This window comes from Micromys minutus (assembly GCF_963924665.1).
Source record: "Micromys minutus genome assembly, chromosome: 1".
In the NCBI taxonomy this organism is placed as follows: domain Eukaryota; kingdom Metazoa; phylum Chordata; class Mammalia; order Rodentia; family Muridae; genus Micromys; species Micromys minutus.
The window spans coordinates 100,503,186-100,574,996 of record NC_137969.1 but is presented as its reverse complement, the minus strand read 5'-3'; the positions used below and the strand labels follow the sequence as shown (position 1 = coordinate 100,574,996).

At 44.6% G+C, this 71,811-nt stretch overlaps 2 protein-coding genes across 5 annotated transcripts; one reads left to right on the top strand and one right to left on the bottom strand.

The window, feature by feature from the left end:
* Positions 1-13,956: 13,956 nt before the first annotated feature.
* DRD1 (dopamine receptor D1) lies at positions 13,957-15,297 on the bottom strand (the record flags this gene model as incomplete). Its single annotated transcript, XM_080941627.1, has 1 exon — positions 13,957-15,297. The coding sequence occupies one exon, from the start codon at positions 15,295-15,297 to the stop codon at positions 13,957-13,959; it is 1,341 nt and encodes a 446-aa protein (XP_080797753.1).
* Positions 15,298-34,267: 18,970 nt separating this feature from the next.
* SFXN1 (sideroflexin 1) lies at positions 34,268-68,703 on the top strand. Of its 4 annotated transcripts, none has more exons than XR_013975219.1 (11): positions 34,268-34,349; positions 44,633-44,807; positions 49,223-49,393; positions 52,047-52,145; positions 53,154-53,229; positions 53,604-53,689; positions 54,475-54,602; positions 57,294-57,343; positions 64,402-64,421; positions 65,158-65,207; positions 66,080-66,120. XR_013975219.1 is itself a non-coding variant. In XM_080924406.1 (11 exons), the coding sequence occupies exons 2-11, from the start codon at positions 44,644-44,646 to the stop codon at positions 66,923-66,925; spliced, it is 969 nt and encodes a 322-aa protein (XP_080780532.1). In that variant the 5' UTR covers positions 34,268-34,349; positions 44,633-44,643; the 3' UTR covers positions 66,926-68,703. The 4 variants fall into 4 exon arrangements, 3 of the variants coding, with proteins under 3 accessions (XP_080780532.1, XP_080780534.1, XP_080780533.1); XM_080924406.1 differs by lacking the exon at positions 64,402-64,421 and adding an exon at positions 66,829-68,703 and having other exon boundaries at positions 66,080-66,127; XM_080924408.1 differs by lacking the exons at positions 34,268-34,349; positions 64,402-64,421 and adding exons at positions 34,666-34,786; positions 66,829-68,703 and having other exon boundaries at positions 66,080-66,127.
* The last annotated feature ends 3,108 nt before the right edge of the window (positions 68,704-71,811 follow it).

Genomic DNA, 71,811 nt, shown 5'->3' with positions numbered 1-71,811 from the left:
ATTTCCAAACCTGCAACTCTTTGCTTAAAAGCCTTGATTGCTGTTTTCTAGAAATATCTAAAGTAAGCCCGTAACAAAACATTTGCTATTATCATATCAGTGATAAGAAAAATTAAATCCAGAAGTGTCTGGAAAGGTTACATCTAGGGACCAACCCTGGTGTGTTTTCTAGTTTCAAATTAATTGAAGTGGGTTTGTGCCACTGTGATGGTGTCTTTACCTGCCAACTTGATACAATCTAGAGTCACCTAGAAGAACATTATCACTGAGAAGCTGTCTGAATCATGTCGGCCTGTGGGCACATCTATGCAGATTTTCTTAATTGGGTTAATGGAAGTGGGAAGTCCCATCCTGAATTCAGGCAGCAACATATGGTAGGCTGGGCCCTGGGCTGAACAACACTTGAGAAAACACGTTAAGTATTAGTGTGTGTTCATTGTCTCTGCTCTTAACTGTGGATAAATGCTGCAGTTTCCTGGTTATGGACACAGTGCGACCAGTCATCCTCATGTTCCAGCCTCCATACCTCCCCTGTCATACTGGGCTATACATACATACCTTTAGAACTACACGCCAGAACAGACCTTTCTCCCTTAAGTTACTTCAGTCACAGCAACAAAAAAAGAAACCAAAGAAAAAAGAAACCAAGAAAGTCACCATAGTTCCCTGAGTTTAGAATAGGGCTGTATGTGGGGAAGGATTGTAGCCTAACTTACCATCCCAGAGAGAGCCCAGAGGAGACTCCTGAAGTGCATAATAACACCTGAGTTCTCAATTATTCAGAGCCTAAGCCCTGGAAGTCCCCAGGGCCCTGAGCTTTAAAAAGTACACAAATGCTTCAGCCCTGAGTGGGGAGGTGCATGGACACCAAAATAAGACAAAAGAATTACAAACTGAAATAAAGAAGCCCTTGACAAACAATACCTAAGAGCTGGAGAGGTGGCTCAGCAGTCAAGAGCACTGACTGCTCTTCTAGAGGTCCTGAGTTCAAATCCCAGCAACCACATGGTGGCTCACAACCATCTCTAATGGGGTCTGATGTCCTCTTCTGTTCTGGTGCGTCTTAAGACAGCTACAACATATATATCTACAACATATATATATATATATATATATATATATATATATATATATATATATATATACACAACATATATATATATATCTTGCAGCAATACACACATGCCTATATATATATATATATATATATATATATATATATATATATATATATACATGTTTTAAAAGGGACAGACTTTAATATGCCTGATCTGAGGTACACTAGGGCATATTAAGGAGGAGAGGAAATTTACTGAGCTCTTAGGGCTGAGAAGCTCTACAAAGGATCACCTGTCAGATCCACTGACTTCAGATCAGTCATCACTGATGGTTGGGGATGCTTTCTATTGTCTTCCAAAAGCTGAACCAAGAAATCACTTTAACGTTGTTTTCTGAATGAGATTTATTTGATGAACAAAATAATCACAGGAATCCCATGTTAGCACGATTAAAAAAAAATCACAACCTTTTTTGTTTACAAAGTAAGATGTGTGGTGAGAAACCTATTCTGGGAGGACAGAGAATACAGACTAGTGCTAGGCAGGCTCAGTATCTCCTCTGCCCTGGATGGATGAGCACCCAAACCAGCCAGTCTTAGCACCACCACCAGCATCTGCACCAGCATCAGCATCAGGTTCAGTATCAGCATCAGCATCAGGTTCAGCATCAGCATCAGCATCAGGTTCAGCATCAGCACCAGCATCAGCTAAGCTGATGCTGCAGATCCATCCAGAGATGCTCATAGATGAGTCCACAGATAGTAAAGGCACCCAGGCCCTGCATTCTTTAACGTGCCTAACCCTGCTCCCTAACTCGACCTCCCAGCCCCCTACTCATCTCCATACCTCTCCCATGCCCTGCTTCTCACCCTTGAAGCAGCTACAATTATCCTTCCTCTTCCCTAGCAATACTGCTTAAACTTTTTATTTAAACTCTGGGTGTGATAGATAAAAGCAAAAGCTTCTTATAAAAGCTAATAAATATACAGAGTACAGCATGAAGTCTGCCTTCTCGCTGTCCTTTTAGGAGGATTTCTTTCCTCCCCAGAGATCCGGCCTAGTGCACAATTATGTGGTACACACGCCCTTAGGAGGCTGAACCTCTGCCACCTGAGGGCAGATTATCTATTTGCTTATCTGAATGGATTACCTGTTAAAGGTCGAAAGCACTCCTTTACATCTTGTTTTATCTGTTTACATTAAACTGTGCTGCTGGGACTGGAGAGATGATGGGTCAATGGATAAGAGCACCAACTGGTCTTCTAGAGGACCTGAGTTCAGTTCCTAGAACCCACGGGCGGCTTACAAGCATCTGCACCTCCAAATTCAAGGGATCCGTCGCTCTCTTCTGGCCTCCTTGGGTACCACATGCACATGGTACAGATAGAGACAAGCCAGGACGCATGCATAAACACAAATAAAAATAAATATAAAATGCTTCTTATACTTTCCAACCTTAAAAGGTGATGTAGTGTCTGTATCATCTTGGAATATGTTTCTTCACTCTAAGGTAACTCATGAAAGTCTCCCCGAGAATGTCAGCGCACTCGACTCCTCCCTCCTTGATACCGCCAAGCGCCGAGTGGAGGGTTAGAAGACACCATAGCCCTCCCTGGCCTTTGATGGCTCAGCGGCCTTAGAAACAACTTCATGTTCAAGTTACTCTGACCTTGCCATGTTTCTTCTCCCACTTCATCTCCTAGAGCAGGGTGACCCTTTCTGCCTGCAGCCTACATCCTCGGCTTTAAACTCCTCTCACAAGAAGACTTCAACCTGTTAGCACCCTTGGCTTCCCCACACGCACCATGGTCCTCCATTTCCATGCCACAGAGAATCACTGGCAAACTATTGTCTGTTCTGTGGGTCAGATGTGCTCTCTAAACCCAGGGGTTGCCGTCTCCAAAGACCACAACTGTCCCTCTAAAACTCCTCTACTGTTGCGTTTAAATGCATAATGTCCCCAGGGGCTCGTGTTTGAACACATGGTGCCAAGCAGACTATACATGCACTTAGTGTTCGTTGACAACAACTAATGAGAAAAGAAGTTGTCAGTTTGAAAGAGAGAGAGAACAGGGGTGTATGAGGGTTTGGCGAGAGAAAAGAAAAAATGCTGTAATTGTAACAATCTTAACTAATTTCTAGAAAAGGTACAACATTCTGGCAGGAGTGGGTGACTAGGGCTAGCTCCAGGTTTTATAGCTCAGCTCACCTCCTGTTCACCCTCTGCTTCCTGAGTGTAGCTGCAATGTGATCAGCCTCTTCTGACACAGTGAAGTGTACCCCCAAACTGTAAGCCAAATCAACACCTTTTCTTTTTAAATTGCTCCTCATCAGGTATTTGGGCACAGTGACTAACATCCCTTCTTCCCCCTCTTCAATAAAAAGGGGAAGGAGTATATGTTTCTTAAAAAAAAAAAAAAAAAAAAAAAAAAGCTACAGGAAAACCACACAGTGGGACTACTGTTGAGTTACAAGATAATCACAGTGTGACTGCATTCCTGTAGATTGATATTAATAACTCTGTGTGTGTGTGTGTGTGTGTGTGTGTGTGTGTGTGTATGTGTGTTCCTCTGGTGAATCTGCCTGTTTCTGCTTATTCCAGTGAAGTTTTACAGGCCAAAGGAGACATCCCTTAGACATCTGCAGATCCCTGCAGCTGGTTCTTTCCTGTATTATGGACACTCATTGTCCCCTGCTCTCTCGTGAGAAAGCCAGCAGGATGTGTCCTGCCCAAGAGGGTGGACAGACTGTGGGAGCTAGGATCGCTGAGCCAAGCTTGTGTGTATTTTAGTTTAGTGACTCCTGCCAAACCCTTCTCTTTATTGGCTGAATCAGTTTACGTTGCTGTGACCAGGAAAGAAAAAATGTCTATGTCTTGTCCCCAACTGGAGATGCCACTACAGGATGGAGCTTCATCCAAATGCCATATTATAAGTTGTATGGCACCAAGGACAAGCAAATAAGCCTTTGCTTCATGCCAATGGATGCTTTCTAAAGATGGTATTTTGCTTTTGCTTGACAGTATTGGAACCAAGCTTTTAAACAAGCCAAAGCCACCACTTTATTGCCCCCGGTCCCCTCTAAAAGTAGGTCCTCTGTAATCTTCTTATGTCAGTCAGAAACAGTCTGTTTGTAGCTAACCTACTATAAGGTCAGCAAAATCCGCAGATGTTTTACACCACTGTGGGTGAGCACTCCCCCTACCCCCAGTTTAATAGCTAACAGCAGTGTGCATTGAAAAAGCATCTTAGAAATGGGATGGGCCATTATCTTAATTACAGTCAACCTGTTTGCAATGCTAAATACATTTGACCTAAAAACTCAGCCTCCATACAACATGCATGTGGCTAGACAATCCAAAAATGTTCCTGTGACATTTGGCTGACATTCCCTCCTCCTCTTCTTCTTCTTTCTCCTCCTCCTCTTCCTTCTCTCTCTCCCCCTCTCCCTCCCCCAGTGTGTGTGTGTGTGTGTGTGTGTGTGTGTTAATGCCTGTATCATTATCCAAGCACATAAATATGAGAGTTACCATTTACCACCTAAATACTGTTTCAAATACTTTCTCCAATTGTGTCAGAAATAGAGAAACCTTTGCTAAGAACAATCCATATAACCTCAGCAGAGACAACCCCAAATTGTATGTACAGTGACACCCATGCCACTCTTTTTTACAAAGATGTTAAGCATCTAAAATCCATTTTTCACCTACTGTGTGGACAGCCGTGCTGGGCAGTGGGAATGTTTTATTTTAAGGTTACATGGCTCCCTCCGGGGACTCCCAAGCTCATAGGAGAAACAGAAAGCAGACAGCACAGGGGCTGGAGCAACAAGGAGCAGCAGGCTTCAGAGGGAGGCCTGGGGGAGATGCACAGGGATACTCGTGCGGGTGAGCGTGGCAAGGAGGAAGCAAAGCTAAGGGCTGTCACCCGAGGGTGACCAGATGAATACAGCAGGAGCAAGGAGGATCCTGGGAACATCTGGCTTATTCTCCAGGTACACTAACATGCACTTTTGTAGAAGGAGACATGTCAGAGCAATGCACGTGGCGAACTGTGGTGCAAGCCTTCATCTCCACGTCATGCCGTCATATCCAGAGCGCTGGCTCAGCATCCTTCCCCAGCCCCACAGAGGCTCTCTACGCATTCCCTCTGTCTGTCCATCTCTAGCTGTCAAAATTCCATCAGTCCTGTGGCCCACTTCCTGTGCTGCTCACTTCCCAGTCTTTGACTCAGTCCCCACACTCTGCATTAACTGGTCTCCTCCATCCCTCATCCCCATGCCCCACCCCCACCTCCTGCCACTCTCCCATCCTCATTATACAGCAGCCCTGAGCAGGAGGCAGGTAAACAATCTTACTATAATCTAGGTGGTGTGCAAAGGCAGATCGTAGCTGAGAATAAAGTCACCTCTGGATTTCCTTGAACCTCACCAGGTTGTGGTTTTGAAGTTTCAATGTAATGTCTTAAAGATCTGCTTGACTCTATGCACCACTCAAAGAGGCACACTTCTTGTTGTCATGACTCCTGGACCCTTTTTAAACCAATCCCCAGAGCTTTACAACTATAGCTTGGAGCTGGGTAAAAGGTAGGGACCACATGGGATGAAGTTAATGTTCACCTAGTTTATAGTGATGGAAGTATTTCATTCTGTATATGTCTGGGGGTGTGTCTAGGATACACCTACTTGAAGTGATTTTGAACACTTTTTAAGAAATTACTTAATCAATAAGGACTATTTCCTGGTAAAGAGAATGGGTTCATGGTTAAAAGGAATCATTCTCCAGCTGTGTGACCTTGAACTTACATACCCTCTCTGAGTATTACGGGGTGGGGATGACGGTGTCCACAACACCCTGTGTCAGATGCACAGAAGCATAGACCGAGGCCCTAAAGCAATGCTTCTCAACCTTCCCAGTGCCCCCAACCCTTTAATACAGTTATACTGACCCCCAGCCACAAAATTATCTGTGCTGCTACTTTATAACTGTCATGTTGCTACTGTTATGAATTTCAGTGTAAATGTCTGCTGTAAGGACGGGACTTGGTGCTAAAGTCGTTCTTCCTGAGGCTAACCATATGGGAGCTGCTGACTTACCTGGAAGAGCACATTTCTTTTCTCCCTGCATCACACCCTCAGGACTGCTTTGTTTCTATGTTCCCAGCATGCAGTACGGAATCTGCCCATACAATATGTTTTTAGAAGATTACTAAGTGAAAACGATATCAAGTTGTGTGTTTATAAATACACGCAGATTACATAAACAACCTGTCTTAGTTAGGGTTTTATTGCTGTGAACAGACACCATGACCAAGGCAAGTCTTATAAAGGACAACATTTAATTGGGGCTGGCTTACAGGTTCAGAGATTCAGTCTAGTATCATCAAAGTGGAAGGACAGCAACATCCAGAAAGGCATGGTCCAAGAAGAGCTGAGAGTTCTATATCTGGAAGCAAGAACTGAGCATCCTCAGGCAGGTAGGAGGAGAGTCTCCAAGCCCACTCCCACAGTGACACACTTCCTCCAACAAGGCCACACCCTCTAATAGTGCCACTCCCTGAGCCAAGCATTTGCAAACTATCACACAGCCATATGTTTATTAGTCTAACTACGTGTATGTGTGTGTGAGTGAGTGTGTGTGTGTGTGTGTGTGTGTGTGTGTGTGTGAGGTATAACTGTTTAATTACCTCTGTACATCTGTAACAGACTTCAAGGAACTATAGCTCAGGCATCAAGTGAAAAATGAGTCCAAACACATTCAAGAGAGCAAAGAAGACTTATGCAAATATATCAAATGTCCAAATATATCAAAAGCATCTCCAGGGACACAGAGAGATCATTTAGTCGGTAAAACACTTGCTATGCTAACAAAAGGACCTAACTTTGAATCCACCTAACCACATAAAAAGCTAGGCATGGTAACACAGTTTGTAATAGTGCCACTCCCTGAGCCAAGCATTTGCAAACTATCACACAGCCATATATTTATTAGTCTAACTATGTGTGTGTGTGAGTGTGTGTGTGTGTGTGTGTGTATGTGTGTCTGAGGCATAGCTATTTAATTACCTCTGTACATCTGTAACTAGGGAAATGGAGAGACAGAGTCAGAAGAACTCCTGAGGCTCCCTGGTCAGCCAGCCTAGACACCACTGAGAGCCTTTATAAATAATAATAATAATAATAATAATAATAAATGAATAAATGGCTCCTGAAAAACAAGCTCAAGGTTAACCTCTGATCTCTACAGACACATAAACATACATGTACCCACATGCATGCAAACAAATAAATAGATGCATTTGAACAATAAAACTGTAGGGGCTGTGAGGATGGTTCAGTTAGTAACTTTGCCTGCCATATAAGGATGGTGGACTGAGATTGGAGCTCCAGAACCCCTGTTAAAAAAGTCAAGTGTAGTTGTACATCTGTAACATCTAGTACAGTTGGCATGGAGACAGGTGGATCCCCAGAGCTCACTGGCCAGTGAGCCTAGACAGTTAGTGGTCTCCATACACAAGTACATTGGTAGAAACACATACACTGCCTGTGTGTGTGCATGCACGCACACGAGCACGCACACACACACACAAATAAATAAATCCATAAATACATTTGTGGCTCCAACATTCCCTGTTCCAACTCATTGATTCATTCAGTAGAGGTTTGATGAGCAAGTTCTGTAAGGCACCCATCCTGAATACTTAAAATAGGCACAGAGGGCTGGAAAGATGGCTCAGTGATAAAGAGCACTGGCTGCTTTTTTCAGAAGACCCAGGTTCAGTTCCCTGCATCCACATAGCACTCACAGCCACCTGTAACTCCAGTTCCAGAAACTCCAATGCCATCTGTGATGGTTTGCATATGCTTGGTCCAGAGAGTGGCACTATTAGAAGGTGTGGCCTTGTTGGGATGGGTGTGGCTTTGTTGGAGTAGGTATGTTCTGTGGGAGTGGGCTTTAAGACCCTCACCCTAGCTTCCTGGAAGCCAGTATTCTTCTAGCAGCCTTCAGATAAAGATGTAGAACTCTCAGCTCCTCCTGTACCATGCCTGCCTGGATGCTGCCATGTTTCTGCCTTGATGATAATGGACTGAACCTGTAAGTCAGCCCCAGTTAAATGTTATCCTTTATAAGACTTGCCTTGGTCATTGTGTCTGTTCACAGCAGGAAAACCCTAAGACACACCACCTCTGTGACAATATCTTCTTTACAATTTCAGGAAGTTTTTTAGAAGAATATAGGAGCATAGAAGGAAACAGCTTCTGTGTGGCAAGGCCTATGACCTCAGCACAATACTGAAGAAGACGACTGTCCTGCAGCAGTGTAATAGGGAAGGGAAGAAGAGGTTAAGGGGAACCTCTGGCAGTTTACCTAACATAATCTTAAAGGGCAAGGCACTGTGGGCATTTAAACATCAAAGGGCATTCCAGCAGAGGAAAAAACCTGTGCAAAGGTATAAAAAGAAACAAGGAAGGAGTCCTTCACTGCACACAGCTGGAAATACTTGTGGGATGGTGCTTGTGACTAATGACAGACATGAGGCTCAGAGGCCACCAGGCCACCTGTAGTCTTGATCATGAAGGTCCTTCAATAAGCGTGATAATGTTTTTTTCTATGATAATTTTTTTCCTAAAAAGTAAATAAATAAATAACTAGATTCCATTCAAGAATGCTGTGCATAGGTCAAACGTAGTTCTGTTCGCTTATTTAAAATACCTTTCTGAGATACAAATTAAAACTGCTTTCTGATTCAGTCTTACCTCAGTCAGAATGGCTACTATTTAAAAAGCAATTGCTGGTGATGCTGGAGGAGACACCTTCATTAACTACAGGTCTGAGCGTAAAGCAAGTATAAAGCATTATGGACAACAGTCTGAAGGTTTCTCAGAAAATCAAAAGTGGGAGGGACTACAGGGTAACCAGATTACACCAGTCCTGAGCGTGTACCCAAAGAAGTCGAAGCTCTACCAGAAAGTGTATTTACAAATCTGTGTTTACTGCTACACTGTCCGTAACAGGAAGGTAGTAGACCCAGCCTAGACATGTTTCAAGAGACAAATATGTAAAGAAAATGTGTGGTACATACTCGATGAAACTTGACCCCGTCTTAGAGAAAACGGAAATCACGAGATTTGGAGGAAAGTGGATGGAACTACACAGCACTGTGTTCCGTTTAAGAAATGGACTCAGAAGACAGGAACCATGTTTTCTCTCATTAGTACATCTGAGATTTCAACTTTTCTATATGTCAATACTATCTTAGTCAGGGTTTGTATTCCTGCACAAAACATCATGACCAAGAAGCAAGCTGGGGAGAAAGGGTTTATTCACACTTCCACACTGCTGTTCATCACCAAGGAAGTCAGGACTAGAACCCAAGCAGGTCAGGAAGAAGGAGCTGATGCAGAGGCCATGGAGGGATATTACTTACTGGCTTGCTTCCCCTGGTTTGCTCGGCTGCTTTCTTCTAGAACCCAGGTCTACCAGCCCAGGGATGGCACCACCCACAATGGGCTGGGCCCTCCCCCCTTGATCACTAATTGAGAAAATGCCTTACAGCAGGATCTCATGGAGGCATTTCCTCAAGGGAGGCTCCTCTCCCTGTGCTAACTCCAGAGAACTTTCCTTCTGTTGATCTACCTGGAGGAAACTTGTCACAGTCAACATTTGCCCATAATGGAGCTCACATCTCATCATTTCCAACCAGAACATATCTGACCCCCTCCTTCTGTTGACTCCAACCGTGTCCTTGTAGAGATGAGGACTTACAGGTAGTGTCAGTAGTGGACCCATTTGTTTAAGTGAAACGACGCGTCCTGCCCCATAACACAGTCTCCCTAGGTCCTATTGCCATCTGCCACTTTGCTATTATCTCTGTTCCCAGGGATGTGTGAGGTGGCCTCATATGAAATCCTTCCCTGTGGCTGAAGTCAACTACAAATGTGCTGATGGGGTCTGTTCTAGCTATTCCCCTACATTTTCTCATAGCGATTAGAAGCTTAAACCTTTTGAAATCAGAGATTAATCCTGAGCATCTAATACTATTTAAATTACAAGTCCCAAATCTTGAACAGACTACAATCCAAATGCTAGCTCTATAAATCTGTTCATCCCATGAACATCGATGTGACAAACGGCCAGGCAGAAACCTTAGCGGTATGTCTGTGCTGTGACACACTGTGCCCTCAGTCCTCTGGCAAATAAACAGGTCATGTTCCCTATGTAGGGACTTCAAACAAATCTGAACAGCTACATAACATCTACAGTGTCACAATGTTGTGACCCAGCATGCTGCTTCCTTCAAATGACCTCCGTATGACAGCCTCACAGACAAGCAAGGGTACATTTACTAGCCCAGCCTAGGCAGGGGTTTATGATTCCTGAGATAAATTCTCTAAGATAAGGAGATTTGTCAGATTAAAATGTTGTGCGCAGATTTGACCATCATGGATTGGCAGCTTAAGGCAATTTTCTTAACCAGGAAAACACAAAATGTCACTTGTTTCTGGAAGGATAAATAGCTACAGCAAAAGACAGAGGTGTTTGGGAGAATCCCCGAACCAAGTGCCTGCTGAAAATTAATTACATTCCATTAAAAAAAGAAATAGTACACCCATTTAAACAGAAGGTCAATGTTATGAGACAGCATCCCAGGCTCCCACACACTGCTTCCTTCTGACCCTCAGGCAACCTGCCCACTGAACCTCATCTCCCCAGAAGGGCACATAGGCTCAGAGAAGTCACTATACCCATTTATGTTCACTCTTATTGGAAGAGGACCCTGTACCCTCTGCAGAGGGCTTGAGATAAAAAAGTAGAAATGGGAAGAAATGCTGGTGCATGCCTGGTCAGTCACAGGGTCCCCAGAGAAAATGAAGAACTCAGGAAGTCTCTGAAGCCGATTACACACTGACCTGGTTCTAGGCTGAGCCTTTACTGAAAAAAAAAAAAAAAAAAAAAAAAAAACTAAGCACAAGCTCCACCCTTGAGATTGATGGACTCTCAGTAATGCCTGCTTAGGTCCCAGGAGAAACCAGAGGCTGGCCTATGGAAACTTCTGGTTTATTCCCAGGCCCTGAGCTCAGGCCTCATTCCTGTCCTGTTTGTCACTATGTCACATTTAGTGAAGGCAGCTTTTTTCATGAAGAAGAAAGAGAAACTCTGAAATTGTCTCCATTACAGTTAAGTATTTCATATACATTGGCCATTATTACAACCCATGAGTTAAAAAGTTAAATATGAGTCTTCCTACATTTCTCTTGTGTACTTCTCAGAACTAACATCCTTTAGATGGCCCCAATCCATCCCGAATCAGACAGACCTGGAGCACAGTCTTATTCAAGGTGTGCTGAATTTTATAATTATTTAAAACCATTTCTAGATGCACCATCAGAGGGACACTCTAATGTCAGGTTTCACTGGCTCCACAGGCCAATGTGGCCTGTGCACTGTAGCCCTTGGCTGGCTGAGCTTCTGGGTTGAACATGAAATGGAGCCTCCAGAGGTAAAACCATCCAGGAGCCATGACACAAAGAAGAGGCACAGGCTTTTCCTAGAGCTCATTCCAGATGTGTCCGCTGAATGCCAGGGCCTGGGAGACGCAAGTGAGACTCAAGAGATGCCATCTGTTCTGTGGTATGCCAGTCTGTAAACTTAACCCTTAATTTCTACATCACCAGCAGCTGAGCCCATTTGCTTCTTTGGGTTAGCTGACAAGTGGCACTGTCATAGTCCAAGGGTGTGCCTGCTAAGCATCCTGGTGGCCCCGGTGTCACAGCCATGAATTCTTTAAAAGAGATCATTTCTAGTATGTTTTGAAGTAAGCATCACTCGAATGCGTGGTGGCTGCCCTCAGCTACAAAGCCACAATCACTCAGAGCAAGAGGGTCCTTTCTAAAATTTTTATTCCACTTACAAATAATCTCTTAAAATGAAAGCGCTAAAAATGAGAACATCTTCAAATCTGAAAGAGAGAGGGGGAGAGGGAGAAGGAGAGGAGCCGAATAATTCTTCTTGGAACACAGTTAAAATACTAAGAACATGTGAGGCAGTGTTTTCCACATAAACATTCAAAAGCAACGCAGGGCACGTAGGAGAGAAATCCCTACCTTAAAAGAGGAGGAAATATCTGAAGATGCCCTCATTTCCTTAGCTGTCAACTTGAAACAGTGTCGCTTTCAAAATGGGTTTAACAAATGCAGCACAGCTCCGTTTGGGGTTGATGTGAGTTCACAAAATAATTTTATTGTATGTAAGAAAGCATACAGGCGGTAGGGCTGAGAAAACATTCAAAGTCCGCAACACAGACCCCCCTGCAGGAGACACTGCGAGCAAGCCAGTCAATCTGTTCTTCCGTTCCATCCACATGTTGCAACTGCTGCCAAAGAACACCTTGTAAACATTTCGAAAATTGAAAGAAACACTGTTGCAGGCCGCCCCGCCCCCACACGAGGGGACTGGATGGTTCTTTTTGCAGTCCAGGCTATGACATGGAAACTAGGTTAAAAACCACAGAGAAAAAAAAATAGCATCTGGGACAGTGATGCTGATGGCTTTGTAGTGCTCAACACACACTGAGAAGGGGCTCTTCTATTGACCCCCCACCAACAGAAGTGTATTATGCGACTATTATGCAACAATGAGGTACCATTCATTAGCTAGTTTACCATTAACATTAAAGAGCTTGAGAGAGAGAGAGAGAGAGAGAGAGAGAGAGAGAGAGAGAGAGAGAGAATACTAGATTAGGGTCAAAGCACTACAAAAGTAGCCCCTTGAGCAGTCAGCTTGATTAGACCTGGGCAGATAAAGAACCAATAATGGGCCCAACTATCAGAGGGGCTGCCGTGACCTGTGAATTTACAACTCACTCTCCACGCTGCAGATCTTAATCCTGAACAGTCATTTGTTTGTTTCAGAAAGCTATTTCAAGCATGAAATAAGAAATGACAAGGAGGGCCAATTATTTTACATAAATACAAAGTGGCATATGCTCTTCCTCGCCATCCAAAAACAGAAATATAAAGTTGTATTCTCCTTGAGCTGGCTCTTACATAGATATTTACAGAAGTGCAAATTCGCCCCGGGGAAAGCCTCTGCCATTTAAAACATTGAGAGCACAATAGTAGCTAAAAAAAAAAAAAAAAAAAAAAAAAAAAAAAAAAAAAATCTTTTCAAAATATGTTTAAGGGGAGCATTGGTGGCTTTAGTCACTTCTCATCTTGTGTTTATTCGTATCTGTGTTGAGTTAAGGAGCTGCCACATCAGTCTTTGCTGCGTCCTCAGAAGTAATTCACAATTCAGAATCTCGGAGTCTATGTGTGTTTCACTGGCTCATAAAGTGCTAGTACAATGGACAGATCCATCTCAGATAACATGGGTTTGTTCTATTAGATAGGCTAGATATAGATTCACTGTGATAATTTAAAATATCCATATAATACAATAATAAATAAATAAATAAAATCGTTATCAACAATGCATCTGTCAAGTCTGAGAAAAATGAAATCCCACTCTTACTATAAGGCTCAATTATTGTTGGAGAAGTTAATTAACAAAGGCATGCACCTACCTTTACAATCTGAAAACTGCTTGGACAGTTTTAGCACCTGTTTGGATACAGCAAACTCAACTCTCACACTTCCTTCCTGGAAAGTTTGATTTTTAAGTGAAGCTGTTTACAGTTGACCTTTGGCCCTGTTTTGTTTGTTTGTTTGTTTGTTTAATAGAATGTCCTAAGATAATGCTTCAAAAATGATCTCAGAGCCGAAGTCATTTCCCTTGTGGCTAGAGAATACTAGTTTGAGAAGCTTCGTAATTGTCCAAATGCAGCAGAGGGAATCTCACGTTAAATCCTTAACAGCAAGCCCTAGGGAACTCGTAGCTTCAGAGATGAGAACCCAATATTCAGGTTGAATACTGTCCACTGTGTGTGACAGGTTGGATCTTTTCTAGAGAGACATCTGTGTCATAGTCCAATATGACCGATAAGGCCGGGGACAGCTTCTCCAGCGGCTTAGCTATTCCACCGGCCTCCTCCTTCTTCAGGTCCTCGGAGGAGCTCACAGCATGAGGGATCAGGTAAACCAGATTACAGTCCTTGGAGATGGAGCCTCGGGGCTCATGGTGGCTGGAAAACATCACAGCCCCGTTGTTGTTAATGCTTACTGTCTCTATGGCATTGTTCGTGGTAGGGCAGAGTCTGTAGCATCCTAAGAGGGTTGAAAACGCCTTCTGAAAATCAGCATTAAAAGCATAAATAATGGGGTTCAGGGAGGAATTCGCCCACCCAAACCACACAAATACATCGAAAGTGATGGAATCAATACAAAATGGCTGGGTCTCCTCGGAGCCACAGAAGGGCACCATGCAGTTGGAAATGAAGAAAGGGAGCCAGCAACACACAAATACTCCCATGATCACAGACAGCGTCTTCAGAACTTTAGTCTCTCTCTTAAAGGACATCTTAAAGGAACTTTCTGATTGAGAGCATTCAACAGGGTTTCCATTACCTGTGGTGGTCTGGCAATTCTTGGCATGGACCGCTGCCCTCTCCAAGGCTGAGATGCGCCGGATTTGCTTCTGGGCAATCCTGTAGATACTGGTGTAGGTGACAATCATGATGACTACAGGTATGTAAAAGCTTATGAGGGATGACGAAATGGCATATGTCCTGCTCAACCTTGTGTCACAGTTGTCATCCTCGGTGTCTTCCAGGGAAGTAAAATTGCCATCCAAGGGCCATGTGGGTTTTGCCTTGTGCCAGCTTAGCTGCACTGGGATGAAGGATATAAGAACAGACAAAGTCCATGCTACGCTAATCAGGATGAAGGCTGCCTTGGGGGTCATCTTCCTCTCATACTGGAAAGGGCTGGAGATAGCCCAATACCTGTCAACGCTGATCACACAGAGGTTAAGGATAGATGCCGTGGAGCACATGATATCAAAGGCTACCCAGATGTTACAAAAGGACCCAAAAGGCCAAAAGCCAGCAATCTCAGCCACGGCTTTCCAGGGCATGACCAAGACAGCCACCAAGAGATCCGACACAGCTAAAGAGATGACAAAGAAGTTGGTCACCTTGGACCTCAGGTGTCGAAACCTGATGACAGCGGCACAGACTAGGGTGTTCCCCAGGAGAGTGGACAGGATGAGCAGTGACAGGAAGCAGGCGGTGAGGATGCGAAAGGAGAAATCCTTCTCCACTGGCAACCCAGCCTCATCCATGGCAGAAGTGTTAGGAGCCATCTTCCAGGAGGAAAGCGCTTCTGGTGACTTGGCCCTCAAGTTCTTGACCAGGCTTAGCCAGACTTCGCCCCAATCACTCACCACGCAGCCCCTTGTTCAGCCCCAGTTGCTGCCCGGAATAAAGGACAGTAGAGTTCCATCAGCAGCTTCCGCAAAGCGATCCAAGCCATGCCTGTATGGACTCTCTTGCTTTCCACCTGTCTTCTGGGTTCAGGTCACTGTCCCTGGCATCGGCTGGCCCTTACATTCCCCCAAGGAAAGCATAGGCTTTTAAGCATACTCTAAGAGTCTGAGGCCTCTTCCTGGTCAATTCCAGTCACCTTTCAGGGATGCTGCCTCTTCTTCTGAGACACAGCCTAAAATACATGCATTTCTCCTCCAAGCCCCTGGGGCCACATCTCTCCAAATGCCCTAAAAAGCAAAGGGGAAACACAAAGTCGTTCACCATGACTCTGTGCAGACCGCATAGTTAGCTACGCAAAATCCCAGCCCACCATCTCCTGGACAAGACCATCAAGACCACCTACCTTGCTTTAGGGTCACTTTTCCCAAAACCCCTGGAGCATAGCAATGAGTCCGGCCAGCATAGCAAATGTTCCCCTCTTGATGCAGAAAAAAAAAAATTCTCTAGGACAGATTTGGGGAAGGAATCCCAGACCAGGTACCCAGGGAAGCGGCACCCTTCCTGCTACCTTGCCCACCTACAGATTGCTGTCCCCATCTCCCAGGGAGGATTCTCAGAGCTTCCTTGGGAGAGGAACCCCCAGGACTAGTCACTGGGGCAGCTTTCTGTCCTGTCTGAGGGAGCCTAGCGCTGGGCACCCCTTTGGCTCCTCGTTCTTAGGGCAGGACCCTGAGTCTCCCTGTGGCGCCACCGGCTCGCTCCCTGTTAGCAGTGGTAGGAGATCCAGGCAAGCACGGCAGCTCCCGGCGAGGGCACCGGCCGGCTGGGTTCCAGCGGGGCACAGCCTACCCCGCCTCCGCGTCCCCTCCCGGCCCTTGTGGTGGGCTGAGCTTGACAGGCAGAGTGGCGGGCGACAGCCACACGTGGTTCACTGAAGGCACAGCTGGAGCAGGGGTGTGAGACGCCTACCTAATTTCCGAGCCCTCTCTGGCTACCTCAGCCCCCTGGGGGGAACCCGCGGCACAAGACAGAACCCGAGGGACAAATCCTGATGCTCAAATCAAGTAAACCAAACTCTCACTCAGCGCCTCTTCGGGTCAACCCCAAGTTCCACCCAAAGCTCGGGGTCAGAGCTGACCCTGCCCACGCCCGCTATCCCTGGACACTGCCCGCATCGCTGCGCTGTCTCTGAGTACCCCGCGGCAGGGGTACACGCAGTCCCCAGACAAATGTGCTCACCGATCTGGGGGACCACAGTCCTCCACTCTGCCAATCTTGCGCCAGTTCCCAGGCCTCTCGCTCTGTGCTCAGCGCTCCGCCCGCCAGGGCGCTTCTGCGGTCAACTCACGAGTGCAGCCCGTGACCCGCACCCCACAAGCACCCCAAACACGGTGCCGCGCGCTCAGCAGGTACCCGGCGCCCTCTGCCGGTGGCTATGGTTTCCTGCACCCCGCCTGCGCCCTTGCAGGTTCAGATCACAGAGGCCTCTCTCTCATCCAGTATATATTCCCAAGATGCAGGGCCTTGACCCTGTTTTTCCCTGTCCCTGTTCCTTTCTGCCAGAATCTGGACGATAAGAGGCAGGTCTTTCGCTCTCTGAGCTCCCTCGCTTGAAATACTTCTAAAAAGTCACAAGAGTAGGAATCCCTTTGGCTAGCATTTTATTCACTAAGCCAGGATTTTCCGTTTGGTCCCCTGAGTGCCATACCTGGAGCAGCAGTAGGAACAACAGGTCAACTTACTGTGCAAGGGAACAGAGACCTGGCATAAACTCAGCAGCCTCTGTGCCCCACCACACACACACACACACACACACACACACACACACACACACACACACACCTTATGATGTCCGACATCTTCAAAACCCCTTACTTATCGGCTTGCACGGCCCCATTGTATCTGTGTGGAGTCTCCTCACCGTTAACACAGTAGCCAATGAGGATGGTGATCAGTCTGCCTGGCTGTCACTTGCATAACCATGGGACCCACTATCTAAACAATTACCGCAGGGATAGAGGAGAAACAGGAATGTGTGGCCTCGGGAAATGTTTAGGGCATAGACATAGCAGCAGAGAGCCTTCTTCCCATCTCTGTGAAAAGAGATTTGAATACGGACCTTGGAAGCCACTTTGCCTGAACTCCTGCGCTTACTGGTGAGAACTTAAGAATTAAATGGGATATTTAGTTAAGAGTTGGGTACCAGATACGGACTCAGTCAGCCCTTGGTAGCCAGAAATTCTTCCACAACCAGTTTCTTTAAAAAAAAAAAAAAAAAGGTAGTCTGGTCTTCGTAAGAACCACACACACTGAATGCCTGAATCTTCTCTAAATAGCCTAAATAATTTGCCAGTAAAAATCAGATCTTGGTTTTTGGTGCAATAGTCAAATGATTGACACAGAGGCTTCCCCTCGCCCCCGTGCTCCCAGTTCTGTCCTCCCACCGACAGCTTTGCTGCCACACACAAAGTTCCACGGACTCGTGGTCAGACAGATGCCTTCAGCACAGTGGTTCTCAACTTCCCCAGTGCTGTGACCCTTTTATACAGTTCCACATGTGGTGACCCCCTCAACCATAAAATTATTTTGTTGCTGCTCCACAACTGTAATTCACTTACTGTTATGAACCATAATATAAATATATGATATGCAGGCTATCTGATATGTGACATCTCCCCAGCCGCCCCAAAGGGGTCATTTAGAGCTTTGGGTCAGCTCAGTGTAAAACCCCAAGGGGATTGCTCTCTAAGCAACTGGAGCTTTATTACACCATACCTTTTCATTATTTTTTTTTTTACCAGTAAACACAAATTAGAGGATGTTTTTAATTAAGGACAAAGGGCACTCTGGAAGCTCAGGAAGCTTCAGGGTCCTTTAGGACAGGACTGAGCAGGTTGGAGGAGGGAAGACTCCCTTGGGGACAGAAAGTGCCCCTCCAGCTAGCATTTGAAGAAGCAGCAGTACAGTGACACTCAAAATTGTAGCGATAAAACCTGGAGGTGACAATGAGAGCAATTTGAGGAGTAAAACTTCCCCTAATGACTTGCCTTGGAGATGTGTCCCCAAGCCTCTGGAAAATGGCCACTGCTCTTTAAACTAGGATGCCAGCCACACGAAGGCTGACTCAGGTGCCATCACTTTGCCCGTAGGTCCCCAGCAAAGGAATTTATATAAAGTGAGAAGGAAAAACTCATCGTGGTGCACTAGGCAACCTTGGTCCCTTCCAACACCGGCAGCTACTCAGAGAGATCTGATTGAAAATGCCTCCAAGTTATTAAACCAGCCCAAACCTGTCTTCTTCTTCTTCGCTGTCAGTTACCGTTTTGTTCATGATGTTTCTCCACCCCAGGAAAAAGTCAGCCATTTTGATCTACAAGCATCAGGTTGCCTACTTCCCTGAAAGAAGCCAGCAGGCAAATAGAAGATGCCTGTGAACAGCAGAGACGGGAGAAGGAAGAGATGTACTTCCAAAGGGTTGAATTATTTCTCTATGATTCTGTAATTCAGAAACAGACACTCAGGACCCTTCCCAGTTGCACTTAGCTCACTGGCATGTGAACACAGTCCTAGGAGAACAGGAAAGGTCAGAGAGTAGCTTAAGTCCCAGGATTTCAATCATGCACGGTGTGATCATCAGGAGTATCTCAAAGTTTGGCTAGAGATCTGGGTTTTGTTTTGTTTTGTGATCACACACACACACACACACACACACACACACATGCACACACGCCCCTTTGGAGTCAAGGTGAAGCAAAACCTTCCAATTTATTCTTTAAAAATCTTCCTACAAACAGTAAGAACATGACTATAAATGCAAGCAGAGATTAGCATTTGATCATGCCGGGAAGGTAGACACAAACACAAAAGCATCTTTGTCTCCCAAATCAGCATGGCTTTGTTGGCATACTGTGATTTATGCGCAGTGAAGAGGTAGAGGTTAAAAAGATGTTTTCAATAACTTATTTTAGGATTGTGAACGTCAGTGAATATGGAAGGCACTGTCAGACAAACGCACTGTCAAGTGTGCTCAAATGTTGCATGTAGGCAGCTTCTGGGATTATTAAAACTAGCTTACTCCCTAAAATGGTTACTTGCAATGTTAGCGGAGAGTGGGTAGCTTGATCTTTGGCAAATGACTACATTGCTCGTTGCCGGCAATAACCCTGAAGTCCCTAGTCCCGTGTCCTGTTCTCATCTTTCGTAGCTATCATAGAACTTTAAATCAATGCTTGTCCCTTTGGGTAAAAATTGGTGGCTGGAGTGCCCACTATATTTACTGTGCTTCTGTCCTTCCTCTATTACATGCTTAGCTGAGGTTTGGTTTGGGGTTTGTATTTTTTGAGGTGATGGATTGAACCTACAATCTCTGACACTGAGCAAGCACTCTACCCCCGAACCACACCCCACTGTGGATCCCCTTTTATTTAGGCTTTCATTTCTCCCCAGTCCTTTGTTATCCTCATGATAGCTTCCTGGTTTGCATCGCACATCTTTGCACAGCCTGCCTCCATGTACATCTAGGAACATTAGAACGACATTCTTCCAGATCTCCTGAAACCTTTGCACCTCAAAAGTTGGACCTTTTTCTAAGTCCCAGGGGGCCCTGTAGAGCTGCTCAGAAACCGTGTGATCTCTTCAGATCTTCCACTGAAGGTTTATGGAGCAGAATTAGACAATGTTTGATCTGAGGCGATTTTAATATAACTGAGATGAGCTTCCGTGTCCCCTTGCCCCATGCACAGTGAGTGATGGGATTTTCTAGTCTGGCTGGTGAGAACAGGTACTGTCCACGGCCTTTACCCCACCAGATTCTCCTCATTTGCATATATCCTCATCCTCCTGGGAGGGTTGGTTCTCTGATGAACTCAGAAAAGATTCCCTGAAGCTATCAGTATTCTTTTCCATTCTCTTTCTCTCTGTTTCTTTCCCCCTTCCTCCTCCTCCCCCCTTCACAGTTTCTAGCTATTTTGCTCTTGAATTTCTTCAAGGCTTCAATTTGAAGAGTCTCCCGGACTACACCATGGGTGGGAACCTCTCTTGAAACAGAAAAATGCACCTGTCCAGTTCATCTCCCTGGTGTCCCATCTGGGGACACCTGTTCACTCTCCACCCTGGATTTCTATCTATAGGGACTTTAATGTCCTTTGTTGCTTGATGTCAAGCAGACAGGAAACATCTCAACTTTTACATTTTACTCTTGACTTTTTTCAGTTTTAAAGCTATAACAGCAAATGATTCTTAGCTGGCAAGGGGAACTGAAATAAATGTTTATGGAAATATGGCTTCTCTTCTGGATTTTTTCCCTCTTAACAAACACATGGGACTCATGTGCCATAGCACATGTGAAAATCATACCACAGCACACATGTGAAGATCATTCCACAGCACACATGTGAAGATCAGAAGACAGCTTGTGAGACAAATTTGTTCCTTCCATAGTGTGCATCCTAGAGATAAAACTCAGGTTGTCTCCCTGAGCAGCATGCACCATTTTCCACTAAGCCATCCTGCTGTCCTGTGGATTTTCTTTTTCAACTCAAACACTTCTACCATCTCATGGTCCTGGACTGTTATATCATAGGTTCGAGTACTGGCCACATCTATGGCAATGACACCCAGGTTCTCCCTTCTCCCATCAAAATCCTTTAAAATTTGAGAGATGCAGAATCTGTTTGGCCTAGGCTGGCTTTTTGGGAGTCAGGAGCATAGTTAATTCCTCATAAGAGATACAACCACTGCGAATATTACCATGTAGTCTGTAAATGGTTTTGAGTGTGTTACTGCTAGGTCATGTGCTAAGGCCACAGCCATAAGAAAGCAAACATGTCTACAATCAGAGACCTTGTACTTCAGTGTTAAATTATAGCTACCTTTGTGATGCACACTACAGAACTGTGGTACAGTCCATTTTTTGTTCCTGTTAAAAAAGCAAAGGATGGGCTTACTAAAAATAAGAGAGAGACAGACAGACAGGCAGACAGACAGAGAAAGACAGACAGAGACAGACAGAGAGGGAGGAGGGGGGAGGGAGGAGAGGAGAAGAAAGGGGGGGACCTAATCCAGGTCAAAGGAAATGTTAATTCACAAAAATTATTTACTCTCTGTTCAGAGAGAGTGTTTTCTAACAATTTATAGACAGTATGGTAGCAGGAGTCTTTGCAAACCTGTTGCTAAACTGGACTCTTGCGACAAGAGCTTCGGTTGGGCCCAGAAGATACATGACTAACCCCAGAGGGATCCTTCAGTTCGGAAGTAATTCCTGCGCCTAAGCCCATCTTAACTGCTCCTTCTTTGGAAGCTGTAGAACTAGGAGTGAGTCCTGCTGGAGGAAGTAGGTCATTAGAGGTAGGCCTTAAGGGCTTAAAAACTGCCTGTGCTTCAGGTCTGCTCTCTGCCTCCTAGTCCCTGAGACACAAGCAAGCAACTGCCTCACATTTCCACTAGCATGCCCTCCCACCAGGATGAACTATGTCTCCAGACACCACTGGCCAAAATAATCCTCTCATTCCTCAAGGTGCTTCTCCTCAAGAACTTGATTACTGTGATTTTAAAAAATAGGAAAAGTAACCAGCTTTGGTGATTTGAATATGCTTGGCCTAGGGGGTGGCTATTAGGAAGCATAGCCTTGTTGGAGTAGGTGTGGCCTTGTTGGAGTAGGTGTGGCCTTGTTGGAGTGGGTGTGGCCTTGTTAGAGTAGGTGTGGCTTTGTGTGGGTGAGCTTTGAAAGCTTCCTGTTAGTTGCCCAAGGTTGCTAGTCTTTTGTCTGCCTTCGGATCAAGATGTAGATTCTCAGCTCCTCCTATACCATACCTGTCTGGACTCTGCCATGCTTTCATCATGATAATAGACCGAACCTCTGAACCTAGAAGCCAGCTCCAATGTTGTCCTTTATAAGAGTTGCCTTGGTTATGGTGTCTGTTCACAGCAGGAAAACCCTAACTAAGACAACAGCATGCAAACGGGCAGACCTAGGTTTGAAGACAGACTTCATTACCCTCTGCTTGTGAGAAGCCAGGTTTCTTTGTCCTTCTGGTACCTTTATCTATACTTGAAAAATGCTATTTACCACACAAGACTGTGAGGAGCAAATGAACCTCTGTCTATGAAACACCAAGGATGCAGGCACTGGTCAGGATATATCACTTTCTAACATTTTGTTTTAGCAAAGGCTACTTTCTAGTGAGCATTGGTTGAGTTTGGGGCATCTATGTGCTCTTTACTGAATACATTATCTCAGTATGATAAAGTAGCCTGCTTATACTCAATGTAGGGTAGACATGGGATCTGACATTGAATAACCAGAAAAGTTTGATTGAATGAGAAGTCATGGGTCCCACCAATGTTACCGTGACCAGATGACTTCTGCTTCGAGAATCTGCTTGTGACTTGTTTACAGACACTCTGCACTCTGTGCCCTTTGCTTCCTGTCTGTTCCCAAGCCACGCCCTTCGGTGACCACCCTGGTGCTTGCCATAGCTGTAGTGAAACTCTGGGATTCTTACCAGGAAGCACTCTCTGATGAGAAAGAGGAGGAACAAGGGTACATCTCATGCTTTGTTTTATTTAAATGAACTGCAGACACTGTTTTCCTGGGCAGCAAAAAAAAAAAAAAAAAAAAAAAAGTGAATTCTAAGAAAGGGTCCCAGGGTTTTCCCCTAGCAGACTAGGCTATGTAGCCTACATGGTAAATACAAAAGTTATCTTCCCAATGACTGACCTCATTTGCATATTTCCATCATTAAACAACAACCATATGCAGCAGATTAAACAATCAGGCAGTGCACCATTCTCTTCCCTTGATCAACTGTCTATGCCTGTTGCCCAAATGCAGCTTCCACAGTGGAAAGAGAGTTTTCATTAATGGAGTTCTGTGGTGGCTGTATATGGTTGTCACGGGAGTCCACCATGACGTGAATGTGCTTCATGTTGCAGAAGTGTGTGCTTTAAAGATTAACATGGCAAGTGCTGTGTTATTTTATCACAATGATTAAAAAAAAAAAAAAAAAGCAGAAGCAGGCAGATTTTTTTTAGTTCTACAGAATGAGTTCCAAAGCTACACAGAGAAACCCTGTCTCAAACAAATGAGGGATGTGGGGTCTGAACCAGCAACAGTGGGCTGCAAAGTGACACCTGCCAGGTTTTGTTGCTACAGCTCTTCTACCCTCCCACCCCTCACCCCCGGACTTTTCTGCTAGTCTGAAAGGCCTGGTGGACCAGCGCTCCTTTCCTGCCTGTGGACTCCTCATCACCTGTACAATGAAGCCCTCTTGTGGCCTGAGGCATCCAGTGTGAGTTCATGGGCTCGGTTTTTCGTGAATGAGCATCAACTGAAAAACTCATGGCTAAAAGATGTGGCAGAAGTCACCAAGCAAGGAATGCAACAAATAACAGTCCTGTGCACTCTTTCCAAGCTCTGTTTACACCTGTGCCTAGCACCCCACTCCAGGTCACCCCCTTTGTTCAGTCACTACACACTTAAGATTTCTTGGATGTTACACTTACAGTTTTGTTCGCATTTCTCTGCAATATTCTTTCCCTGGGTGACATGTATGCACATCCCAGAAACAAGTCAGAACCATCAACCAGCAAAGTTCTGGGTTTTGGCCATGATGTAATATTCCAAACGAATCCTGCCTAAATGGAAAGATTGGGAGAAGAAAGGGGGATGTGTTTGTCCAGAGGCATAGAATGGAGTTGCCAGTTTTGTCCTGTCTGGCCCTTTCTGACTGTCAAGGCTATGATTTCTAGTTGGCGAAGTGAGGGTTAAGCTGTGTTCATCTATCTTCTATTGCTACAATAAATAGGAACAGTCCAGTTTTTTAAACAGGACAGAGATTTATCTCAAAGTCCTGGAGATTCGGGAGAGTGGGTGCTTATCTGTTTGGCTCTGGGGAGGGGGTTCCCACTCTATCACAATGTGACAAGGTGTGAAGGTGGGAGTATGTGCAAGAAAGGAAGCTCACGTGCTGAGATGGGAAGCAGGGAGGTCTAGGCTTGTGCTTTTTCATGTTCCTTTTTGCAGAAACTTGGGAGGATTCTCTAAGAGCCATAAACCTTCCCAGGGTGATGACCTAGGACCTCCTGACTTCTAGGCCTCATCTCCCAAAGGTCTTTCTGTCTTAGCACAGCACACTGGAGGCTTCTAACACATAAACCTCTGGAGATACAAAAAAGCCAATATCTACAGCAAAGCATAAAGTTCATTATAACAGAGAAGCTATGCTTTCAGGCATTAGAGTCAAAGCTAGCTCCTCAAATGGATTCATACAAGGACTCAAAATTGCTTAAAAAAATAGAAAATTTTGACTACTTGAAAGTGTGAAAAACAAACTTATAAATTAAAACAAAGCAGTTTTCAAATCAGCATGTATTTTTATATATTAAGTATAAAATGACTGTATAAGATTCAATGACAGAGCAAGAGGTCATTAGGTGAACTTACAAATTATAAAATTAACTAGTTGTGTTAAACTACATCAAAGCAAAGCCAGTTCCCAAAGAATGGGGGTTTCTGAATCAAAGCCTTATAAAAAATGCTGTATTTTTATATCAGTGTGATGAATGCCATTATTACTGTTCAAATTTGGAATTTGTTAAATCAAAACACATATAAAAACAAAACAAAAACCAAGGGAAGTGAATATCGTCCCATTAGCGCCCTCTATGGACCAACTCTGATGCAAGTTTTATCAGTCTGTCTCAAACAGGAAGACACTAATATTTATCAACTTGCCTGATGTCACTCACTAATAAGAGGCAAGACTGATGGGGAGAAAACTGCCTTTCTCCATGGTCCTTTATTAATCTACACACACACACACACACACACACAAACACACACAAATGTGGATGCTTAGAACTTGATTGCAATTACTCTGAATTTCTTAGAAGAAAATAAAAGAAAACCAAACTAGGAACAATTTTGATTAGGGAGAACATTCAAAGTTCTGCCCACCTGTAATAGAATCTGTAGCCAAAGAAGAAACAGGCTCAAAATGTCACTTTGAAGCTTTGGCTTACTCAGGACAACATAGATGCCTTGTCTCTGTCACAGCCATGGTGGAATTATGGCAGGAACTAAATATACTCATTCCAAACCTCTCTTGACTTTCTCCCCTGTTTTTTAGGGGATCCAAGTTACAAAGCACATATCCCAGATTACTTTTCAGGAGAGCTACTTGTTCTAGCTTGTCTTATCCATCACAAAACTGGGATGTGACCCTGAACAATCCCTATCCAATGAATGTGAAGCTGTTCTGAGATGCAGGCCTGCCAGGCCACCTGTGTGACTGACAGGCCAGAGGCCTAGTGCTCAGTGGTGCTGGTGATAGCCCCATTGCTTCTATCGGGGAAACAATGTATCAGCTCGGATACAATGTATCAGCTTAGATAGCAACTGTTTCTCTCACCTGTATGAACATGGTTCATAACCATTATTCAGGTTTGCAAAATACCTAATATCTTTTGGCAAACCCCATTGTATCTACCCTGGGAGATAAATCTGCTGTTGCACTAGAGGACCTTGCAGGGCAGTACAGGATAGAGCACACTAGCCAAAACTGATGGATCTGTGTGTTCAGATCACTAGGACATGTCCACACGGCCTGCAGATTCTAGAAGCTTCTGCAGCATGTACACAAGTGTGTGTAGAAGAGAGGATCGGGGAAATGGAATACACACACACATACACACACACACACACACACACACACACACACACACACACACACCTGGCAGGTAGTATTCCGACTAAAAAGACTTCCAGCTTTCAAGTCTACCTAGAAGATGGCTTGAAAAAAGTCAGACTCCTTCCCCAGCATTATGTAAATTAGCCAGCCACCTTTCAGCAAAGCTTAAGCAACCATTGGAAATGTTAAGTACCTTAGGTACAACCTAGGAAAACTGTTTGAAGCTTGAACTCCTTTAGTTCCACCTCTTTGGGAGAAGGAAGGCTTGGTTGTCTTTCTTACCTTTGAGGCTAAAGCAAACCCAGTTCCTCAAGAGACTCCCCTATGCAGCAGGCAAAATGACGGTGTTGACCCCTCAGGCTTGACTTGGCCACGTAAGAAACATCCCGTGTGTTGGGCAGCAGTAGGGCAGGAAGGCAGCCATAACAGCCAGTCACATGCTAGCAGAGGAAACCCTGAACCAGGGTCTTGGTCCTGCTGCTTAAAGCAACTGACTTAGAGAGAACCTAAGCCCTCCTCGAGCCTCTATTCTTCAGCCTTTTGAAACCTGCAGCCATTGTTAGAACTGTACTGGGAAAATGAGCAGAAAGACTCAGGGCCATTTGGTAAGGAGATGCTTCAGAGACTCCTTCTCTGTGAGTATGTTCAGTCCCTGTTTCTTCTGAGAGAACATTGCTTTGCTAGCTGCTCCCATGTCTGCTGCAGGTGATGAATTACTCTCTGCCCTTTCATGTCCTGGCTGTCCTGGCTTTGGTTTCAGCTTCACTGAGGTGGGACATGTTTGGTAACAGAATGAGTGGATTGCATCTAAACAGCAAGTGAACTAGGGCGTTCTCCAAAGAGTCAGGGAAGCAGAGCAGCGAGTGCCTAGCCACAGACAAGGAAATCTGAATCCAGTTTACCTCATGCCACCCCATTACATTAACATTCATTTGCAAAAATGATGGCTCCGCTTGCTGACAATCTGGGCAACCTAAATTCAGTTCTCAGTACCTGCATGGCAAAAGGAGAGAACCAAATCCACTGTCCCAGCTCATCCTGAACCTGCTTCATATGTGTCCGGTGGCAAATACACATGCTAATGTGGGCACACACACACACACACACACACTCATACATGCACACACACATGCACATACACAAAGATACACACAAACAGACACATAGAGATACACTTATAAACATGCACATACACACATCTACATATAAACACATACATGCACAAATACAAATACATACATGCACACATACACACAAACACACATAAGCACGTATGCACACATATGCACACAAAACATACGTGCACATATAAACACACACATAAAAACACATGTATACATCACACATGAACACACACAAACGCATACACCACACATACACACACACACACACCACACATATATAACATGTTTAGCAACTAGTTTGATTAGTAGATCAGCTCCTTCAAAGCCCTAATGGATCAGCTTCAGTTTCTTGGCAGATAAACCATCAATTTGGCCTTTGACCTATTTAAAAGACACAGGTAGCCTATTTTATTTTCCTTGCCCCTTTCGCTTTCAGAGAAAGGGCCTCACTGTGTCGTCCTGATTGGCCTGAAACTTACAGTGTGGACTAGCTGGCCTTTAGTTTGTGGCTATCCCCCTGCCTCTGTCTCTTGAGTGCTTAATGATGAGCTCATGCCAAACTCCACCTCAATACTGAAAATTACTTCATTTTTAAAGAAAGAGCCACTTCGAGAGCTTTGCACAGGAGACCTGCTAGACTTACAGTTGAACGCAAGAATGTGTGTCCTATTACTGTGTATTTGCCAAACAAAAGGCTTGCTGGCCCATCTCCAGTACCACTAACTGGCAGATATCAGGTCACCTTGGCAGTTACCTGTAAGATGGTACAGAAAACCAAGAATCCCAACTCTAGGGGATTCTTGGTTTTCTGTCATCTGTGTCTGCTTCTTCATTCCAGAGCACGTGGAATCCAAATTCTGTATTCTCCATTTGGAGAAGAAAGGGGAGGCTTCAAGGTTTCCTATCTGGTTGCAGTGTGAAGCTAGCTCAGACCCGTGCACACTAACAAGAGTCCCACTGACCACACTTCTGGCCCTGTCTACATTTTCTCTTTCTCTCAGTTTCAAGCTCTCTTTCTGGCCTTATTTATGGCTCCGACCCCTCCCTACCTTCATTGGTAAAGGAGCCCATGCTGGTGCCCCCACATTCTTTACCTCAGCCCCTCTTGAAGGCAGGATCCCTGCATGTCTCCTAGCTATGCTACATGGCAGAACCACCAGCACTTCCAACCACCCAGGACCACCTCCTGTGCAGCATCCTTAGCAGCTGCAGCTTCCCACCCACAGCTGCCTGGAAGGTTTTCAGGCAGTCACACATGCCAGTCTCTCCCTCACATCTCTTCTTCCAATTCTTTCTTTGTACCTCAGTCAGTCTGTCCCCTCTCCCTGAAGCCTCTCCAATAGATACCCCAAATGGACCAATTCCTTTCTCTGGGCCTGTCAGTTGCTGAGATGGCCAACTTCTTCCTTTACCCTGATGATCTTGATTTGGATACTTTGTAACTCACCCCAGTATCCCTAATACTCTGAATGAACTCAGCCTCCCCTAAAATACACATCTGAGAATTTCAGGATCGACCTGGGACACAGGGACTGAGAGTTTGGAGCTTGGGATGTAGACAAATCTTCATTTTAGCTACAAGCACATCATATTCTCACAATTTTTGTTCTTAGTCTCTCGACGTAAGAGTCTTCAGGATACATATTTTATACAGTGAAGCTCTATGTGTAAGGTGTAAAGATAATCTCTTCTGTATGGTACTGATGCATCACCTGTCGATAAAATAATCAGTGGCCGATAGAAAACAGTAGAATAGAATGTGGGACTTCCAGTAGACAGAAAGGATTCTATGATAGAGCCAAGCATGGGAGGATACCCCCTGAGACATGACAGAGGACAGATAAATGAACACTAAACAGAAGTGACCAGCCATGTGGCAGAACTTAGATCAGGATAAATGGAATATTAAATTATGACGTAATTAGAGAACAAGTCAAAGCTGATGGCCAAGGTATTTGTAAACACATTTGAGTCAGGGAACATAGGCGTGGATGCGAAAGCTCAGAGTTACAGCCAGGAACAAATTAGTGCCAAGGGTCACAGGCCTAATGTGGACAACTTTGGGCTGCCTCTCCTTTTGTTTAATAATAACTTAGTGGCCAACATTCAAAACATTAGAAAATTTCACATTAAAAATTCCTGACTTTGGTTGGGACAAATCAGAAGAGGTGACCACACAGATCCCTTATACCCACCCACCCGTGACAGTGTGCTAGCCTAGGCTGACTCAGCCATTGGGTAGTGGATGTGCTGGGTGTGCCATCTTTACTCCACTAAGCAGCAACTCCTCTTTGTCTCTTGTTATCATGACCCTGCCCAGCCTCTGAGCCTTTGACCTCCAATCCATGATATTGATTAACTTTGTGCTTTATGTGTGTTAATTAATATGAGAACTACCCTGTGCTGCTATGGGCATTTAACACAGTGAGACAGACCTCTTTAAATTTTACTGTAGACCAACCTTCTAAGAAAGCCAAATTGCTTTAAATCAATGCATTTAAAAATTCCTTATAAACAATGTTTTGGTTGTTACTGACCTAGCTTTTCTTATAAGATTTACTTTCATAAGAAATATATATATATTATATATTTATTTATATAAGAAATATATATTTTTATATATTTCCTACAAACTGTGGGTCATGTTGCATGTCAGAGACTTCATTAAATAGATTATATTATAGTAATATTAAATCTAATAGCCAGTGGACATAGAGACTCTTAATTTAACAATTTTTAGATCTTTTTATGAAAAATGCTGATTCCATATTAATAATTTTATAGCATATATGTGCACACCAACCTATATCATAAAACATCTAGCCTCATGGCATCATTTATAACAAAATGCATAATCCATTAGCACTAGATTAACAAGAGTGACAATTTTGTCATTCCTAGAGGAAAAAATAGCCTATCTCAACATTGACAAAATATACATATATTTTCTGTGGAGAAAAGCTCAGATGCAGTGTGAAGCCATTCTACATATAGACCAGTTCTTCAAACTTTCTTAGCATGGCAAATGGCCATGTTACAACTAGAGAAAATTACACATTACAGCACATGCCCAGCTCATGGCCAGCATCCAGTTACTGCAGGTCTTCTCTCTGTAAGGCTCTGCTGAATTGATGGACCCACAAACTTTAGGCTTCCCCATCACTTAAGGGAAAGTATCCAACCAATCAACAAAAGAAATGCAGAATCGGCGCTTAGCAACATCTTTGCTCAGAACACAAACTTTTATGATGCTCAGAAATGTGCTGACTATTGCTGACTACAGCCTTGCTTTGTTCACACTGTTCAATGAATGGTTCAAAGTCCACATTCAAATGCAAAGTCCTCACGGCCCTCAGCACCATTTAGAGAGAAAAACTCCCCAAGCATTCTGTTTCAGTGCTGAACAAAGGCCCCTCAGTCCCAGCAAAGCTACTGGGGGGGGGGGACACAAAACAAACAATAATTTCAAAACCCATCCATTTAAAGAAATGGTGCTAACACCTGAAGACCCACTTTCTCTTTTCTTCCTTCTTTGTCCACCTATGTCTTCTACTTCTTCAATAGTCCTATTCAACTTGGATTTAGCCATGAATTCCCATTCTACCAAGTCTGGAAATCCAGCTCAAAAGATATGCATGGGGTGAGGGGTTGTGGTGGTTTGAATATGCATGACCTGGGGAGAAGCACTATTAGGAGGTGTGGCCTTGTTGGAGAAAGTGGGCCATTGTGAGGGTGGCTTTAAGACCCTTCTCCTAGCTACTTGGAAGACATGTCCTGGCTATCTTCAGATCAAGATGTAGAACTCTCAGCCTCTCCAGCACCATGTCTGCCCCCATGATGCCATGTTCCTGACACGAGCCCCAATTAAATGTTTGCCTTTGTAAGAGTTGCCTTGTCCATGGTATCTCTTCACAGCAACAAAACCCAAACTAAGACAGGAAAGGGCAGATTTCTTGTCCCTGTAACTAGAACCTCCGGGGTTGATTTCAGGATTGGCTAGGCTCAAGTTTGACATGTGCTCCAAACTCTCTATCTTTCTGTTAGTTCCCTTCTGCAAACTGGCAAAAAGGAATTACTTGGCTCCTTTGACTGGAATCCTCTTAACTTGGCACCCCCAATCTATGTTCTTGTGTGCCAAAGGTACTAGAGAGGATTAGTGTCTCTTTTTCAATGTTTACAATTTCAAGCTAGGAGTCTCTTGGACCCAGTGTGGACCACGTACCTATAATCGAGGCAGGTCTAAGAGCCTAAGTGATCATCAGATTATCAAATCAAATAGAAAGAGGGAGAGGGTCTATTCCTAGGAGAAAGGGCAAAGACACATGTGACAGAATTTGGGGGACACCCAAGTCTTCATATGTGGCTTGACAGCTCCTGACCATAGGAATGTGATCTTTTCCTCATGAATGGCTGGTGGTTTTGCCACTTGCTTGGACCACAGATTGCAGCAGAAATGGAAGTGTGCCTGTTCTAAGTCTTGGCCTCTTCTGTCTTCCTTCCCATCTGTTTCCCTGTTATGCAAACATGCCCAGCACAGCCCATGGGGAAAAAAAGAAAAAAGAAACCAGAGCAGGTCAAAGTCACCCAAATGTTCTACCTAAGGCCTCCCTCAGATGCAGAGATGAGCAGAGCTACCAATCATCTGGGGATGAAGGAGTAAGCTAGCAGAGAGCAGCTCAACGAAGTAGAAACACCCACCAACACACAGGCTCAGAGACAGAACACAAGTAACCGTCTGGGGTTTTAGAGTTACTATATGTGGTTACTGTAGCAATAGAAAATGGTTGAGTTGTATCTACTATGCCTTCTGCTCTGCTGCCAACCTGGTGGCTTGCATAGCACTTAGTTATAAATACTGTTACAAAGATGTTAAGTTAGATATTCTACTGTTGCAAAGTTCAGAGTGGATTGATACCATTAAGCCCAAATACTTGTTTACACTGTATGTTGTTTTTCCTCCATTAGCTCTTTGTAGAGTCCTTTCATGTTTTGTAGGTTGTCTTAGTTTAGGGTTACTATTGCTGTGATGAAATACTGTGACCAAAGCAAGTTGGTGAGAAACAGGTTTATTTGGCTTATACTTCCTCATCATTCACTGTTCATCACCAAAAGAAGGCAGGGCAGGAACTCAAACAGAGCAGGAACCTGGAAACAAGAGCTTATGCAGACAGAGGCCATGGAGGGGTCCATCTTACTGGGTTGGTCCTCATGGCTTGCTCAGCATGCTTTCTTATAGAACCTGGGGCTAGATGCCCATCAGGGTCATGATCCACAATGGGCAGGCCCTCCCCCAGCAATAACTAATTAAGAAATGAATTAGTGCCACCAGATTGCTTGCAGCCTGATCTTACAGAGGCATTTTCTCAATTAAGGCTCCTCCTCTCTGATGAGTCTAATGTGTGTCAAGTTGATAGAAAACTAGCCAGGACGTTGGGTCTTTGTTTTCTTTCTCAATCCTTTTTCGGTCTGTTTTAGAATCACATTAAGGACACATGGAAGCTCTAGGTATAAATACCATTCAAACAGTTTGAGAAATATTGCTCAAAGTTTTGTTCTCCATGTCTCCATGTTTGTTTTATCAATTCACTTGCAGCTGAGTTAGTTTTACGTTGTCAAAGGCAATGTGTTGAGTAAATACCTAGCCTGGATTCCCCCTTGTGATACAGTATATTCAGGAGCCACATGTATGGTGGGAGATTGGTGGTCAGTAAAAGAAACCACTCAAGCCAGTAAGTACTAAGTAGAAAGGGACTTGTTTAATGAGTATAGTACAATGGGACAAAGCAGGAACAGACAAACTATCTTCTTGGTTTAGACCAGTTTTTAATGTGGGGACTGTCTTGGTTTCTTTTTTTGTTATTATGATAAAATATCCCCACAAAAGCAACCCAAGGGAGGGAGGGGTTTATTTTAGGTCACAGTTCAAAAGCACCTGCCATCCAGGAAAAGTCAAGGCAGCTGAAGCTTGAAGTGGTGGGTCACGTGGCACTCAGTAGGCTCCAGCTTTTCTACCTACTGGTAGAGAGTTTGATCAGTGGGCCTGGACACATCATCCCCTCCAAGATCAGAAGGAACACTGCTTTTCTCTACAGTGTTAGTAGGGCCTCCTTGGACCAGTCTCCCACAGTAAAAGCCCCTAACAGGAACCTGATTCCTTTCCCTTCTCTCTCTGGTGACCTGTTTTTCAGCCTGGTCTGGCATGTCTGACTGGCTGAATGGAGCTCCTCTTTGACCCTAGTACAGACACGTCCTTGTCCTTTCTTCGTCACCATTGCTCTGTAACAAATTTTGTAATTGTAAGACAAGCTACTTCTTCAAGGTGTTTTAACTGTTTCAAGCTCTTTATTTTCTCATATACATTTTATAGTTACCTAGTTGAGCTACATACACACACACACACACACACACACACACACACACACACACACACACACATGCACACAGTCCAAAGTCAATTCGGAATCTTGTTGCTTGTAGAGGTTATTGGGGGAAGAATTTGTGTCTTTAAAAAAATGGAATTTTTCTACCTCTGCACAGAATGCAATTCATTGTTTGTTGTATTGTGCTGGCCTTCAAATTGCGTCCGAGAGTCTATGCGTCTCTACACATAGTCCAACCCGGTCTAACCAGGTCCAACCTGGCTAAGCTCATGATTCTCCAGAAAAGACCTCTGCTCTGCTCCTCCCCTACGGTCCCGTGTCTGTCCAAAAGTCAGTGACTTTTCTGAAGGTGGCACTTGTATTGTCTAAATTTTCTTATAGCTCTGGTTATGCCCAAGCGCCAAATTTTAAGAAACATTAGCCCGAATGAATGGAGGAGCAATGATGACGGTGGTCTTCTAAGGGAAACCAAATTGAAAAATTGACCCAGCCGCGGCTAGGATGAACTTAGGCGTTCTTACTGGGGCCAGAACCAGAGAAGCGCAGAAGAAGGAGCTCAGCAGCCAAAGCCGTGAATGACACCGAGGCAGAGGCAGGAACCTCTGGGCGGGGCCGCGCGTTGTGAGCGCGCCTCGGGGCCGTGCTCCTGGGGGCGGCGCGCGGGACCGTGGCTCTTCCGGCAGCGGGAGGCGGCGCCGAGCGGGACCGAGCGGCGCGGGTGGCGGCCGGGGAGGCGGTGAGTGGCGGGGGGCTGCGGAGCGCGCTCGGGGAGCCGGGGGCGCGCGGGCTGGCGCGGTCTCGGGGACTGAGGGGGACCCAGCAGGGTCCGCTGTGTGCCCTGGGGTACGTCTGGGACGGTTACCTCCGCTCGGGGACCTAATGGGTCTGCAGCTCTCGCCTGGGGCTAGGGAGGCCCCAGCGTGGAACTGATGTCGCGGAACTGATGTGAAGGGGCGCATCACGTACCGTGCCACGCGTCCCTGGCCACCGCGTGACGAAACTTACTGGGTGCAAGCGGCCAAGATGGCTGCCAGGGAACTCCACGAGGATGGGCGCGCGCAATTGCCAGGTGACCAGGTGGCACTTAGTAGCTGGGACCCGGAGGTCTGCGAGAAGACCACCTGGTGGCCGACCTCCAGCTCTTAATCTCTTCCAAAGACCGAAGTGTCGCAGGTAGAGCCCAGAGTCCTACACCCCCAGCTCCGGCGTCCCGTTACTACTGATCATCTCAGGTCCAACCGCCCCAGAATGACAATGACCACACTAAGGTCTGTGCCTCCGGGATTAGAGCTCTGACTTTTTCCTGTTCACCCAATGTTGCCAAAACCTTAATATTGTCTCCATAATCCAGATTTGAAAACTGAGGCTCAGAAGTTGAGTAACTTGCCTAAAGTGTCCCAGTGTCCCAGCCGATTGTCTCCACCTGTGTGCCCTTGCTGACGATTTATAGAAAGACCTCTTGAAAAAGTGTAGTTCTGCTGGACTTCAGAGTTTGGGCACTTACCCAGAACTCTTTATAAAGTTTTCTCACGTTCCTGAACCCTCCTCTGCTACCTACTTTAGGTGTCTCTAGTCAACAGCTCTCAACTGTGGTCACATATCAGATATTTTATATTACGGTTCATAACAGTAGCAAAGTTATAGTTATGAAGTGGCAACAAAATAATTTTATAGTTGGGGGGGGAAATCACTAAACCAGGAGATGCTGTATTACACACAGGTTGCAGCATTAGGAAGGTTGAAAACCACTGCCTAGAGTTGTCTCAGTGTTCCAGGCAGAGGTGGGAGTAGGCAGGACAGCACCCAGATAAACAAGGTGACTGTGGTTCTTAAGAATGTTGGACCCAGGCTTGCTGTGTGAAGGAGAGCTGTTTGGAGGACAGATGGAAGTTTGGCAGGAAGTCCCAGTACCCCTTCTTCCCCTGAATGTGACTGAGGCTGTCACAGTCACAGGGGTGAGTGTTTGGGGAGAGTTTGTTAGTTCCCACCCAGCTCTGATAAGGAATTGCTCCATCTGTGTATTCAAAGGTAAGTGAAGGGTGCAGCCAAAGGTCTGCAAAATGGGGAGAGTGAGCTTAGTTCTCTGTAAAAGTTTGGTGAAACACCCCCACCCCCACCCCTGGGTATGCAGCAAAAGCTTCTGGCTGAGAGGAAACATCCCCTTTCCCCCCTCCTAACTTCCTGCCAAGAAAGCTGTGAAGACAGCCTGGCCAAAAGGACTCATAAAGCAGTGGATCCACTTTCTCTTTTATCTAAACTGTGTGTGTGTGTGTGTGTGTGTGTGTGTGTGTGTGTGTGTGTGTGTGTGTGTGGCCTATGTGCACATGCCCTTAGAGGCCAGAAGAGAGCATCAGCTCCCCCCTGGAATCGGAGTTGCCCACAGTGGCAAACTGCCAGGTGTGGAATCTAGGAAGCAAATTCAGGTCAGCAGAATAGAGTAGTAACAAGCCTGTTAACCACTTGGCCATCCCCAGACCCTCACCTGAGACTCCTGCCTGAAGATGGAACAAAGTATCACTGCTGAAATGGCAGCTTTAGTTATGCAAACAGGATGCCTTTAGCTGTGTGAAATTGTGGAACAGGCCAATATAGAGTTTGGAGTTCAAGGTGAGGTTTCTAGAATAGTCTGTAATAGTCTATTTCGTTCCTTTCTTTTCTTTTCTAGCTATTCATTTGAAAGTAAAAACTCATTGTTAGGACTCCATCATTGTGCAAACTTTATATGTCACTTAATGAGGGAGAAAAAGAGAGAGAGAACACCCAGGTCCTTCATCTGTGTACAAAGTTCAAATGTATTGTTTAGTTGATGCTATTAACCTGTAACATAATTTTAATAGACTTTGTTATATATAATCTTTGAGTTGATTTGTTCTTCCTGGGGCCGAGGACTAAATTCGGGGCCTTGATCTTGTTAAACAAGAATTCTGCCACTGAGCTAAATTCCCAACCCCAAGTTGATTCTTTTGAATGGCAAATCATTTGGCTGAATATGCCTAAAATATTATGTTCATAGTTGGGTAGTGTGTTATCATTTTTGCAAGCTAATGCCACCATCTCAAAGGGAAATCAATTCAATTTTTATATGGTTATATCCTGTTCTGGGTGACTGCTAATTGTGTGTGTGTGTGTGTACATATATATACACACATACACTATAATATATAATATATATTTTTTTTAAAGCATGTTCAGTTACAAGTTTGTTCTACACATTCCTTGCTTTTAAGACACAGACTATAATTTTCTTTTCTTAATCTTCTGAATGACTATAACCACGAGGAGGGACCACTGTGGGGCCGGTGACTAGCTAAAAAAGCCAAACAGAAATTAGTACGTAATTGGCATTGGTTTAGTGTGATCATCCATTGCAGATACATCACCTCTTACACCCAAAATTGTGGTCAATTCAGAACTGTCCAAGCAGTCACTTTGAACGTGGGGAGATACCTTAGAAGGCCATGAGGCCTTAGCAGTCTGAACCTGAGGAGCCCCAGTCAGTGGACCACAGTAGTTCTATTAGGTAACTTCACACCTCCCCAGCCCCAAAGGAGCCAAACTGGACAATAAGCCCCACCTCCCTTTTAGTACAGGGACTGGAGCCAGGGCAAGTGTTCAGCCATTGAGCTGTGTCCCAGCCCCAGACCTTTGCTTAGCTTCTCCAAAGTGCAATCGTTTTAACCAACAACCTGCTTTCCAGATTAATAATATAATTACCATTGTTAACCTTTAGCCAGGGTTAAAGGTTTGTCACCAATGGCTGAGGAAGCTCATTCTGTGTTCCTTTTCTATGAAGTTTCTGAGAATTCCTTTTTAAACCAGTAATCAAACATATCCTGGCATGTATCTAAAGGTTCAAACTTTGTTTTATTTTGAAGAACGCTTCTTTTGCTTAGACACTTGTGAGGATCTGGAAAGTAAGTGCAGCCCCTCCATTCCCTGCCAGCCACTGCCAATGAGGACACAGCTTCCGTTCTCCCGCGTGGCCTGCTTAGCGATCCTACCTTTGCCACTTTTCATTTATGAGGTCAATGCAGCCCTCCACGTATCGATCTAACCAGCTCTGTGAAATAGTTCCGGTGTCCAGTTTCTTCATCAGAAAAATGAGATCCAGGATGGAAAGCAACTCCTGTTTTGTGGGGTTGTAGAATCCACACTCCGATCCAAGCCATGTTTGTTTGGCTCACTTCCCATCCTGTTAGTTGTCAGAGTTGATTCGATTCCCAGGGTCGGTCACAAACTGGGGATCTTCTGTAGATGAGAGCCAGCCTGGAAAAACAGGCCAGTGACAGCAGGGACAGAGGGTTGTGGCATCACTGAAATATTTAGACAGCTCAACTCTTAAAGGTCTTCCATAAGTCTGGGTCACTTGGTTTTTATTTTCATGTTTCTCCAAGTGTGTTTCCCAGCTTGCCTGGTTTTAGGATATTCCCAGTGTACCTCTGACAGACTAGTTTTACTTCAGCTGTTCTGTCAGACTCTCTACATTGTTGCTGTCCCCTAGTTTATGGCATTTCTCATGGGGACAGAGATTTTTGGCAGCAAGTGACTGGGGTTCACATCTGGGCACTGCCCAAGTTAATGAACTGCCTTCCTGGTCCTCATGAGGCTTTGATAGTTTAGATGGGAATACTGTGAGGACAACATTTAGAGCAAGTGGATTAGCAAATATTAGTACTTATTGGTAGCCAGATATCCATGTTTATAAACGTTTTTAGGATGTCGAATAGCATGTATCAGTTCTCCAAGTAGTTGGCAGAGCTGAGGTTTGAGCTCAGGTTTGCTCTGCCCATAAGCATAAGTTTCTGCTGTTAGCCTAGCAGCAGCTCTCACACATACCTCAAGCCCTTCCTCCTGGGATCCAAGCTACATACAGAACAGCTGGCAGAGATGGGTATGGCATCTCAAGACTATGCATGTGACTAGCCCACTGGTTAACAGTGCTCAGTCATAACAAACTTAACCTGGAGTCACAGAGGTCCTGAGAAGGAAGGGACCCAGGGCCTAAGTGTCAAGGGCTGGACCTTTCTCTTACTCAGCTGTTTGCTGCTAGTATGGTGCAGGGAGAATTCTTCCCGATGGGGGAAGGCTATGGCATTCTCACCAAGTTGCTCATGAAGATTGGGACATGTAGTGTTGTAAACATGAGCAATCTGGTTCCCCTGTTACCTAGTGAGGCTAAGAACAGGAGATGGAGAGACTTTCCTAACAGCAAACTGGTGAGTTGGAAGGCAGAGAATTCCCATATCCAGTCCTTCCTGCCAGGGGCTGCAGAGACAAAACTTCCTTGGCATTTCTAAGGGGTCTAATTTTTCAGCCAGGTGAGTGCCCAAGTGGTCGCTAAATTTTATAGTGACCAGTTGTCTGGATGTCATTTCTGTATTGTTCACTAGTCCCCTGGGATCCCAGATGCTTGGGGGAAGGGGGGGGGGTGTCCCATAACATCTAAAGAATCATTATGGTCAAGTTGGATGAGGAGTGTTGGTCTTTGGTATTTTCTTGTTTTCAAGTAAGAATAAGTTTTCTTGGCTAATTTGTAATTTCTTTGGAGAGAATATTCTTACAAAGGGTAAGACACAGGCTTCTAAGTTCCAGGGGCAGGTTATTTTAGTCACTGTTCCATTAGTCATCGGTGGTGCCAGGAGGGAGCTGACCCAGCATTGGCTTTACAGTATAATGTGCTGAGGAGATACTGTCTTCCCGTGCTCCTCATTTTGGTCTGCATGTGACTTAGCTGTTGTGAATTGCAAAGCAGTATGAGCCCATCGAAATAAAGAGGCGTGTTTTTTGTTGGTTTTTTATTTGTTTGTTTGTTTGTTTGTTACCAATGTGTTGATTCAAACACCAGTCAGTGGCATCCCAGTCTTAGAAGGGTTTGTTGGGTCTGACAACACCCCTTCAGCAAGCTTGGGTGAGGCCCGTGCATAGACCCCTAGTTTGCTGTGTGAAGGGTCTCCGAGAGCATGCTCATTTGAAGAGATTAACGTAGGATGTGTTCCATTATACTCTGTTTGCTTTTCAACCTGATGTTTTGCGTGTTAGGGACATTGGAAACAAGCCTAAGCCAGGGAAACTGGCTGCATTTGTTGTGTTTGTTACAGAGACTGGAGAAATGTGTTTGGATGAGGCTCCCTAAGCCTTAGCCAAGAGGTCAAATGTCAGCACTAACAGAGTGTTCCTGTCCTCTTTGACAGCTGCCCAGAGGTCAGGCACAATGATTCAACAGGTAACTGGTGTTTAGCTTCTTAATGGCCTGAGGTAGATATGCAAGATCTCCACCTTCAGGAGAAATAACTCCCGCAAGTTATCCTCTGACTTGTGCCTGTGTGTGCGTGTGTGCACACACATGCAAAGTGGATAAACTAAAAAATGGTTGCTTCTACAGATAAGAGTGGTAATAGGGGGTATCTCTGCCAACACCAGGAACCACAGGTCAACAGTCAGTGTGAGCCGAGAAGGAAGTCTAATTCAACACAGCTCAGTACCCACAGTTGGTTCAAAATTTGCAAGTCTGATGCCAGGCATTTTGTTTCAGGTATATTTAAGGACGGCACAATTTTAAAAAAAGGTTCCTGGTAACAATTGCCTCAGTCCCATGTGCACAGCAAAGCTTGAGGCACGGAATGACGACCTTACGATTCTTTGTAAAGCACATATGACATCTTCCATAAAGTAGATTGACTGCATGTGCCATCTCAAAGGTCTCGGGGGAGAGTCTGGTGTGGTCTCAGTCATATGGGTAATACAAAGCCACCCCAACCCTTTGCCTTCTGAACCAGGTTCTCCAGTCTCTTCTTTAGAAAGACAACTACATGTTTAATGTTCCTGGCTTTCCCGAGTGCTTCTCTCTGAGCACAAGGACCTCCATGCCCCCTACAGTTTATTACTCTTGCAGATCACCTGGGTTCAAATCCCAGCAGCCACAGTGGCAGCTCACAACCATCCAAAATTCCAGCTCTAAAGGCAGCATAGTGCTATAATTATTAATGGTCCTAGTGGCCAACATCCTAAACTGTTTGAGATTGAGAGTGAAGGACTAGTAAAAACTAATGATTATTTATAGATAAATAACTCAAAATCCCTTTGCTTCTTAGTAAGCTGCACAAAATGCTTTACATCTCTCTCTCTCTCTCTCTCTCTCTCTCTCTCTCTCTCTCTCTCTCTCTCTCTCTCTCTTTCTCCCTCTCTCTCTCGTCTCATAAAAGCAAGTGTTTTTAAAAAGCCAAGGTGCTAACTCTAAGGATTAAAATCACTCAGAATAAAGATCCTTTAATAGTAATTAATAGCTCAACTGACCAGTGGAACCAGGCATCAGTGGGACAGACTCCATTGAAAACTAACCTCCAGCTGACCAACACTCCAGGAGTTACAGTTCAGCTTTTGAAACATACAGGGAGACCTCTTGCCCCAAGTCTTTCTTCTGGTGTGTCTGCTGCAGGCAGGCTATGGAGATCGAGGCCCTAGAGTTCCCTTCAGACTGTGAAACCTGAGAAATCTGCCAATCACCATTCACCAGGAGCTGGTGATGTTGTGGATACCCCCTCTGGCTGCTCTATTGAGTACCACTGGCATGGGATGTGACCCTGATGCTCCTGCATCTTTGCTGGTTTTCTGGAGGGATGCATTTTAGCCGTCTAGAAAACTGTCAATGCCTTTGGTAGATGTGATGAGAAAAAGTACTCCCAACCCATTGTCTCCTGTCTCTCTGGGGTACCTTTCACTTGCCTCCAGTGTATCAAAGCCAAGATGTTCTTGAACATTCTTTGCTATTGTGTGCAATATGTTCTTTTGAAGTATGGCATTTTTCATGATCCTTTAGGACAAGTCTGGAACTACAACCATTGGACACCTGCTCTCTATATGTTAACTAGACGTTTATGAATCCAAGTCCATCCTGTTACTTCAGCCACACCCCACCACAACCTCACTTCTCATAAAATGTGTGTGTGATATTCCTGGTCAGGCTGATTGGTCCATGCTGACTCTGAAAACCGTCTCAGTTCGCCACTCAGGCTGCTGACCCGGGTACCCTGCGCCCCACCATCCAACGGCTGCTTTGTTCATGCTGCAGCAGGACCTGAAACAAACTGACCAAATGGGCAGGGAGAAGGCGGTGTGCCCACAGTCCCCCATGCATCAGCCCCTTCCTTGGCCCACTCTTGACCCAAAGTGAAGCTGTCCAGGCATCATCTCAGCCTTGCTTCCTCTGTCCTTCCTCCACCTGACACACACATTGCTCCTGAGTACCAAGTATGAGAACAACCCTGTTAGGTACCAGGAAGAGTCCGTCCCTTTGCCTTTCCAGCCACTGGAGGCCCCTGTGCTGTTCATCTGTTCTCCCAGTCTCACTTCAGGTCCAGCTTGTGACTCTGGACCTACTTAGATAATTCCAGGATTGGGAGCTGAAATCCCTTAGCCAAGCCCCAGAACTAGGAATACAGCATTTCCTCAGCTCCTGGGCACTATGCTGTGCACATCTTGGGAGATCATTATTCTGCCCTCATGGACAAAGCCTTCCATGGGGCTTTGTGGTTTCTGTGGTTTAACAGCTTCCCTGGAGTGTGATGGTTTCTGTGCAGGGAAAGTTGCCCCTGCCTCCTTCCTCCATAGGTTGGGAATAGCCTCTGAAAATCTTTCCTCATCTGTAGGATGTCTGTACTTCAGAGAAATGACACAGCAGTTGTGGGAAATGAGCTGGATTATTTCAGCACTGTCCTGTGGGAGACAGCACATTCTCTTAAGGATCCAGGGTATCCCTGTGTTTAAGAGAAAAATGTTCACTTCCTGGCCCATCTTTGTCTCTTAGAAGGGATATTTTATAAGGTCTCTGCAGTGTTCCTGTAGCTCTGTTAGGCTATGCTCTATGAAGTTATAATGTCCACTGCACTAGAAGTTTCTAAGAAGCTCTCTCTTATTTAAAAGAGAAAGGAGACCTCAGAGACCTCCGAGTCCTCAATAGAGAGTAACTGATTTTATCCTTAAAAAAAAAAAAAAAAAAAAAAGCTGGGCTGGAGAGATGGCTCAGCAGTTAAGAGCACTGACTGTTCTTCCAGAGGTCCTGAGTTCAATTCCCAGCAACCACATGTTGGTTTACAACCATCTGTAATAAGATCTGATGCCCTATTCTGGTGTGTCTGAAGACAGCTACAGTATACTTATATATAATAAATAAATCTTAAAAAAAAAAAGCTAAAAAGACTAGAGAGAAAAAATGATGTGCTGGGGTCCCCTTTCATCTTCAGCCATGTCACCTGACAGAGTATTTTTTTTCCCTTGGACCTCAGTTTTCCTGTCTATATGATGAGCTTGTCAGATAACTCATTTGTAAGGCCCTGTATAGTTCTTATGCAGCAAAGGTTATTAAGGAATCTCTACTGCTTAGGCAGGTAGTAGTAGTAGTAGCAGCAGCAGCAGCAGCAGCAGCAGCAGATAACTACTGGAGGAGATACAGCTAAAGATGGAAGGAGTGGCTCACTATGTCCAGAGAAACTCAAAAGCAAAGAATGCATATCACATCAAAGGCTCAGTTTGTTCCTACAAAGGCACCAGAAAAGACAGAAGCTCTAAAGCATAGGATGCATTGAGTGGAGGAGAGCCTTTACAAACACACAATCTTTACAATCTTTAGAGATTCTCACACTCTAGGCCTGGCCAAAGCTGGCTGGACATGTGGTCTAGGCACAAACCTTCAGCTTGATGGGTGGGCACTGAACCATTCTCTACACTTGGCTATATGGATGATCCTCCCTTCCTGTCCTGTGATATTCTCTAGACTAGGGCAAACTCTTCCCCAGGGAACACAAGATACCTAGGTTTTCTCAAGAGTATTCTTTCTCCTTTATGCTTAATACAGATAACAAGGCAATGTTTTAAATGTAGCTTGCATAGAATTATAGTTAACAGCACACTTTGTCCAATGTGTGAAGTACAAGCACCATTTTGTATAAGTTGTAACCAACACCATGCCATTGTAACCGACTGGATACATTACAGTGCAGTTCTGAAGTAAGCAATATTCTTCAGAAGTAAATGAGCAAGCAGTCATGGACCAGAGAGCAGGAACACTCTAAAGGAAGGGGAAGGCGCCATCTTTGGTCTGTGGGGCTGTCGGCTCGTGTTGCTTGCCTCTGTGTTTCTGGTAAATTACAGAAGATGCTCTTTAATTTTTGATGAGTGGGTTTTGTGCTGAACAGGCTGAAAGAACCTGCCATCTTTTTCAGTTTTATAATTGTTAGCATCAGTTATTATTGATGGTTTTCTAATCTTGCGTATCTCCCATTACTTCCAGTAGGAATGACATGTTAGGTCAGAATGTTGTAACCTTGACATCAGCTGCTTTGCTCAAGGGCACATGCCTAGATCATTCTCTGTCCTATTTTTTGAGACTGGGTCCCCTGCTGAGCCTGGAGCTGGCTGGTTTGTCTTGACTTACTGGCCAGTGAGCTCCAGGCTTGGTCCATTATGCTATGAGGCAGGCAGTTTGCTAACTGCGCCATCCCTTCCCCGCCCCAGCCCTTGTTACGTTAAAACTGTATGTGTTAACTTTCTGCCTTATCTAGAGTAATTCTGACTTTCCTACAGGAAAGCAATGATGAAACACTATGTACTTTAGAGATGAGAAAGATGTCGTAAATTTCTGAAGTCTTGCTGAAATACACTGAGGTTTATAAACAGCTTGCTTTAGTTTGGAATGGTTTCCAGCTTGCCAATTTTGAACCACATGTACCCCGTGATAGCTGTGAATGTGACCAAACAAAATTAAAACTGGAACATAAAATATGTTTGTGTGTTATTTTTTAATGGATTGTTTATTGGTATGTGCATAAGAGAAAGTGTGTGTGTGCTGTGTAGGAGAGGGATTGAGCACATGCAATCGAACTCCAGTGGAAATCAGAGGACCAGTTTGTGGAGCTGATTCACCTACTTTGGATGTATCAGCATTTTTACACACAGTTAAGCGCAGACTGCACAATAGTTTGTAGTAACAGTATCACCTCACCTGGCTCGTCTTTCCCTTTTCAGGATCTGGGACAATGTCTGGGGAAGTGCCACCCAACATTAACATCAAGGAACCCCGATGGGACCAGAGCACGTTCATTGGCCGAGCCAGTCACTTCTTCACAGTTACTGATCCCAGAAACATCCTTTTAACAAACGAACAGCTAGAGAATGCGAGAAAAGTGGTGCATGATTACAGGTAATGCTGGCCTCTGTGGTGAGCGGTTACAGGTCATGCCGCCCACGCTGCATATCCTGGTTTGTTGTATGATGGATCATCGGGTTACTTGTTTTCAAACTGCTTCATGATTTTTCAGTACTTTTTTTTTCCCCCAGTAAACTTCTGCTTACCAAAACGAATAAATAGGAAAACCAAGTAGAACCACAAATAGCCAGTATTCCTTGTAGCTATGAGGTATCTTGGCCCCAACATCCTGTATTCTTTTCTCTAACACAACTGTGTTAAGCATTTTTCTGTCTTTGGATAGAAACAGCATCATTCAGGAAACTGGCTTCTGATAACTGGGGTAGGGCCATTGCTGCTGAGATACAGCCCCCGTGAGAAAGACTTTCTGGGTATGGTGTTCAGATGGGAAGGAATCTGACTGCAATTCAAGGATGCAGATGTGAGATGTACCTCATCACTGAGAGAGCCACACAGGAGTTTTAAGAGGATGCCATCTATGAAAAGACAGTCACAGCTACTCAGGAGACGGAGGCAGGAGACTCACTTAGCCAGTGCCCAAGACAAGCTTGAGCAATGTTATAAGACCCCCCATCTCAAAAATAAATAAGGAATATATGGAATTAAATACAAATAAACAAGCATCATGCATTCTATAGAACATACCTGAATCTCAGAGTTTGTATCCTTTGGGATAGCTAATTCAGCAGTAGATGGTTTTTGTTTTTTGTTTTTTGTTTTTTTAATAAAATACTGGATGAGAAATACTTTAAGGGACTAGAGGGTGGCTTGCATTTAAATTTAAAAACACACCTGCTCTCACAGAGGACCTGGGTTCAGCTCCCAGAAGCTACATGGCCACTCACAACTGTCTGTATGTCCACTTCTAGGGGATCTGATGCCTTCTTCTGACTTCCAAAGGTCCAGGCATGCATGTTCTCTCTCTCTCTCTCTCTCTCTCTCTCTCTCTCTCTCTCTCTCTTTCTCTTTCTCTCTCTCTCCTCCCCCCCTCTCTCTCATATACACAAAAAAATGTTTCGAAAGAATAAATTCTTCAGCTTTGTACACCTCCAGGAGTCTCAGTCACATCATAATCTCGCTAGCTTTTTAATAATGTAGATCCCCGTGATCCAAGGAGCATCCAGGCATGGACAGTCACTGGCTGACTCCTGCTCTAGGGAAAAGCCAATCAGATACAGGGAATTGGACCATCAGGAGTATTACACCTAAACATTTCAGGAATAGCAAGTCTCAGGCGTTCACTGTTGGTGAGGCAGTTAGAAAGGGACCAGTGCATAATAACGCTGACCAGGTTCGGCAGTATGTCAAGGAGGAAGGAAGGTAGGTCAGAAGCTTGGTCGTGGAACCTATGGAGACATACTCAGAAACGATGCAAAGAAAGACCTCTCACATAAGCAGGAATTCAGGAAATTCAATGTTCTTTATTAAACTGAAACACGAGAGAGAGAGAGAGAGAGAGAGAGAGAGAGAGAGAGAGAGAGAGAGAGAGGGAGGGAGGGAGGGAGGGAGGGAGGGAGGGAACAGACTGACCACTTGAACAGAAGATGCCAAAATGAAGAGACCAAGAACTGAAAAATCCCACAGAAACATTCAAATTTTCACTGGAAACAAGTCAGGAACTAACAATGAAGAAAATAAGCCCACCCACCGTGAGAGGTCAGCAAAGTTTAAGGAAAGGGACAGCAGGTATATTTGAGGTCTTGAGATAGTCTCTCGGGACTGTTCTAAAACTGTGACAATTGCTCCTAGCACCCAGGTCAGGCTCAGGACTGTCCTTGCCCTTCCCTGACACATGAAAATGTAAGGAGTAAAAAGATGTCTTCCTTGTGGTAGTAGTTCCCTTGGTGCTGTTCTGACCAAAATACCTGACAAACAATCCAAAAGAACTCATCATCCCCATGGTTATTGCAAAGAAAGAGGGAGGTCAGCTCTCCCCATGTATTCCTGTATCCCATCTGAGTCCCCAGCCCGAGGATGGTGGGACCACAGTCAGGGCATATGTGCACACACACAGTTAATCTTCTCTGGAAATGCTCTCAAAGACACATCAGGAAGTAACCTTTCTAATCTCCTGAGGGAATTCTAAATCTAGTCACATCAACAGTGATTATATAAGGGAACTATGGGACAGGGGATGAAGATATAATTAGTTAGTACTTGCCCTGGGAAAACTCAACACATTGATCTGTGTAACAGAAAAGATTTTTCTGCACTCAAAGAACCAATGTAAAAGCCAAAGGAATGTGCCTTTTTTCAGTGGAGAAACCCATACATGGCAGTTTTTTAAACCTTTTGTCTATAAACAAACTTTTCTGTGTACGTGTGTATATGTGCATTTTGCTTGGATATGTGTCTAAAACCACTTGGGTGCCTGATGCCTGCAGAGACCAGAAGAGGGAACTGAATCCCCTGGGTCTGGAGTTACAGATGGTTATGAACTGTGTGCTTGATGCTATCCAGAGAGATCTCTGGCCCGAAAGCATTCAAGTGAAGGGGAGACGGAAGCATAATCTCCCATTCTGTTTAGGCAGTGAGCACCACTCTCTTCCCCAGGGAGACTTCCAACTCTTAGATGCTCTCAGGCAATGGAGTAATTCTCACACAACTTTATTCCTTCTGGATAGGATCTTATATTCATTTTGGAGGTGGTTTGGGGTCTGACAGGATTCCTGGCATGGTCCACTGTCCCACAATGAACTAGCATGTGGGTGCTGGGAATCAAACCCAGGTCCTCTGGAATAGCAGCTAATGCTTTTAACCACTGAGCTATCTCCGGAGCTCTGAACAAACTATTTTAAGCAACATTTTTCTCTTGGTGTGTACTCATAGTACTGGACTTCAGACAGACATTTTGTTTAAGTAAAACTTTGAGCATTTTCCCATAACCCCCTGCCTCCTGTTAGTCCCTTTTGTCCTTTAAACTAGCTTCCATGAACAGAATAAGAGACTTGTCGGGAAAGAGCAGACATCAGGAAAGTCTGTCATCTGCACATGTGTCAGTGTATGCTCTGTCCAGCGGAGAGCCACAGTCCAGGCGGTTTATACCAGACTGTCATTCTTAACAAAGGTAACAAGAACATACCAGGACCTCCGATCCACGCTGCTTGAAAGATCTTCTTGTACTCAAGAGATGAATTTTTTTTTTTAATTATAAGAAGTAGAAAGGGTACGAGGATCAGAAAAAAAAAAAAAAAAAAAAAAAACTTCACGCTGATAAAAGGTCTACTTAGCATCAGGCAGATGACATTCACCAGACAGCTAAAGCCACACCAGAAAGGGACTATCAGAAAGATAACATACTGATTCGAGGTCTGAGATGATAGAGGCCATGCTGAGCAGGTCTTTCTCATCTTAAAGAATTATGCCAATGCAGAAAATATGTGTCTTTGGTTTAATTGAGTCTACAGTGGACAATGGACTGAACACTCTTTATGAAATAGCAGGTGCTCACATGTGCCGAGAAGGCTTGAGGCCACTTGTGTGTAGCACTCTAACCCCGACAAGCATCTGTGAAGAGAGACTCATTGTTGGCCCCATTATTCAGAATGAGGCTCTGGAGCCCAGCACCTCGGGGATCCATCCCAGCCCAGAGTCCTCCTGCTGCTGGGTGGGGTTGGGGAGGATAGCAACCCAGAAGGTCTGACTGAAGGGTTTGTGCTGATACCACCTGTGCTGATTTTAAAAAGGATGCGAAGGACTTTTAACTGTGACAAGCCAAGTAATTCCCAGGACTCAAAAAACCCTCCTGCTACTCTCTGCCTCTGCCTTTGAGACAGGTTCTCTTGCTGAACCTGGATCTTGACTCCTTTCTACTGCATGGGCAGCCAGCACAGTCTGGCGATCCTCTTGTCTCCGCTCATGCCCTTCCCCTGCCCACACACACAACCCTTGCTAAGGATCCAGGCTGTGTCAGTGCTGGGATCTGAACTCCTACCCTCATGCTTGCACAAGCCCTCCTAACTGCTGAGCCATCTCTCCAGCCCAAATCCACTTTCCCATTACCTCTTCCTGATTCTCTGATGGTAAATGTACATAGTATGTTTCAAGCAGAAATACTATGTATCCCAAGTCACTTCAGCGCCACATAGTGGGTCAGTGCTGCAGAGCCTGGCAGGCTGCAGGTGGTGAGAAAAGAGAAAGCAGGCTGTGTGTCCTCAGCTGAGATTTGAGACTTTGAGTCTTGAGGCTGTCATTTTGCCATACACCACCTCACCCCCACTTTGCTTTCAGTGTTCAAAATAATTGGTAGCTTTACTCCGTGTTCCCAAACTTGAACCCAGGCCTTTCTTTTTTTCCCCCAATATCCTCTACTCATCCCATAGGCATGGTAAAGTCTCACAAACAATGTAGTTCATGGTTGGCGATGCCCGAAAGAGGCAGTTGCTGGACCCACTGTTGTCATCCTCTAGACAAGGAATCGTTCCTGCCGGCCTCACGGAAAATGAGCTGTGGAGAGCAAAGTACGCATATGACTCGGCCTTCCATCCTGACACGGGTGAAAAGATGACTCTCATAGGAAGAATGTCGGCTCAGGTCCCCATGAACATGACCATCACGGGCTGCATGATGACCTTCTACCGGTATGTTAAGGGAATGCGTGTCACGTGTCAGTTGGTACGTTTACGGGGATGCGCGTCACGTATCAGTCGGTACGTTTACGGGGATGTGCGTCACGTGTCAGTCAGTACGTTTACGGGGATGCGCGTCACGTGTCAGTCATTACCTTACAGGGATGCATGTCATGTGTTAGTACGTTATAGGAATGCGCATCACGTGTTAGTTGATGCGCTGTTGTAGCCATTCAAAGAATATTTTAATGTAAGTTCTACTGAAAGAAAATGTCACTGTGATTATGTTAACAAGAACAAATTCATCCCTACAGTTCGTCAGAGCAGGTTGTACCCCATAAATATAGTCAGTAATAAATAAATAAATAAATAAATAAATAAATAAATAAATAAATAAATAAATAAATAAAAGAAGATATAGAGCCTGCGAGATGGCGCTTACAGTAAAAGACTTGCCACCAAGGCTGAACACATGGTTCGACTCCTGGGAACCACTTAGTGGACGGAGCGAGCCGACCTGTTATAAGTCATCCTCTGACCACATGCGTGCCTGCGCTTTTGCATACATAATAAAAATTCAAATGAAAAACTCTAAAGTAGAACATGTGGCAGATGGAAGTACTTGAAGGTGGGTAGAGTGTCGAGCCCCTGAAACCACGGCTCTTGGGAGGCTGAGACAGGGTTTTGAGTGTGAGGGCGGCCTGGCTATGCAACTAACACCTGTCTCAAACTAACAAGAACAGCAAAGAAAGTAATCACGGAGGTAAAAACGAGGCCGAGTTGCTTTTACACAAAGAAAGATGTCATTTCATCTTGACTTCCGCTCTGAGCGAATGTTGACACTGTCTTCAGCAGCCTCTAGCATGGTATGTGTAAATAAATTTCCATCTTGTCTGGGCACGCAGAGGCCCTGAGTTTGACATTCCTGGTAAGCAAAATAAACGAACTATAATGATAATAATAATAAATAACACAAGTCACTTTATTTCAATGCGTGTTTTGCCTCGAATGATGCAAAGTGAGGGACCGAGAAGTGGCTCCCTGGCTCAAAGCACTCACTTGCTGCACTTGCAGGGGACCTTAGCTCAGTTTCTAGCACCACACGGCAACTCACAACTGTCTGTAATTCCAGCTTCAAGGGATCCAACACCTTCCAGCAGGCACTGTACACGCACGGTGCTCACACATACATACATGCAGGCAAAACACTCATACACCTAAGATCAAAAAGAAATAAAGCTTTTTAAAAGATATTAAATGATACCTTTGTTTAAAAGGAGGTTGACATTTTCCCTAAGTCTGAAGGCCTTAAGAAAATGAGGTAGGAGAAAAAAAGAGTCTAGAAACAAATCCTTCTGCTCTTTCTCTCTGAAGATGCAGAGGTGCTCAGACATAGTGATAGACAAAGATATATAGTGTCCTCATGCATTAAACCCATAAGAAGAGCCAAGCCTGCTTTGCTTGCAAAACAGAAGAAACCTTCCATTTACTGTCTACTCTGTGCCATGCTTTTTATAAGTTTTATTTATTTGTGATAGAAGAAGTCCTGGATAGTCTTTTTATCAACTTGATATAAGCTATCATCAATTGGGAAGGGAGACTTTCAATTGAGAAATTTTTTATCATAAAACTGACATGTGAGCAAGTCTGTTAGGCATTTTCTTGATTAATATGGGAGAGACCAGCTCACATCAGGTAATGCCACCCCTGGGCCAATGGCCCTAAGTTCTGTAAGAAAGCAGGCTGAGCAAGCCATGAGAACAAGATAGTAAGCAGCACTCCTCCATGGCCTCTGCATCAGCTCCTGCCTCCAAGTTCCTGCCTTAAGTTCCTGCCCTGGCTTCCTTCAATGATGGACTGTGATGTGGAAGTGTAAGCTGAGTAAACCCTTTCCTCCCCAAGTGATGTTCACCACAGCGGTAGAAACCCAAAGACAAGAACCTTGTGAGCTTGATGCTCTGCTCATCACTAAGCTCACAAGGTAGATGTTGTGTGGACCTACATCAGCAACCCAGACTATCCCCCTGCATGGTGCCATCGTTAACATCTGTAGATTTATGTTAAGTCGATACGTGATTGGACAATGGAGAGGTAGGTAGGGAAAGGGCCTGGAAAATGGAAGAGGAGGAGATACAGAGAAAATCAAGAGTAGGGGAAAGCAGAGTTAGATCCTGGTGGCTGTAATCAGACATAGGTAGATATAAATATTTAAAAGACATTCTATAGGTCTTTATCTCATATAGAAGGGCAGTTGTATCTCTGTCTACTGGATGTAATCTTATTGTATAGAGGTTTGTGAGTTGAAAATCTATTATATAAACCCATTTGAAAAGTTACCGGGCTTTGAGGTGATGTTTGTGGTGGGTGGTGGAAGAAAGAAGGCGACGGGGTGGTAATTCCAACTGGGATAGAGGCAGTAGGGCAGGCAGAATGAACCACCAGAGAAGGAAATTGTGTAGATGGGGCGGCTTGACCGATTGACAGAGTCCCGTGCACACGGCTCCACACTAAAAGTGGAGCCCTCAGAGTGAGACCTCGGGGGCCGATAAAGAGATAAACCAATTCACTTTTTAAATATTTACTGCAACAGACATCTCTTTACATACTAAGGGATGCTCACTGGCTCACTGGCACTAGTGATGTGTGACGACTCGCTGTGTTTTAGGACAACACCGGCTGTGCTCTTCTGGCAGTGGATAAACCAGTCCTTCAATGCAGTGGTCAACTACACCAACAGAAGCGGTGACGCTCCCCTCACTGTAAAGTAAGGCTGTGGGGATGACCCGACCTCCGTGAGCCCCTGTAGCAATGCGTAGCAATTGCTTGTTCGTGCAATGTCCCTCCTCCTCCCTCTCTGACTGTCTGCTGCTGTCCGGCCTTCTCTGACTTCATCTGTGCTATTAGCTGTACAACAGTCTTCAACCCCAAGCTCAGGACCCTGCACAATGCCTATCAGGGCAGCCCTCAGCCCTGCCTCTGTTAAACGACCCCACTCCGGGCTGCGTGAACACCAGTCTCCAAACAAAGGGACTTGGATGTTGTGCGACCTTTCCAGACTCTTTGCTTTAAAAAGCGCCTCATTTCTGGAGTTCAAAGAAAGCAATGAATGGGCTTATAAATTTGCCTCCTGTTTAAGAAGACTGGGTGGGGGTGGGGATTTGAACAAGCTGAGATTGAATAAATAAAATTACAGATATCACTTGCACAATATTTGCAGGAGAAATTGTTTTCCTGTTTAGTTTCAAAAAATTGCCTTTGACTCCTAATCCTCAGTATCATCAAGAGAAGCAAAGGACACTGAAACCTGCCACCCAGTGGCGTTTCTCTCAATGACCAGAATGGCTCGGGCTCGGCTGCACATTAGAGATAAACTTGGACTCTTTTTATACAGTGAGGTACCATTGTAAGAATGGCAGCGCTGCCCTTTGCTTTCTGTGTGGACGTTAATATTTTGAGTATTAATTTTGATTCATGTAAATGCGCCTCAGACACTGAACCCAGAGGCTTTCTGTGTCCCTGGCTTTCCACACTCACAGCCTTTCCCATGTCTGTGTCTTCCCACACATCCCCAGCTCCATTCCTTCCTCACCTTCCATGTAAGCCTCATCTGCATGTCTGCCTGTTTGAGGTAGCCCATTTTTAGGGATGAGTTTGCTTTGTCTCTGGATTCTCATGCTGACATATGACCCCAGACAGCAGACTCTCGGTTTCTTCATATGTTCATGATCCCCGATGTGTGTTTGTCATGTACACAGTGTTTCTATCTTTTCAGTGAGCTGGGAACGGCTTATGTTTCTGCAACAACCGGCGCTGTGGCGACGGCCCTTGGACTCAATGCCTTAACCAAGGTACTTTATTTAGCTTTAGTTCCATGGTAAAACATCTTAACCGGTTCTCACCTTTCACTCTGGGTACCTCTGTTATTTCTCACGAGTTCCAGTCACTTGGCTTGGCTTGTAGCCATCTTCAACTGCATATTTTAATTGTATTTTCTAGTGGATGGGAAAAAACTTTAACTAGTAGCATCACCCAAGACTGGTCTATTCCAGGCTCTGAGGATTAACTATTAAATGCCTTTCTCTAAAAAGCCCTTCTGAAACTGGAATGGGATTTGGGGGATGTGCCATGAGGAAGTAGAGCTAGCTTCTAAAATCCAAGTTCTGGAATCTGAGGGAGAGTAAGACAATGCTTCTGGAATTATCTGACATTATCTTTTGTACAGCATGTCTCGCCACTGATAGGACGTTTCGTTCCCTTCGCTGCTGTAGCTGCCGCTAACTGCATTAACATCCCGCTGATGAGACAAAGGTAAGATGAACACGTGGTGCACCGGGCAAGGCCTCGTGCCTGACAATAGAATTTAGAAAGAAAATGAATTCTGAGCTCTGCTTTGAAATACTCTGGGATGAGGGATGTAAGGGCAAGCCCGTTGGGTTCTTACTTACTGAAGTGGGCCCCCCCCAAAAAATGCCTAGAGGCTTAGAATGCTTACCCTTCCTATTTTAAAGGTGTGTCTATAGCCTATATCCTCTGCAAAGAAAGAATTCTGTAAGATCGAGACTAGAGAGAAAAACCAAATGTTTCTTGGGTTTTCCTTGCAATTTTCTTATGCAGCTTGAGGTGATTTCAGTCTTTTAGAATGGATAGAGATGAAAGAAGAAGAAAGAGTGAGCATTTTGGATGGATAACAAAACCCAAAGCAATAACAGGAGTTGGGCTCCCAGTGTTAGAAACTGTAGCTAATGAATATCCAACAGGGCTATGTTGCAATGACTTCGATGCTCGAGTTTGCTCAAAAATGCTATGTGCTCTATCTATTTCTGATTTAGAGCATTGTTCAAATCTGTAGAGGAGCATAGAAATTAACCTCACCTTTGAGCTAACATATCCACCCCTCAAATTATACCATTATTGGAAAGGTACATTCTACAGGGGGGAAAAAACAGTACTTGAGTTATTTTCCCTTTGTTTCTCTCACGGGAGGCTTGAACCTGTTCATGGTATTTAAAAATAGGCTTCTCAGTGCCAAAACTGACACTCGAGTGGGAAACTGGATGAAGGAAGCACCCCTTTATGTGTGTTCTACCCTTCAGGGAACTCAAAGTTGGCATTCCTGTCACTGATGAGAATGGCACTCGCTTAGGAGAATCAGCCAACGCAGCAAAGCAAGCCATCACGCAGGTGGTCGTCTCCAGGATCCTCATGGCAGCCCCTGGCATGGGTGAGTAAGCTTGGTGGTTCTGCCTTGTAGTTTATACCAAGCTTTTAAATATTGGTGAACAGAACAGCAAACACAATTCCCCTTTGTAAAAATTGCCTTCTGATGGTGGTGCGAGGAATGACCAAGTAAAGAAAGTATGTACTACAAACGGGCCATCCTTTACCCAAATGCATGGGGCTTTCAGAAGTGTCCCAGATTTTAGGATTTGTTTGGGTTTTGTAACATTTACACATATATAACAAGCTATCCTGAACATAAGGGACCAAAGTTAGATTTGAAGTTTATTCATATGCATCTTGTGCATGTGGCCTAGAAAATAATTTCATGCAGTGTTGCCTGCCGATGGTGTCATATTGTAGATATGCATCCCAACTGATATGTCATGTGACTTGAGAGTGGCTGACCGTTTACTCAGGGCGTCATTTGCTCTCAACAAGTTTCTGGTTTGGGAATGTTTCGGAGCTGAGATTGAAGAAAGGGGGATGGTAGGGATGGTTGCCAGGCAAAGGACTGGGTAGAGATGATGAATCGGAGGTACAGTGGGCATCAGGAGGGGGACAGGAGCTTGCCATTTGGGTGGGAGGCATTCTGCAAAAGGAGGTGCAGCTGGAAGAGAGAGGGGGGTTTTAAGAGGCCTCAAAGACTGGAGTTGGTTCCTGGGACTAGCCCTGGGGTTAGGTACATCCGTCATGCCAAGCTCTGAGTGATAGAGGACCATGCACAGCTTTGAACATGGTAACAAACATAGGTGCTATGTGAGACTGGATTAAAGGGGTGCTGTAGGGGTGAGTGGAGACTGTTCAGGAGGCTGTCTCAGCACCACAGGCAGCAAGCACTGGTCATGCTGAGGATTTTTGGAAAACGTGTTCCTGACCACTACTCTGGTATTTACATGGTGTGGGGTCAGCATGCACTGACAGAAGATCTGTGTCAAATTCAGACCCTTTGAGAATCTCCTGTCTGCCCAGTGGGCTGCTCAGAGGCCTAGAGAAGGTTCTCAGACACTTAGGATCACATGGCCTAGGAGCAGCAGCATTCTCTGTAGGCAAAACAAGGAAGAAAGCCAGGTGCGAAGGTGCTTGAATTTCTTCACCTAAGCTCGGTGTAAACAGCACTTGGATATTGGGAGATGCTCTCACGTGAAGTATGTCCATCAGCTACTGCCTGGTTTGCATGCTGATATCTTGACGGCTGTCACATGAGGCACTGAACTGGCTAGTTTGAATGAGCAACAAGGGTTGAAGAAAAGTGTAGAGAGTAAAACGGAGGAGTTTCACAGTTGACCCTGTGTGCATCCAGAGACCCAGCCAACCTTCAAACAAAAATAGACTTGTGGATTGAACACACTCAGGCTTTCTTGTTATCCCTCAAAAATACAGTGTAATTATTTAAGCATGATTTATGTTAAACTATGTGCTACAAGTCACCTAGAGATGACAGAGCTATGAAGGTTGAGTATCCATGCACTTTGTACCTGTAAGGAGTCCTGGATCCAGTCCCCTGTAGATACTGAGAGACAAGCAATACTGCATTTCAGCTAATAGGGGAGATTGCCTTTGTCTAACCGAACAGAAGAACCTCTCTGTGGGACGTCAGTGTGGTCTGTGAAGGTATCTAGAAAACTACAGTCCCACAAGAAACTCCATTGAGTCCAAGAGCAGCGTGCTTGTCACTGCCCTGATTTCAGACTTCCTGAGAAAAGCATTGTGCCTCAGTTTTCCTCAGTTTCCACTCAGCTCCAGCTCTTCATTTGCTTTGGTTTTAATCTTTCCCCTTTTTTTGAGATGTCCCCAATCCCTTCGCCAGAGTCAGCCAAGTCAGCACCCGTGCTTTCAGAGGCTTGGTTATTTTCCACACTGTTTTATTCCCATAGAAGACTCAGCCTCTCTGTGCCATTGACATCTGTGCATCATGGGCATGCTGAAATCGTCCGTATGTTCTTAAGCTGATAAAGGTTCAGAGCTACTGAACTGGTGCTGTCTCCCACAGTACAGCCAGGTTAATGTAATGGTCCCGTTTTCATAAATGGGAAAGCAGGAAACTGAGGATCTGAGAAGTTGGGTAAGTGTTCCAGGATTTCCAGCTGGCAAGGTGCCTCATATGTCCTGAGCAGTTTTTATCTGAGCCAAAGCAGGACCCTCCCAGCTGCCCTCCCTGCATGGAGACACCCAAGGACAGTGCCATTTATTTTGCTAAAAAAAAAAAAAAAAAAAAAAAAAAATTCCTGGTGTCTAGTATTGTGAATTTAAGGCAAAAAGTATTTCTTTTTACTTGTGTACATGTTGTGTGTATGCTACATGCATGCAGTCATGTATGTAAAGGCTAAAGATTCCCTGAAGCTAAAGTTACAGGCAATTTGTGAGTGGCCTGGTGTGGGTGGGTGCTGGGAGCCCTACCAGGTCCTCTCTCAGAGCTGCACACATCTTAACCACTTAGCCACCTCTAAGCTCCCATTCCCTTATTATTTCTTTTGGATCTATCTGTGAGGCATGCTGGGATAATTCAACTTACATCTGATGCGTAACAATCAGTGAACCTAAATTTAATCATTTAAAATTGCTGCAGTAGATTTCATTCTGCCAGTGTAAAAAGAACCTAAAAGGGACACCGCTTTCTCAAAGACCATTGAGGGGAAACTCAGCTGAACACAGGCAGCAAGTGGAAATTTAACTAGCTCTGTCTTTATTACAGCTATCCCTCCGTTCATCATGAACACTTTGGAGAAGAAAGCCTTTTTGAAGGTAAGGCGAGTTTTCTTCTGCTGTCGTTTTATGAGTCCTTTTCTTTTCCATTCTGTGTTTGTTTGTTTGTTGAGGCAGGGTTTCTTTATATAGTCCTGGTTGTCCTGGAACTCATTATGTAGAGCAGGCTAACTTTGAACCCAGATTTACCTACAACTGCCTCCCGAGTGCTGGGACTAAAGGTGTGCGCCACCATGCCTGGCTGTGAGTCTTTTTTGGTACTCTTCAGACTTCACACTGAACAGAGTGGGTTTTTTTTTTTTTTTTTAGATTTATTTATTTATTACATATAGGTACACTGTAGCTGTCTTCAGACTCACCAGAAGAGGGCATCAGATCTCATTATAGATGCTTGTGAGCCAACATGTGGTTGCTGGAATTTGAACTCAGGACCTCTGGAAAAGCAGTCAGTGCTCTTTACCACTGAGCCATCTCTCCAGCCCTGAACAGAGTGGTGGGGTGAGTGACTGAGTGCCCTTGCTTAGCAGACCAAGGTTACCTGGTGTGGCTGGTGAGAAATTAAGCCAGGCTTGGGTTGGAGGTGCTTCAGCAAGACTAAGGCTGTGGCAAGCTTATTGAACACAATCAGACCTTTTCTACCTTTGTCAGAAACAAAATACAGAGACAATTGCCAGAATGGAACAGTAGTCGTTGCCAGGATACAATGGCATTTGCAAGCTATACAGAGTACAGAAGATTAAGGTCTAAACTGTTCTGTCCAGCTTCTGTGTTCCCTTGGCTTCTAAGGGAACATTACAGAGATACACAATGCCTCACTGCTTGAAGGCACACAGTGGTCCAGGAGCCAGGGACTCTAACCTGAAAAACCCATGACACCTGCCTCTCAAGGCAATTAGACCATACAAGTTTCCCTTAGAAAGTTACAAAGTTGCTTCCAAGTGACAGCTTGAAGGTCAGCTTCCCTTGGAAAGTTACAAAGTTGCTTCTGAGAAGCTCTCTCCACTCGCTCTGGTGAGGGAGACTGTCCACTCACTCATCTGCTGTGTGCCTAGCTGGGTAAAGTTCAGGAAGACAGCAGGGACTTTGGAACATGCGAAGTTACGCTGGAAACAGAAAGATCTGAGAGGTAGCTTCATGGACCACTGAATTTAGTATTTCTCTTTGATAGTCAGCCCCATCTAAAAGTTTAGTAAGCTGTCCACTGTTTGCCCTGAAGGCCTGGAAGTATTACACAAGGAAGTGTGCATTGCTGTGTACCTTCTCTGTGCCCCCAGATTGTGTTTTGGGGGTTCAAGGATTAGCCCAGTTGAGATGGCTCTTTCGGATCATGATACGTGTGTGGAGACGCACTCGGGAGTAGAGGCCCTGGCCCTCTCTGGAGGGGCGGGTGAGCACAGCAGCTCCCTTGAAGTGGACCGTTTAAGTCTTAAAAGCAGAAGTGTGAAAACCAGGGAGTGTCATGCCTATAAGTTCAGAAAAGGGATGCTGTCTCAGACCAAGTGCTTCTGGGTGAGGTCGTTACGTATATCCATTTGAACACCTAGGGAAAGGAAGGCCAAATGGTGGATGGAGACTTCCTTAATACTTTCTCTGTATAAACCAAAAACTACACTGTGAAGAAACAGTGTGAGCCCCTCGCTGGGCTTCTTTAAGGGAAAGGAATTCTCAGCTGTACTCCCAGAACCTCTGGGGACATGAAGAATTAAAGCCCCCAGGCTGTACTCTCTGAAACATCATGGCTCTGTCACTCTAACGTGGCGATGTGCAATAGTGCCAGGGTCTCTTCACTCTTGGAGCATTGTCAGAGGAAACCCTGCTTCTCTGCAAAGTCGTACCCGGGAGGCTGCTGGCGGCCTCAGCTTCAAGTTAATGAACAAAGGCAAAAGCAGTGGTTCATACTCAAGCAGTGAGCCTGAAAACACGGCGGGAGATCCCTTAGGTCTCAGTTACCTAGGGTCACCCACAGTCCAGAGCTACTAAATAGAAAATTCCACGAAGCAGCAATGCATGCGTTTTGAATTGTGAACCTTCCTGAATGGTCCTCTGTCTGCATCCCATCCAGAATGTAAGTCAGCCTTTTGTGCAGGGTGTCTGTGCTGTTCATATTCTCTGCCTATCAGTCACTCGGCAGCCACCTCTCTGCTCATGTCAGCTGTCACAGGTCCATAGCACTGGCTTCTGAGTGACCCTTAATTATTCAGTAACAGCCCCAAAGGGTAGGTAGTGATTCTAGCAGTTCCATTACACTATATTGAAATAATTCTTATTCTTAGAACTAGCAGTTGGGTGATTAGCTACTGCCAATATTTATTACTAGCTCAGTATCTCTGACTTATGTTAGATGTGGTCATAGGAAACCATGTATAAGTGGAAACGTGGTACATGCCTGGCTTGGCACTATCCAAGGTTCCAGGCAACCACTGGGGGCAAAGTTTAGGAACAATTCTCTTGATAATTTATAGGAAGTGACATAGAACTTCCATCTATAAACTACCAAATGATGGCATCTCCATAGCTTTCAGATAATCTGAAAACAAATCCGCGTGCCTTCCTCTATGGGTCTGTGCTTGATGAACGGGAACAGATTCGGACTCTGAGGGAGTGGGGTGGCGAAGGAGTCTCTTGACAGACAGATCCACACAGCAGACACAGTCAGCATCCTGAGCTGTTGTCTGCCGTCTCTCGATCTGGGAAGGCACCAGCTCTTCATCATCCACACTGAGGATGCACACTGACCCAATCATCCTTTTAGCTTGCTTGGTCCTATCTTAAGGCATTGGCATAGATAATTTTGAAAATAATAGAGAATCAAGAACATATTAAATAAGGCAAATATCCCCTCCTGCCAAAGGCAAGTGAGATCAGCCTTTAAAAGCAGGGCTAGGCCTGGAGACATGGCTTGGTGGTTAAGACTGCTCTTGTCAAGGGCTCACTTTCTTCTCCCAAGCACCTACATCCTTTAATCCAGCTCTAGGAGATGCAATGCCCTCTTCTGACCTCCTAGGGCATCTATGTTCATGTACATATGCCCATATACAATCTCACACAATTAAAAATTAAACATATATATATATATATATATATATATATATATATATATATATATATATATATATATATATATATATATGTTAAAGTGTGGCTAGATTTCTTGACTATTGTCATCTCTGTTCATTTTTTCTGGCATAAAAGTAACAGCTTTTGCAAGAAAAAAATAGTCAATGATAATCTGGTCTGCAGATCATGGTCATCACGATTTTGTGTCACAATGGAAAATCTGCAGGCTGCCTTCAATAGCATCACTCCATGTAAGCTTTCCTGGAATCATCCCACACCCAGTTAGTGGTAAACGCCTATGCTTCAGTTACACAGGGTCACCCACAATCCAAACATATTAAACAGGAGACTCCACGAACAGACAATGCAGAATGCACAGCTTGATGGTGTCATACAAGCTGAGAATCGCACCGCTTTTAGGAAGGACACGATTCAGAAGAGTCTGACTCCAGCCGAGCACACAGGGCGTGCTGGCTGCCCATGTGTATCCGATATCATGGCTCAGAATTTTGTCTGTTCGCAAGAAAGTCTGCGTCTTTTTGATGGAGGACAAATGGCCATGGGGTGAACCCGAGACAGGAAGTCAGTTCTTTGGTATTCACTCATGCCTTTGAACTCCTGGGGTCTCAGTGTTGGAATGGTTACCATGGTAACTCTAATCTTAGCATGGCAGACACTGGACGGAAGATCTAGTTAGTCATATCACACATTTTCTGGCTGTAATAGTTGAAGCTCCTGGATGTGTGTACCCTGACAGTTTTGTTACTTGAGAGACAGGTGAAAAGAGCACTCTGCTGGTCGGGGTCACAGATCCACACCATCCACATCATCTTACACTTCTACATACTTAGAAAGATATCCATGCCGTAGTCATCCCACCTCGCCCTCTTTAATTTTTAAAAATGTATTGTTGTGTATGTATATATGGGTACAGGCACACATATGGAAGCCAGAGGCCAGCTTTTTGGAGTTGCTTCTCTTTCTATCTTTCTGTCGGCTCCTGGGATTGAACCCAGGTTACCGGGCTCACACAGCGAGTGTCTTTGCCCACTGAGCCATCACTGCCCGCCACCCATCTTACTTTACAGTTTGCAGCATGACTTATATCTATACCTTTATGTAATTTGGGAATGAATATCCCTCCTCACTGACTCTTCCCCAGAAACCCTTCATAACAATCCCCAAGGGAGCCACTGGCTTTGGAATTCTGGTGGCAAGGTAGTTCCAGATGTGGCCAGAAGAGTTCCGGATCTTTTCACGAGCCTCCATAGCTACAGAGAATCTGGCTGTAGCTGTTTTGTTTCCAATTCCAAGGGAGCGTGCTACTTTGGAACAGTCAAAGCCAAGTGTTCTAGAAAGAACCACAAGTACGCAGCACTCCCAAGTTCAAAGTTGACCCCCCACATACACACACCACTCCCAAGTTCAAGGGTGAAGCTCTACTTAACACATTATCTTTGCACGTGGGGCTTGTTTAATAGTGTGACCTTTGTGCAAACATACACCAGGGCAGACTACATCAGCGCTCCTGTTTAGAGCTTGAAGCATTTTCTCTTTGTTTTTGAAAATGCAGATTTTTTCTGTGATGTCTAAATGCCACTAGGATGTCTAAACTCCTCTAGGAACATGAACCCGAATTGAACATCCTCAGTTCTTTAAACAATACTCAGGGAACATTCAGCATGACTCATCCTCCCCCGCATCTCATCTTTTTCCAAGTGGAAGGCTGGGAAAACAAGCCAGCTATGGGCTGGTGACTCATCAAAAATTCTACAGCTAACCTGGTACTTTCACTGGGAGTAAAACTGATGGATTTAGGTCCCAGTGACATTATTTAGGACTTTTCATCCTGAATCTTTTATGTTTCTCTAATAGCAGATTGTGCTGTGTGCACTCCACAGCTGTTTGGGAGTCTTTGCTAGGCATGAGTGTGATATTCTTTACTTATTCACAGACAGTATTTAGTCTTGGGTCCTTTGCTAGATGCCTTTGGTAAGCAGTGGTCGGTAGGAGAATCACAGAAGTGGAAATCAGAGAAGCAAGGCATGAGCCTTGCTCTGGGTGCACAGGACCAGAGGTCACGGCACAGGGTGACTTCAGCTTGGAGCAGAAGAGAATGCAGAGGGCAAGTAGCAAAAATCTCTTGTTGGTAAGAAAGTAGGTCAAGAATTTTGTTAAGAACTTAAAACACTCATTCAAGAAAATGGCACAATGCAAAAATGGGCAAAAGAGTTCAGCAGAAGCCTTGCTACACACATACAAATGGCACATAGAAAATGCTTGGAATTCCTTAGTCATTGGGGAGACTCAAACTAAAACCACATCAAATACTTCCTGGAATGGCTACAGTTCCCAGTTGACCCTAATAAGTGCTGACCGTCTGTGTAGGAACCGGAACCCTCAGAGCCTGCTGGCAGCCACGTGAGATAGTGCCTCCTCTCTGGAAACTGCCAGCCATTGTTTCACTCCTTCCCGTGAAAGAAATGAATGCAAATGTCCATAAAGGAGAGTTTATCCCATCTTTTTTTATATCAGCCTCAAACTGGAAACAGCTCCAAAGTCAACCGGAAAGTGCGTCAACCCATTCGGTGGAGTACTTACCTCCGTGAGGAACAATGAATTATTGATGCATGCAACAGTATAAGTAATTCCCATAGCAGCGCAAAAACGTAGACATTGTATACAAAGCCCTAGATTCGGGTCTTGTAATGTGTTCCTGTAATGCCAGCACTGAGGGATAGAGATAGGAAGACCAGGAATTCAAGGTCATTCTAATGGCCTAATGAAGTTGCTTGGGCCACCCTAGACTACTATGTAAAACTCTTTATAAAAAGGTATGTTTGTGTGTGTATATATATGTGTGTGTGTGTGTATGTATGTATGTATTAAACTCAAACCCTAAGGAATATTAATATATAGTGAGATCAAAGTGACAACTTTACTAAGGGGATGGAAACCAGGAAAGGAGGCAACTCTTCTAGAGGGTGTGGGGAACATGGAAAGCATTTAAGATGACAGATGGACTCATTAATTTTAGTGTGACAACATCACTGTGCATATAGGTCACATATTACATTGTACACATTAATTGATTAATAATGTTGATTGTATGCCAATAAATGTAATGGAAAAGGAGCTATTAGGGGAAAGGAGACTGCATTAACATCAGAAAAACAGTCAGTCACTACATGTCCCAAGCCATATCAGCCTGAAGATATATCTTCTGTGTTATCTTTGATTCATTGAAGTTTTTTTTGTGTGACATACCCCTTTGTACAGTCTGTTAAGAAAGACATGTCCCTAGCCTGAAGAATTCTGTGTATGCAGTGAAAGATTAAATATTCTCAGTTTTGGGCCTCAGGCTAAATTCTCTTTGAGGACCAGACAGGATGAGGTAGGTAGAGTTGGGAATGGCTGATGATGGGTTTGTTTTTGCAAGCAAGTCAAAATTTCCCAGTGTCCTTGTCACTGTGAAGAACCCTCAACCTAAGCTAGCCTTCAGTTTGTGTGTATCTATCCTGAGGCGACTGACATACAAGTGCCCTCTTCTGGATACGTTTGACGCTGTTTACTTAGGCAGACAAGAGGCCACAAGAGATCTGATCTTACAGGATCTAGTCTATACACCCTTACGAGCTCACTCACCAATTAACCTGCTGCCCCTTCCCTATGGCTGGCTGCCATCCTGGGAGTCTCATATCCAGGAGGATCTTGGGTAAGAATTTATCATCTCCCTGTGAAAATCTCTCATTAAACAGCCTTTGCATAGAGGTAGAAGAACCATATATGTTGAAATCGTATAGCCCAGTGACCTGAATTTAGGAATGGGTGCTAGTAAGTACCCAGACAGCCTGGCCCCAGAATGCATTTCTCAAAAAGTGACATACGACAGTAGGTTGCTTTTTCAATCTTTTGGGTTAAAGCGCCCCAGCATATCCTGTGTGGGTTGGTTTCATTTTGATGACATTTTCTCTTCCTCTTCCTTCCTCCTTTTTTTCCTCCATCCATGTTGTCCTTCCTGATGATCCCTTTCACCAAAGGAGCCTCCTCGGGCATGAGGGTATGCCCCCGTGCATGTACTGCATGGCTCTGAACTGAGGTGCCTGATTATGTCCGTCCAGATCACAGCTCACACAGAAATGTCTGTGGTCTTACTTAGATAACTCTGTATCCTATGGTACTTTGTGGTGTATATTTTCCTCTTTTAAAGACTACATATCTAACCGTGTTTATTTTCTCAAATACCAACCTATGCCCTCACTGCCAAACAAAGATAGCTAATTCTGGAAAGACTCTTAACCTACTGACAGCAACTAAATCCAAGAAATAATGTGCACTCAGTAGGAATACGGTGTCTACTAGGCTCCTCTCACACTTGGTCACTGTCCTGGGCTCCTGGCTTGTCTGCATCCTCACTTTTAGATCCTCACTGTTTTGCATCCTGACAAACCCTGGGCTATCTCTGCTTTCTCCACAGTTAGTGCAAGTAGTTGTCTTCAAGTTTGTGTGCTGGGCTCCTCTGCCTCCCTAGCAGCAGATTAACCATAAGTAAATGCTAGCAAGTTGGTCCCTACCTCGTGCAGAAAGACAAGTAACACTTGGGGGTGTGGTGGCTGCCGCCTGGTCATTGCACCTGTCCGTGAAGTCAGAACTAACCCGTGTGGCACTGTTGCCCCGGATCTCACTAACCCCATTGCATTGGGTCTGGTACCATGTGTACGCTGTTTAGTCAGCAGAGGACACTGCCTTGAGGAAGCACATGAAAAATATTCATGCTTGTGTCTTTCTCAATTCAGAGGTTCCCGTGGATGAGTGCTCCAATTCAAGTCACATTGGTTGGCTTTTGGTAAGTGGAAATTAACCTTTTTTAAAAATTAACTACTACTGTTACGTGTTGTACATGTATTTATTCAGTAGGTGTGTGTATTGTATAGGATCATGATAGTCAATACAGAAATTACACATATATTGTCTTAGGGTTTCTATTTCTGCACAAAACATCATGACCAAGAAGCAAGTTGGGGAGGAGAGGGTTTATTCACTTCCACATGCTATTTATCACCAAAGGAAGTCAGGACAAGAACTCAAGCAGGTCAGGAAGCAGGAGCTGATGCAGAGGCCACAGAGGGATGTTGCTTATTGGCTTGCTTCCCTTGGCTTACTCAGTTTGCTTTCTTATAGAACCCAGGACTATCAGCCCAGGGATGATACCACCCACAATGGGCTGAGCCCTTCCCTCTTGATCACTAGTTGAGAAAATGCCTTACAGCTGGATCTCATGGAGGCATTTCCTCAAGGGAGGCTCCTTTCTCTGTGCTAACTCCAGCTTGTGTCAAATTGACGAACAAAACCAGCCAGTGTTTAAATAATTTTTATGCCTATGGAAGGTCGGATGATACAGGAGAAAACTTCTGAAAATGGCACCAACCCCAAATGCCTGGAATGTGTGGCTCCAATAATTAGAAAGACAGAAATTGTCCATACAGGAACCTATATATTTTGCTACTTAGCTGTTTTCATATAAACTCCAGCTAACTCTATGGTTCTATTATTTTGTTTGTCTTTTTGGTGATCAAACAGTTCCCATTTGTAAGGCAATCTTGTGCACTAAAGAAAGGGAAGAGGTTGTTATTAAAATAAGTATATAAAGAAAAGGAAGCTGGAAGTGACCACTTCAGCCTGCTGACCTGCCATTTCTTTTTTTTTTTTTTTTTTAAGTTTGGTGTTTGCCACTCCTCTGTGCTGTGCTCTATTCCCTCAGAAGAGGTAGGTGGTGATTTTTTTTTTAAGAATTCGTGTCAATTTTGATCCTAAAAACAAGCTGGGGACACAGGTGCAGTATTTGATTTCAGTGGGAAGAAATTGGGACTCTAAAGGATCCAGGCAGACCACGCCTCTGAAAGAAAGAGCCTACAGGGCTGGCTCTGGTCTGTGGAGCCTCAAGACTGTTTGCCCAGGTCTTGTCTGCCCCCTGCTGTTACATTTGGAAACAGTTTCGCCTTTGTGAGCATTAGGCTACCTACCTCCTGTGCTGTTCTGTTTCTATAACCTTTGGAGTGGCTCATTCCATTGGCTCCATAAGCAGGCATATCTGTAGCCTTCGTCCTCTAGTATGGATTCCCTGACCATATATCTGCTCTCCACTTGGATAGCTGTCTACAGCCCAGTGCTGTGGTCATTCCAGGTCTGTGAAGTCATTGCCATGTGCTCTTAACAGCACTGAGACATTTTCAGCTAGAAATAAGAGGTAAACAGGCTTAGCAATTGGCTTCTTACAGTTCTTTGTTAGTGACGTCCATTTTTCTGAAGAGAACAGGATGTTGATATTTGTAGCCACGTGCAACCTTTCTGGTGTGTGCTCACACACCAGCCTTGTGTCTCTGAACCTTGTCCTCTCCCTGTACTTCCTAGCTCAGGGTTCCCATACTTGCCCGAGTGATAAACTTCTTCCTTCTGCCTTGTCCCAGTTCCATGTCTGTGACAAGCTTGGAGGATGAGTTGCAAGCCAGCATCCAAAGGAGTCATCCTGAATTACAGCGTGTGTACTTTAACAAGGGCCTGTGAAGCAGAGATCAAGCGCCAGAGGCCCCTCCTACCATCTGTGAACCTCCCGAAGCCACAGCATCGAGGAAATACAAGTCCCAGGGCGCTCCCAGCTACAAAAGCCTCTGCAAGATCTGCGTTAGGGTCAAGCTGCCAGTCAGGAGCCTGACATTTAAATCATGTTATAATTTACAAAAAAATACCCTTCTGGAAGATTGTAATGATGCCATTTTTCCAAAGCCCTCACCTTGAACTTTCAAAAGCACTGGTAGGCAAGGCATAGCATAAATGTCCAGTAAACACTGGCTATCAATCATTGGAGAGGTTACCTGCTCAACTAGCAGGTTCTGTTTCTACTCAGCAATGAATTGGGAAAACACAAAATGTCTAAGACTAAATCCCCAAATTTAAATACTAAGGAAATTTTGTCTCCAGATTGGCAATAAACCAGTCCAAAGTAGAACCTCAATTTTAAAAAATTGAGGTCCAGAGCGTCAACACTCCATACACCTTCCTGAAGTCAGCCATAGACCAGGTTAGGATGCCTTCCCTGCGGTCCTGGCTTCTTTAACTTTTCGATTCATTTAGCATTCTTAAAATATTAATTTTACTTCATAGGTACTTTATAATCATGAATTTCCATCAAATAATTAACTGAAATGTACAAATGCCAGGTTTTAGGAAAATACTCAGTACCCCTGCAGTGTGACATTGACTGGGTGACCAGTTACTCAGAAGTGAAACCATAGTCTCTGTGTGCCTGTTGTTACTGTTGTTTCCATCCTTGCAGAATTCTTCCCCTTTCAGGAAGATACAAAGAAACCACATAAAATAATCCAGCATCTGTGAATGCTGTGCTGCCTTCCACCCTGTTTGAAGACCATGGAGCTGCGTAGCATGTCAGCATCTCTATAGTGATTTTAACATGTGAGGTATTTGGTGTAGCTGAGGTCGTTTTGGAAGTCGGTGGCTGTTCCATGTCCTAGACAAGCCGCTCATTCCACCAAGTGAAAATCATTGTTAATTCAGAGATTTGTACCTGAAAACAACAACAACAACAAAAATAGAGACTATCTAGTTTCTGTAGCTTTTTTTCCCAATAATGTTTCCAGATTGAATTTCCTCATAAAGAAAACATTGTGTGCCTTGTGTCTGTGCTTCTGTAGAGTTGACTGCCAAACCACCTGAAATGCAGTGGCTTTCTGTAACACTCTGGCCTCAGATGAGCCTCGCTGCCTTCAGTGAGGTGGTGAGAGCCCGGAGTTCAAGGTAGAGTCCACAGGTGCTTAAAGGACACTTTTCAGAAGAAGCCAAAGGCCTTGAGGTCTGCCCACCCAGCTGATCTCAGAGTCCTTGCCCCAGTGCCTGTGTAGCTCTGAAATCGGGAAAACTCAGTAGCCAGTTGGGAGCCGGACCACCTCACCGAGTGTTAGCCTAGGTAGTGAGAAATTCACAGTAGACATGGAGCTGGGCTCTTTAGAATTTGTTTTGTGAAGTTTCAGCCTCTTAGTGCTTTTGTATAGGAATACTCACTGTGTGGTCGAATCATGATTTATTAAAAAAAGAACAAATGAATGAAAATTGGCAATCTTTGCTGATCTTCTAAAAATACATTTTTTTTCTGAAGAAAAAGTCACATGAAGTGCAATAGTGTTGTGCGGTGACTCGTTGATCATTTCTCTGATGCTGGATAGAGTTGTGTGTGTGTGACTGGCTGGCAGCTATCAGTATTAGCGAGGTCTCTTGCCAATGTCAGAGTCAGTGTGTCATTTCAGTTTAACTGGATGAACTTTCAAATAAATGCAGAATGAAAATAAACTGTCTCCTATCTGTCTGTGACGTGTGTGGCTTGAGTGTTGTAGCCTGCTTACCTTCATCAGAGTATCACAAACCACCCAGTTGCAACATCTCCTGTTAGTACCTGTCCCTTAACAGTGTATTTCTGCTTTGGGCTGCTGGTCTTCCACCCCCGTGAACTTCACAGGAGTGGGTACTCCTCTCTCCACAGCCAGCGTGCTCAGAGATGCCCAAAGGAGACCTGAAACAGCTCTCTGAAGAGTAGGGTTTCATTCAGTATATGCATACTAGTGGTAAAATATCATTGATAACTTAGACACAAGTTTAACAGTGATAACTGGCAATAATGAGAGATGAGCTATAACAGTGTTCTAATATATTATTTAAAGTGCATGGATTGTTTATGTCTTTACTTTTCTGTGTAATCTTTTTTGGACTCTGGTGGATAATGAGAAAAAAAACAGAAGTACAAAGAACCTACTGTACAGGGAGGCCATGCCCCCAGCCTCACTCAGTATAAGTCTCCCCATCCATAGTTAAAATGTAACTGTCTGTAAAGCAGCACTCTACCATCTCCATAGCAACTCCCTGTAGTTACAATGTAACTGTCTACCATCTCCATAGCAACTCCCTGTAGTTACATTGTAACTGTCTACCATCTCCATAGCAACTCCCTGTGGTTACAATGTAACTGTCTACCATCTCCATAATAACTTCTCCAAAGGTTCCTTTGAGCATTGTTTCCTTTAAAAGTAAGAATTGTCATAAAGAGTGTTAACAATAATGACAACAAAAGTCATGAGGCAAGAAAAGATCCCAAGGATGGGAGATGGCTCAGTCTGTGAGGTTCCTGCAGTACAAGCACGAGGACCTGAGTTCTGAGCTCAGATCCCATGTAAAAAGCCAGGGGAGGTAAGCAATGCCTATAACTCCTGTGCAAAGGAGACAGACAGCTGGTCCCTGAGTCTCATTAGCTGGCCATCCTAGGTTAGTGAGCGTTAGGTTCAGTGAGAGACCCTCTTTTTAAAAAAAGGTGGGGAGCAAGCAAACAAAGATACTTGAAGTCTACTTCTAGCCTCCATATGCATGAACATACATGCACATACATGTGTACCTACACACTACACTGTAACAAGTACGAATAGCATGCCAAAAAAAACAAGATCAACACAGACCTTACCTGAAACACTCAAAAGACCATGAAAGGGTCTGTTCAGACAGATGCACATACTTTATAACACAGAGTTTAAAATCACACCCAGTCAAAGCTGAAGTTTAGCATCACCGTGTCCCAGAGTAGGACCAGTGGTTGTCCCTGAACAGTGTGGTTCCTGGAACAATGTTACATCCCTGGAGACTGAGGGCTGCCCGTTCTCATACCCACTCTATCCTTGAATCAGAAATTATAGAGAGACCTAGCCGGCTTTCGCACACACCCTGAGTGGTTCTGAAAGTCACAGACCTGAGAAACACTGACTGGGAGAATTCAGGCTGTGGCTGGAGTCTCCTGGCTTGGATTCAGCTCTGCTCCTTAAATTGATGCAGACTGAGCTCTTTAAACCATAGTTCCTGCAGCTGTAATGCGAAGACAGCACTTCCTTCCCTGGGTGATAACGAGGGTTCGCATAGGCTGTAGCCTGGCTTCCTTCCCTGAGTGGTACTGAGAGCATGCTGTCTGGCATGGTCCATGCTCAGTACTCTGAGCTAGAGTTCCACAGCGTTTTATCTGCGGCCCTATTGGAGAATGTGCATGCCCGACTGCAAGGTGTGATGCTTTTTTTTTTTTTTTTTTTTTTTTTTTTTTTTTTTTTTTTTGCAAGAGTTTCACAACATCTGTCAAAATATATATAATTTGCATGCCTTTAAAAAAAATTATCCAGGTCTATGAATCTATCCCCTTCCTGTGCCCTCTGGCTTCTCCAATTTGAGCTGTATGAACTGAGTGTGTTGGGGATGGGGTAAGGAGCTGGGGTGCAGAAGAGGTTGGATGATGTTCCCAGAGTGCAGTGAGATATTTTCTAGCAAAAACTAATAGGCATGTACTATTATAGGAACAATCAGATATCAGAACACAAGTCCTTTAGTAATTTTTAAAGTCTTGCAAAATAGACATAGAGGTACATTGCAGGTGACCATCCCAGTATAAACAGAGCTGGCAAGAAAGGCTGCCACTGGGCACTAAAACTGACGGTAGCCTGAGGTTTATTTATTCCCCTCTTTTCTGTTTCTTGAAGTCAGAACATGTCTGTTGCTATTAAAAACTAACTCTATAGTAGAACCCAGTAGTATATACTTTCGTTCCTAGCACACAAGGGGCAGAGATGGGTAGAGCTCTGTAAATCTAAGGTTGAAGAGATAAAGTGCTATCAAACCATGAAGACCTGAGTCCAATCCCCCATGTCTGCATAAAAAGCTGGGTGTAATAGCTGGCCATCACTTGTAAACCAGAACTGGAGAGACGCTGACCAGCATCTCTCTTGGTGCTCGCTGGCAGGCAGCCTGGCCTAACAGGTGAGCCTCAGGCCAATGAGAGCCGTCCCAGCTCTGAACCAGAAAGAAACAGCAGCAGTACTGGGAGATGACACCAGAGAGCAGCATTGCCTGCAAGATCTCAAGGCTGATGCTAGATGCTTCCAGGAGCTGTCTGCTGGTGGACCCCCCAATATTCCAGGCCTGGTAAGCAGAGGATTCTGGAGACTTGGGAAAAAGACAGGATTTCTTCAGCAGTAGCTATGGACTCATGGGCAGGATAGACTCTTCTCCATGTACATTTCTTTAGTGTGCATTGTAAAGGGGGAGGGGGTCTCAGTAGAAGTAAGAGAAAGATATGGTCACACCCTGAACTAAGGTGGGCTGGGCCCTGCCCTTGCCCTCTGTGTCACCAGCACCGAAAGTATTTCAGGAGCTCAGAAAATGAACTTTTTGTGGAAGGGGACAGAGAGTGGGTGTGCTCCCAGCAAGCCCAAGTTGTCATTAGTGAGCCATCCCCAATGGGAGCAGAAATCACCAGGAAGGGAACTCTGCTCACAGGGAAAGGCAGTACTGTGCAAAGACCCAGAGAGCAGAGCAGCATGCAGCAGCTTCGGGAAGAGTCCACGGAGCCGGATCCT

Excerpts from the sequence above, each read along its gene's own strand:
- SFXN1 (XM_080924406.1), top strand. The coding sequence starts at position 44,644 with ATGTCTGGGGAAGTGCCACCCAACATTAACATCAAGGAACCCCGATGG. Across the intron at positions 53,690-54,474 it reads ATCCCGCTGATGAGACAAAG|GGAACTCAAAGTTGGCATTC; the intron begins GTAAGATGAACA and ends TCTACCCTTCAG. Across the intron at positions 54,603-57,293 it reads CATGGCAGCCCCTGGCATGG|CTATCCCTCCGTTCATCATG; the intron begins GTGAGTAAGCTT and ends TCTTTATTACAG.